The 72,089-nt window shown below is 39.7% G+C and overlaps 3 protein-coding genes across 4 annotated transcripts in view; all 3 read left to right on the top strand.

Annotated features, from left to right (window-relative positions):
- The window catches only part of rnf150a (ring finger protein 150a), a 109,344-nt gene extending 85,529 nt beyond the window's left edge, over positions 1–23,815 (top strand). The window contains exons 4-9 of one of the 2 annotated variants that reach the window (XM_061881069.1): positions 378–628; positions 10,478–10,549; positions 10,670–10,752; positions 11,536–11,632; positions 15,400–15,624; positions 23,649–23,815. In XM_061881069.1, coding sequence (XP_061737053.1) covers positions 378–628; positions 10,478–10,549; positions 10,670–10,752; positions 11,536–11,632; positions 15,400–15,624; positions 23,649–23,747 — 827 coding nt within the window. In that variant the 3' untranslated portion in view covers positions 23,748–23,815. The remainder of the gene's footprint in view (positions 1–377; positions 629–10,477; positions 10,550–10,669; positions 10,753–11,535; positions 11,633–15,399; positions 15,625–23,648) is intronic. The other variant, XM_061881070.1, reaches the window with a different exon arrangement.
- Positions 23,816–29,166: 5,351 nt separating this feature from the next.
- On the top strand, positions 29,167–56,413 carry LOC133539044 (aminoacyl tRNA synthase complex-interacting multifunctional protein 1-like). Its single transcript, XM_061881067.1, has 4 exons — positions 29,167–29,684; positions 44,440–44,654; positions 44,722–44,890; positions 48,396–56,413. Exons 1-4 carry the CDS (start codon positions 29,312–29,314, stop codon positions 48,578–48,580), a joined length of 942 nt encoding a protein of 313 aa, XP_061737051.1. The 5' UTR covers positions 29,167–29,311; the 3' UTR covers positions 48,581–56,413.
- Positions 56,414–63,417: 7,004 nt separating this feature from the next.
- The window catches only part of tbc1d9 (TBC1 domain family, member 9 (with GRAM domain)), a 104,945-nt gene continuing 96,273 nt past the window's right edge, over positions 63,418–72,089 (top strand). Inside the window, exon 1 of the mRNA XM_061881065.1 lies at positions 63,418–64,006. Coding sequence (XP_061737049.1) covers positions 63,886–64,006 — 121 coding nt within the window. The 5' untranslated portion in view covers positions 63,418–63,885. The remainder of the gene's footprint in view (positions 64,007–72,089) is intronic.

Genomic DNA, 72,089 nt, shown 5'->3' with positions numbered 1-72,089 from the left:
AAGTATATGGAATACATATATTGTATTGGTTTTTAAAATAAACGGCCCCCGCTTGCTTTGATTATTCAGTGTGCGGCCCTCAGTGGAAAAAGTTTGGACACCCCTGATCTATATTGATATATATTGTGTTTTCTATATTGATTTTTTTTTTTTTCTTTCCTTGTGCTGCCCGGTACCAATCGGTGGTTGGGGACCACTGCCTTATACAACAGGAGCACTTTACTCTTTTTCAGGAATTCCCTGCAAAAATGTCTCCCTAGTTTTGACCCCTAACCCGGCGGATTTGGTCCCCCAATCGACAGTTTAACAGCACTGTTGTGTTCTGAATGGAAACACTCCACAGCTGGAACCGCGTTGTCCTGTGTGTTTGTGTGCAGGCACAGGCGAGGTGGTGGCCATCATGATCCCGGAGCACAAAGGTCGGGAGATTGTGGCCCTGCTGGTGCAGCACGTCGCCGTCACCTTGCACATCACTGTAGGAACGCGCAACCTGCAGAAGTATGTGAGCAGAACCTCGGTAGTCTTTGTCTCCATCTCCTTCATCATTCTCATGATAATCTCCCTCGCCTGGCTTGTCTTCTACTATATCCAGAGATTCCGATATGTTAATGCCCGAGACCGCAACCAGGTACGACTCCGCTCTTTACGCAACTCTTGATCTTGTCTGAGTGGATGGTGCTGTGCTGTAGATTTGCCATGTCGGCCGGCGCCATCTTTACACATGGCGTCGGCAAGGAGAGGCGGGAATTGTTAGTCTGGCAGAGGCGGCGCGAAGCAGCGGACCGTCAAACCTCGGCCGTCAGAGTCAACACAGGCTTGTGGTTACATCATCACGTCTGTTAATGGAACAGTTGGCGGGGAGGCGACCGTTGTTAGTTTTTTCAAAATGTATAATCAAGTGATGATCGTCTCCCGTCACCACCAATATGCAACCTCCCACACTTGTTATTAATATATATATTTTTTATTCTTTCATGTTTTTACTGAACACTTCCCATGTAGAACCGTGCATTCGGTATGATATATTCACAAACCCCCTTTCCATATGACTTGGTAAATTGTGTTAGATGTAAATATAAACGGAATAGAATGATTTGCAAATCCTTTTCAAGCCATATAGATAGATAGATAGATAGATAGATAGTACTTTATTGATTCCTTCAGGAGAGTTCCTTCAGGAAAATTAAAATTCCAGCAGCAGTGTACAGAGTTGAGATCAATTTAAAGTAAAAAGTAAATAATGGGGGTTTAAAATGAAACAAAATAGAGAAATATTACAAAAAGAATAAAAACAATGGGAATAACAATATAACAGTAAAATAAGAATATAACAAGACAAAGTAGGCAGTAGTGACCATGTTATGAAAACGTATTGCACTGTTAATGTTTTGCATCCCCTGTCATCCTAATACCCCCCCGTCCCCCGTCCCAGAGAGGAGTTGTACAGTCTAATGGCGTGTGGGACAAAGGAGTTCTTGAGTCTATTAGTCCTGCACTTGGGATGAAGCAGTCTAGCACTGAACAGGCTTTTCTGGCTACTGATAACGCTATGCAGAGGGTGACTGGCATCATCCAGGATGCTCACTAGTTTGTCAACAGTCCTCTTCTCTGCCACCGTCACCAGTGAGTCCAGTTTCATTCCGATTGTAGAACCGGCCCGCCTGATCAGTTTCTCAAGTCTGGAGCTTTCCTTCTTAGATGTACTGCCCCCCCAGCACACTACCATGTAGAATACAACACTGGCAACCACAGACTGGTAGTACATCCACAGGAGTTTTCTACAAATGTTGAAGGAGTGCAGTCTCCTGAGGAAGTACAGCCTGCTCTGTCCTTTCTTGTACTGGTGGTCCATGTTAACAGTCCAGTCCAGCTTATTGTCCACCCAAACCCCGAGGTACTTGAATGAGTCCACAGTCTGTACCTCAACTCCCTCGATCACAATAGGTTGTGACCGTGGACTCGGCCTCCCAAAGTCAATGACCAGCTCCTTGGTCTTTGACGGATTGAGCTGCAAGAGGTTCGTGTGGCACCAGACAACAAAGTCCCTCACCAGGTTCCGAAACTCCTCCTCTCTGCCGTCCCTGATGCACCCGACGATGGCTGTGTCATCCGCGTACCTCTGTATGTGACACAGCTCTGAGTTGTAGCAGAAGTCAGCGGTGTACAGGGTGAAGAGAAGAGGGGCCAGCACCGTTCCCTGCGGTGCTCCGGTGCCGCTGATCACAGTGTCAGACGTCATGTCCTTCAGTCTGACGTACTGTGGCCTGTCGGTGAGGTAGTTCGAAATCCAGGCAACCAGGCAGGGGTCCACTTGCATTTTGTAGAGCTTGTCCTGAAGGAGGCGGGGCTGGATGGTATTAAAGGCACTCGAGAAGTCCAGGAACAGGATCCTCACAGTGCCATTTCCCTTATCCAGGTGTGAGTGGGCTCGATGCAGCAGGTAAAGGATAGCATCCTCCACACCAACGCCTTCCTGGTACGCAAACTGCAGGCTGTCCTGGGCATGTTGCACCTGTGGTCTGAGGAGGCTGAGAAATAGCCGCTCCAATGTCTTCATTAGATGAGAGGTGAGCGCCACTGGTCTGTAGTCGTTCAGCTCACTGGGGCAGCTCTTTTTGGGAACTGGAATGATGCATGACGTCTTCCAGAGGGTGGGCACTCTTCCCAGCTGCAGGCTGAGGTTGAAGATCCTTTGAAGTGGTTCACCCAGTTCTGCAGCACAGGTCTTCAGGAGTCGGGGGCACAGCTTGTCTGGGCCTGCTGCTTTCCTTGGCTGTAGCTTCCTCAGTTGACCTCTGACCTGGTCCGCAGAGATGACTAATGTCTGCGTAGAGGTGGTGGAGGAGGGTGCTGCCATGGCTGGGGGGGAGGTCCGTTGAGGGTAGCAGAAGAGGGGTTGGCTGTGATGGGAAGTGGGGGACGGAGAGGACACGGGCTGGTTAAACCGGTTAAAGAAGTTATTCATCTCATTGGCCCTCTCTATTGTCCCCACAACAGCTCTGGTCTTTGTCTTGTGGCCTGTGATGGTTTTTACACCTTCCCAGACCTCCCTCATGTTGTTCTGCTGCAGCTTCTGCTACAGCTTCTTCCTGTAGCTGTCCTTAGCCTCCCTCACGCGTCGTTTCACCTCCCGCTGTGCTGCTCTCATTGCCTCCCTGTCTCCACTCCTGAAGGCAGCTTTCTTCTTGTTGAGGACAGCTTTAACTTCTTGTTTTACCCAGGGTTTGTTATTAGGGTAGCACCGAACAGTCTTAGCAGGGCAGATCACGTCCACGCAGAAGTTGAGGTAATCTGTGAGACAGTGAGTCAGCCCATCAATGTCCTCACCCTGTGGAAGCAGCACGTCCCAGTCTGTGGTGTTGTAGCAGTCTCTGAGGGCATCTTCCAATTCAGGGGACCACTTCCTCACATAGCAAGTGTTAACAGGCTGTCTTTGGACCATGGGGGTGTATTTTGGCCGCAAATGAACAAGAGTGTGGTCAGACTTCCCTAGTGGGGGTAGGGGTGTGACCTTGTATGCATCCCTGACATTAGAATACAGTAGGTCAATTGTCCTGTTGTTTCTCGTGGGACAATCCACAGCCTGGTAAAAAGCAGCTAATGTTGAGTCCAAAGTAGCATGATTGAAGTCCCCAGAAATGATGAAAAAAGCCTCAGGATGTTTTGTCTGTAGCCTTGATGTGATGGCGTGGATCATCTCACATGCATTGGCAGCATCTGCCCTCGGGGGAATGTAAACACAGAGGGAGATCACGTGACTGAACTCCCTCGGCAGATAGTATGGCCGAAGGCTAACAGCTAGTAGCTCCAGGTCCGGGCAATATTCAGTTGAATATGCTACAATATGCTACAAAGACAACATATTTGATGTTCAAACTCAAACATTTTTTTTTTTTTGCAAATAATCATTAACTTTAGAATTTGATGCCAGCAACACGTGACAAAGAAGTTGGAAAAGGTGGCAATAGATACTGATAAAGTTGAGGAATGCCCATCCAACACTTATTTGGAACATCCCACAGGTGTGCAGGCTAATTGGGAACAGGTGGGTGCCATGATTGGCTATAAAAACAGCTTCCCAAAAGATGCTCAGTCTTTCACAAGAAAGGATGGGGCGAGGTACACCCCTTTGTCCACAACTGCGTGAGCAAATAGTCAAACAGTTTAAGAACAACGTTTCTCAAAGTGTAATTTTAAGAAATTTAGGGATTTCATCATCTTTGGTCCATAATATCATCAAAAGGTTCAAAGATTCTGGAGAAATCACTCCACGTAAGCGGCATGGCCGGAAACCAACATTGAATGACCGTGACCTTCGATCCCTCAGACGGCACTGTATCAAAAACTGACATCAATCTCTAAATCACCACATGGGCTCAGGAACACTTCGGAAAACCGCTGTCACTAAATACAGGTGGTCACTACATCTGTAAGTGCAAGTTAAAGCTCTACTATGCAAAGCGAAAACCATTTATCAACAACATCCAGAAACGCCGCCGGTTTCTCTGGACCCGAGATCATCTAAGATGGACTGATGCAAAGTGGAAAAGTGTTCTTTGGTCTGACGAGTCTACATTTCAAATTGTATTTGGTATTATTCGACATGGTGTCATCCGGACCAAAGGGGAACCGAACCATCCAGACTGTTATCGACGCAAAGTTCAAAAGCCAGCATGTGTGATGGTATGGGGGTGCATTAGTGCCCAAGGCATGGGTAACTTACACATCTGTGAAGGCACCATTAATGCTGAAAGGTACATACAGGTTTTGGAACACATATGCTGCCTTCTAAGCGACATCGTTTTCATGGACGCCCCTGCTTATTTCAGCAAGACAATGCCAAGCCACATTCAGCACGTGTTACAACAGCATGGCTTCGTAAAAAAAGAGTGCGGGTACTTTCCTGGTCCGCCTCCAGTTCAGACCTGTCTCCCATGGAAAAAGTGTGGCGCATTATGAAGCGTAAAATAGGACAGCGGAGACCCCGGACTGTTGAACGACTGAAGCTCTACATAAAACAAGAATGGGCAAGAATTCCACTTTCAAAGCTTCAACAATTAGTTTCCTCAGTTCCCAAACGTTTATTGAGTGTTTTTGAAAGAAAAGGTGATGTAACACGGTGGTGAACATGCCCTTTCCCAACTACTTTGGCACATGTTGCAGCCATGAAATTCTAAGTTGTTTATTATTTGCAAAAAAAAAAAAAAGTTTATGAGTTTGATCGTCAAATATCTTGTCTTTGTAGTGCATTCAACTAAATATGGGTGGAAAATTATTTGCAAATCATTGTATTCTGTTTATATTTACATCTAACACAATTTCCCAACTCATATGGAAACAGGGTTTGTACAATGTGATCCAATACAGACGTGCATACAGTACAGGGCAAAAGTTTGGACACACCTACTCATTCGATGCATTTTTTCTTTATTTTCATGACTATTTACCTTTACATTTTTTATTCTATTTTCTTCATAATAGCCACCCTTGCTCTGATTACTTTTTCGCACACTCTTGGCATTGTCTTGATGGTCAATCAATCCAATCAATCAATCAACCAACCAACCAATCAATCAAAGTTTATGTATATAGCCCTAAAGCACAAGCGTTTCAAAGGGCTGCACAAGCCACAACGACATCCTCTGCTCAGATCCCACATCAGGGCAAGGAAAAACTCAACCCAATGGGATGACAATGAGAATACCAAGTAGTTTATAAAGTATGTCAGATCCTGATCTGATCCTGTTACAGGATCATACATAGGTCATATTCAGAGTCCTCATGCGTCCAGGGACGTATTTCCTGAATTTGTAAACATAATAAAAAAAAAAGTTTAACTAAAGAAGATGTGATGGCAAAAAATAATGATGTTATCATAGTAGATACTTGCCTGTACTTGATATCATTACAGTGGATATGAGGTGTAGATTCACCCATGGCGTTTGTTTACATTTTGATGTCTGTGAGCTACGGTGTGTAGTGAAGCATGTTTAGATATTCCTCATCCTTGTAAGAAACATGCTTTATTTGTCGCCATGGAGACCAGGATTATTGATTTAGAATTAGCTAAAACATTGCCGACGGCGGATGGACCTTAGCCGCTAACTAGCCAGCCATGTCTTAAAGCACCTCTTCCTGAGGGCGTTTCAGTGTTATAAATTCACCTTTTTCGTCAGTTTTTAAGCCAAAATGCGTCCGTTCTCGCTTTTCTGTCTACACACTGTGTCTGCTTGTAAGTACTCCGTGATTGGGCGCTGCCGAACATGCTCGTAAAACCAGCAATGTGACGACGTGACAGAGACGGTATCGTACCAAAAATGATTTATGAAGTGAATTATATTTATATAGTGCTTTTTCTCTAGTGACTCAAAGCGCTTTACATAGTGAGACCCAATATCTAATTTTTACATTTAAACCAGTGTGGGTGGAAGCGGGGATCGTACCTGCAACCCTCAAGTTGCTGACACGGTCGCTCTACCAACCGAGCTATACCGCCCCATTTATTAGTATCGCGGTAGTATACTAATACCGGTATACTATAGCAGTGGTTCTCAAATGGGGGTACACGTACCCCTGGGGGTACTTGAAGGTATGCCAAGGGGTACGTGAGATTTTTTTAAAATATTGTAAAAATAACAACAATTCAAAAATCCTTTATAAATAAATTTATTGAATAATACTTCAACAAAATATGAATGTAAGTTCATAAACTGCAATATTCAGTGTTGACAGCTAAAAAAATGTTGTGGACATGTTCCATAAATATTGATGTTAAAGATTTATTTTTTTGTGGAGAAATGTTTAGAATGAAGTTCAAGAATCCAGATGGATCTCTATGACAATCCCCAAAGAGGGCACTTTAAATTTAAATTGATGATTACGTCTATGTGTAGAAATCTTTATTTATAATTGAATCACTTACTTATTTTTCAACAAGTTTTTTGTTTTACAGTGGTTCTCAACCTTTTTTTTAGTGATGCACCCCCTGTGAACATTTCTTTAATTCAAGTACCTCCTAATCAGAGCAAAGCATTTTTGGTTGAAAAAAAGAGGTAAAGAAGTAAAATACAGCACTATGTCATCAGTTTGTGATTTATTATTTGTATAACAGTGCAAAATATTGCTCATTTGTAGTGGTCTTTGTTGAACTATTTGGAAGAAAAGATATAAAAAAAAAAAGATTCAAGATTTTTTATTGTCATATACACAGTTAAACAGACAGTTTGCCGTACAATGAAAATCTTACTTTGCTAGTCCATCCTTCAACAAGTAGCACGGTACTTAGCTGAAAAATAAAAATAAAAAGTATATTTTTACTTAGCTAAAAATAAAAAGTATATTTTTATTTTTAGCTAAGTACCGTGCGACTTGTTGAAGGGTGGACTAGCAAAGTAAGATTTTCATTGTACGGCAAACTGTCTAACTGTGTATATGACAATAAAAAATCTTGAATCTTTTTTTTTTTATATCTTTTTTTCCAAATAGTTCAAGAAAGACCACTTCAAATGAGCAATATTTTGCACTGTTATACAAGTTGATAAATCAGAAACTGATGACATAGTGCTGTATTTGACTTCTTTATCTCTTTTTTTCAACCAAAAATGCTTTGCTCTGATTAGGAGGTACTTGAATTAAAAAAATGTTCACAGGGGGTACATCACTAAAAAAAGGTTGAGAACCACTGTACTATACAACCCTCGTGTGTAGTATCTCATGCAATGTGCAGGCGTACCTAATAAAGTGACCAGTGAGGCTCCTTCTGCATACACACATCTACTTCCCTGCATTGTTTGTATTTATTTATAATTGATGAGGAGTTTTATAGTGTAATTAGTTGCGTCTGCATTGCATTTATGTCTGTAGGAAAGCTGAGCCTCTCCGAGCACAAACCATGAAGCCGACAATCTCCTGTCTTGGCAGCATTTCACTTTTGGGATATTTTAGATCAAGGTGAGGCTGGGCTGCAAGAAAAAAATGTTGCATACTCCTCAGCATGTCTATTTGTACAATGACGTTTCAAATTGTATCCCTTAATAAGATACGTCGGGGTGCCCCTGTGCTCAACAAAGAAATATTACATCTCCCACTTTTCCTGGAATTTTCTCTGCTCATCACTAACCCTTCTCTTCACTGCAGGCTTTGAAAAAGACATGTTTGGGGTTGTGGAATATATTTGTATTTAGCCCACGCACGGAGAATAATGTTATTTCCACAATGTGTGTCATCCCGCTTTTCCTCCCTACAGCAACACGGCGGTCGGCGGATAATAGCCGGGAAAGTACCGGGGTAGCGAGCACAAAAAAAGGGACGGCTCTCGGAGTGTTATCCGGCGTCATATAGCAACATATGTAGTGTTCATCGTGTGAGGCAATGCAAATTAAACAATAAATTAAAGCTGCAGGCAGCGATGGACAGGACCGACTTTTGCTGGTGTTTCCTGCCTTTACCCATTCAACATATCTTTACCTGCACTTTACCTACCTTCCCTGCATCCTGGGGTCACACTGGTGCTTCTTTCTTTCACCCATACATGCTGGTGCTTCCTGCCATCACCCAGACAACATATCTTTACCTGCACTTTACCTACCTTCTCTGTATCCTGCAGTCAAACAGGTGCCTCCTTCTTTCACCCAGTAAACATATCTTTACCCGCACAGTACCTACCTTCTCTGCACTGTGTGGTCACGCTGGTGCTTTTAAGCGGCCATCTTTAGACCGCAGCAGCATCAGCGCAGCGGATCTTTGAAAGCTCGTAAAATCAAAACCGGAGTAGTTAGAAAAACTCTTTGCGCAACTTTTAATCAGAAGGGTTCAATCTCTTTCCTGTGCGAGTTTGAAGCCGACACAAGAAATGCGCTCAGAGGAGATAATGTTTGAAAAAAGGTGACAGGTTTTTACAAAACTTTTGTTTTGAAGGGGTAATTGCCAACTTTCTGTTGATTTTTGCTGAAGGATGTCAATGAATGAAATGTAGGTCTAAGTGAGACCTACATAGAGGTTTTTGTTTCATGTCTCTACGACATTCCTACCGGAAGTTACAAGCAGTTTTGTCAGTGTTTTTTTCTTAGGAGCAGTTTTATCTGTGTTTTATTCCTAGGAGGCGCTAGAGCGCAATTTCAAGTTTTGTGGTTTGATTTTTTTATTAGATCGCAATTTTCGCCAGTCCTAATGTGTGTGTCCAGTTTGGTGAGCTTTGAAGCTTTTAAAGGGTCAAATTACAGCTCAAAGAAGACAAAAATGACATTTTTTAGGAAACTTTTGTTTTGAAGGGGTGTTTGCCAACTTCCTGTTGATTTTTGCTGAAGGATGTTATTTTATGAAATGTAGGTCTAAGTCAGACCTACATAGAGGTTTTTGTTTCATGTCTCTTCACTGCTTCATCCCAAGTGCAGGACTAATAGACTCAAGAACTCCTTTGTCCCACACGCCATTAGACTGTACAACTCCTCTCTGGGACGGGGGACGGGGGGTATTAGGATGACAGGGGATGCAAAACATTAACAGAGCGATACGTTTTCATAACATGGTCACTACTGCCTACTTTGTCTTGTTATATTCTTATTTTACTGTTATATTGTTATTCCCATTGTTTTTATTCTTTTTGTAATATTTCTGTATTTTGTTTCCTTTTAAACCCCCATTATTTACTTTTTACTTTTTATTTTCTTTTTTTCTTTTTTAATTGATCTCAACTCTGTACACTGCTGCTGGAATTTTAATTTTCCTGAAGGAACTCTCCTGAAGGATTCAATAAAGTACTATCCATCTATCTATCTATCTATCTATCTACGACATTCCTAACGGAAGTCACAAGCAGTTTTGTCTGTGTTTTTTCCTAGGGGGTGCTAGAGCGCAATTTTGAGTTTTTTTTTTTTTTTTTTTTTTATTAGATGGCAATTTTCGCCAGTCCTGATGTGTGTGTGAATTTTTGTGAGTTTTGAAGCATGTTAAGGAGGTCAAATTACAGCTCAAAGAGGCGGCGGTATAATAATAATAAAACCTTAGAAATACAATAGACATTTGGTCCCTAAAAAAACACAACGGTTTAAATTGGCTAAGGTTATCGGGGACTGTTATTACTGACGGACAGGTGTCGCGGTGTGACTGCAGCCAGCCACGTAAGAAAACCCTCGTCTCCATGGCGACGTTTCTGTCGCTTTTAACTCATTTGCCGCTTTTCCACCAGTGCAGGGGTAGGCAACCCAGAACGTTGAAAGAGCCATTTTGGACCCAAATAACACAACGCTGTCAAGCACCATTTATATAAAACTTACAGGCCGCACTAACATTAAACTTTCATATTAAGGTGGGGGCCACAAAATAACGTCTCTCGGGCCTCAATTGTCTGAGATCCCTGTTTTAGATAAATTATGTTTTATTTTCACAGCTCGCAATCTGCCGAGTTGTCGAAATCCTGCACATTTGTACGCCTAACCGTGTCACATGTAAGCGTCCTGCGTCTTGTTACGCTCCACAGAGACGCCTGGGAGACGCTGCCAAAAAAGCCATCAGCAAGCTCCAAGTCCGCACCATCAAGAAAGGAGACAAGGTGTGTGTGTGTGTGTGTGTGTGTGTGTATGTGTATGTGTGTGTGTGTGTGTGTGTGTGTGTGTGTGTGCGTCGGTCCGTTTCGTTGAGACGTGACGGCGCGTCTTCCGTGTATTCACAGGAGACCGACCGCGACTTTGACAGCTGCGCCGTGTGCATCGAGGCCTATAAGCCTAGCGACGTCATCAGGGTGTTGCCATGCAGGTGAGGTCAAGTCAAGTCAAGTCAGCTTTTTTTGTCAATTTCTTTACATGTAAGACATACAAAGGAATCGAAATTATGTTTCTCACTCTCCCATGCGGAGACAAAATAAAAAGAAAACACAACAGTAAAGTGCAAGGTGAATATGTCTACCTACTAAAGTGACAATATATATGTTTCCTGTTGTTTTTAAATAGGATATGGCTGTAAACAATGAGTTTTTCATCAGTAGTGCAAATACTTGTGATATACTTAGCAGCAGATGTGTGCAATTTTGCATAGTCATTTTTTTTGTGGGTCATGGGGTTTAGAGTTTAGGTTATTCCTGGGAGGGGGATTTCAAAGTCCTGCCCGCCTGTTGGATCTGGCTGAGGATTGAGGGGGTGGCGCGGGGGGGGTTTCAGCCGCCTGACAGCCTCGTGGTAAAAGCTGTTGGTGAGTCTGGTGGTGCGGAGGCTCTTGTATCTTCTTCCAGAGGGAAGGAGGCTGAACAGGTTGTGTACAGGGTGGCTTGCGTCGCTCACAATTGTGAGTGCTTTGCGGGTAAGGCGGGTGGTGTATAAGTCCTGGAGAGATGGGAGTGGTGCACCAATGATTTTCCCAGCTGTTTTCACGATGCGCTGCAGGTCTCTCCTGTTGTGTTGAGTGTAGCTCCCGCCTCACACAGTGATGCAGCTAGAAAGGATGCTTTCAATGGTGCCTCTGTAAAAAGTGGTCAGGATGGGTATGCTTATAGTTGCGTTAAAAAGGGGAAATAAGTGAGTGTTTTTTTTTTTTTTTTTGCAGGCACGTGTTCCATAAGCACTGCGTGGACCCCTGGCTGCATGACCAGCAGACTTGTCCCATGTGTAAAATGAACATCCTCAAAGCTTTGGGAATCTCTGTGAGTTAACAATCTCTTTCTCCATTCATGTTTAAAAAGGTCCTATCCCTTATTTTCAACTTTTCAGACATATAGCAATATTTTGGTACTGGTACACCATACTTGCCAACCTTGAGACCTCCAAATTCTGGAGATTGGGGGGTGGTTTGAGGTGGGCGGTGCGGACTGGGGGGGACGAGTACCGTATTTTTCGGTCTATAAGTCGCAGTTTTTTTCATAGTTTGGCCGGGGGTGCGACTTATACTCAGGAGCGACTTATGTGTGAAATTATTAACACATTACCATAAAATATCAAATAATATTATTTAGCTCATTCACGTAAAAGACTAAACGTATAAGATTTCATGGGATTTAGCAATTAGGAGTGACAGATTGTTTAGTAAAGGTATAGCATGTTCTATATGTTATAGTTATTTGAGTGACTCTTACCATAATATGTTAGGTTAACAAAGCAGTTGGTTATTCATGCCTCATATAACCTACACTTATTCAGCCTGTTGTTCACTATTCTTTATTTATTTTAAATTGCCTTTCAAATGTCTATTCTTGGTGTTGGGTTTTATCAAATAAATTTGAGTTTATACCAAAATGGATACATGGATGATACAGCAGAGGATTGGGAGAATGTCATGTGGTCAGATGAAACCAAAATAGAACTTTTTGGTATAAACTCAACTCGTCGTGTTTGGAGGAAGAATACTGAGTTGCATCCCAAGAACACCACACCTACTGTGAAGCATGGGGGTGGGAACATCATGCTTTGGGGCTGTTTTTCTGCTAAGGGGACAGGACGATTGATCCGTGTTAAGGAAAGAATGAATGGGGCCATGTATCGTGAGATTTTGAGCCAAAACCTCCTTCCATCAGTGAGAGCTTTGAATGGTTGACCAAATACTTATTTTCGACCATAATTTACCAACAAATTCTTTAAAATTCCTACAATTCCTGGATTTTTTTTTTCACATTCTGTCTCTCCCAGTTGAAGTGTACCTATGATGAAAATTACAGACCTCTGTCATCATTTTAAGTGGGAGAACTTGCACAATCGCTGGCTGACTAAATACTTTTTTGCCCCACTGTATATTGAGTAAAACATGCTTGAAATTAGAATATTAACTGATGCAAAGCTGTGTCATTAACACAAGTATAAAACTGTTTTTTAATGTAATAATGTCTTACTTCAAGCATGATGCAGAGCACATATCATTATGTCAAGATAATGGCACTAGCATTTACTTATTTAAGAATATTTTTCAACATATTGAGCAAAAAGGTCTCATTTGTTTTTCTACCAAGAAAAGTGCACTTGTTATTAGTGAGAATATACTTATTTTAAGGTATTTTCGGGTTCATTGAGGTTAGCTAATTTTTCTTGTTTTGGAAAGACTTGACAAGCCAAATTTTCTTGTTCTATTGCCAGATAATTTTGCTTAGTTCAAATAAAATACCCCTATTTATTTTTATTTTTTTTATTGTTTTTGAACACATACTTTTTGCAGTGTACTAAAATTATTTCGATACTTTTCGGTACTTTTTTAAAATAAAAGGAACCACAAAAAACTGCATTATTGGCTTTATTTTAACAAAAAAAACTTAAGAGTTCATTAAACGTATGTTTATTATTGCAGATAAGCCCTTAAATAAAATATTGAACATGCTAAACAACTTGTCTTTTAGTAGTAAGTAAACAAACAAACTCCTAATTAGTCTGCTGATGTATGCAGTAACATATTGTGTCATTTATACACCTATTATGTTGTCTACATTATTAAGGACAAGTGGTAGAAAATGAATTATTAATCTACTTCTTCATTTACTGTTTATATCTGCTTACTTTCTGTTTCAACATGTTCTCCCTACACTTTTGTTAAAATGTGATAATCACTTATTTTTCTGTCGTTTGATACTTTACATTAGCTTTGGATGATACCACAAATTTGGGTATCAATCTGATACCAAGTAGTTACAGGATCATACATTGCTCATATTCAAAGTCCTCATGTGTCCACGGATGTATGTCCTGAGGTTATAAACATAATATATATTTAAAAAAAACGAAAGAAGATGTTGTGATGACAAAAAATATTGACGTAATCATAGTAGTATCGCAAAGATACGTGCCTGTACTCGATATCATTACAGTAGATATTAGGCGTAGATCGGCATTTGTTTACATTTTGACGTGTGCAGTGGAGCATCTTTAGCTATTCCTCGTCCTGCAGGGATGATACTTGTAAGAAACTTGCTTTATTTGTCGCCATGGAGACCAGGATTAGTGATTTAGAAGTCGCTAGAACACTGCCAACGGCGGATGGACGTTAGCCGCTAGCTAGCTAGCCAGCCATGTCTTAAAGCACCTCTTCCTAAGGGCGTTTCGTTCTTATAACGTCAGTTTTTAAGCCAAAATGCGTCCATTTATGTCAATGAATATTTACAACATTTTTGTATCTGTATACCTCTGTCAGGTTCAAACACTGATGACATCTATTTAACAGACAAAGAAGCAAGGAATTAAACGCGTAGACCTGTACCCTTGTACAGTGTCCCACCACGCTCTGACGAAAGATTGTACGCCTCCTCTTTTATTTGAACTTTTCCCTGATTACATGGCAACAGCTGTTTCTAAAGGAAGGGGGTCATAAACAGCCGCTGCCTTTGGTTACAAAACAGTTCAAAGAAAAGGTGCCTGGAGGGGGGTCAGGGCCTGCTACCTCTCCGCTTTGTAGATCTCGGGCCAAGACAAAATCTTCCTGTGGATTACAATACATCAAAGAAACCCACACCTTCACGTCGTTTCCCATCCTACGCAGTGGAGTTTTACAAGCCTTTTGATTGGTAAGATCAAAGACAGCTTTTGTCTGCTCGCCGGGAACTCATGGCAGCACAAATGTTTTGTGATAACTTAGATACAATTAATCTGACAGTCTATATCTGTGGCCTATAGTCCGGTGAAGCTAATACATGTAAACAATATTTGTTTCTTCTAAAATTTGGTGTGTGCGGCTTGAATACCGATGCGCTTTATTGTTGGGAAATTCGGTACATTCATTCTTTTGGCTTCGGTTCTCTTATGATTCTGTCTTCTTCAGAACATTTCATGAGATAATGCAACAAAATGTTGTTCTTATCTGTGAAGTGAAGTGAATTTTTCTCAAGTGACTCAAAGCGCTTTACATAGTGAAACCCAATATCTAAGTTACATTTAAACCAGTGTGGGTGGCACTGGGAGCAGGTGGGTAAAGTGTCTTGTCCAAGGACACGACGGCAGTGACTAGGATGGCGGAAGCGGGAATGGAACCTGGAACCCTCAAATTGCTGGCATGGCCGCTCTACCAACCGAGCTATGCCGCAAAGTTCAAATTTGAATGACAATGTACTCCGCCTTCCGCCCGAATCCAGCTGAGATAGGCTCCAGCACCCCCCGCAACCCTGAACAGGACAAGCTGTAGAAAATGGATGGATGGATGAATAAAAAGGATGTGTATGTCTCTGTGGAGGTGGGGCCGTTGCCAGGGGTGTGGTATTGGTGGTATCAATGTGACATCATCGAATAATTGCCATAATTGGCTACGGCGCATGTATTTTGTTTAAAATAGCTAAAAATGATATGTATATATTTAAAAAATTATCTGTGCTGTGAAAAATTTGTGTCAACATATATTTTTATTTTTACAATATATGTTTTTTCTCTATTCCAAGTCATGGTATGGCGTTCAGTGTCTTTATGTATTTATTGAAGTTATTGTATGAAATCTGACATTAAAAAGGATGGTGTGCCCAGCTCCATACAGACGGCTCCAATGAGATGCCCGCAGACTACGAAATGTCCCTCGGGGGTCCATCCGCCGACCTCGTCAGCGGGGCGAGCGAAGTCACCGTCAACGAGAGCTCCGTGGTGCTGGATGTGGTTGAGAGGGAGACGGTGCCGCGTCAACATGGTCCACATGTGGAGATCGCGCCACGGGCGGAGGAAAACTACGTCATTTCGAACAGTGAGTATAATACAATATTAGGGCTGGGCAACGATTAAAAATTTCAATCAAAGTTAATCGCACTATTTCTCCGATTAATTGCGATTAACTGCATTATATACGCAAAGCCCAATAATGAATTCAAAAGTAGTGTGTAGTGCACCTTTATTGGAATATTCTCCCACATGAACAAAAGCGCCAAAACATTTGTTGTGCAAACACAATTTAAATCAGTCCTTGTTAAACAGTAGCAGTTAAATAGCATATTTTATGAAAATCAACTCAAAAAATATAAATACAAACATTTAAGCTTATTGCCACTCCCAGGGTATTTAGGTTATCCTGTTTGTTATGGAAAATAAATATAATCTACATACAAATCTCTGAGCCACAATCATAACATCTGAACAGGCAATTTCTGAGGTAACAGCAGAAACATTTTTTTTATCAGGGATCTTATGTTTAAAAAACTTATATTATAGGTAGTGGGCTGTTTGAGGGAATTTTTGATCAAATTATCCGTAGTAGCAATTTTAATAATGTTGTGTTTATTCTGCGTAGTGCACTTAAAATAATTATGACCATATCTAGGAATTGATATCATGGGGATTTTCCGATTGTTTACTTGGTGCTCTGATAAACTGAACGCATATACATGGTACTATATTGTGATGTTATGAGCCAGGGAATAAAATAACTACCCTACCCAGCATGCAACAGGAGTGACGAGCATGACGGCATCTTGTATGTTGTGATATGCACGCTCTGAAAGCAAACGTTAAGAACTCAGCCAACACTCGTCGTCTGCATTATTCATAAATAGACAGACAACACAAATACTCCGCTGCTTCACAGGCCGCTGGATGTAGCCGGCAAAGTATTCCCATGCTAGCTAGCCGGTCTAGCAAGCACGCGTCATTCAGTCCAAAACGGCCCGATCTATCCACATCCAGAATTGTCTGGCGGTCGTAAGTGACCCCGGAGTGACCACGCTGTAAGCCAGCCATGAAATTTGCAGAATTGTCTGGTATTTTTGCCAAATGTTCCATCTTTACCAAGAGCCCCCCGACGCCGAAGTACATCCGGGAGATGCCATCTTGTTAAGAAAAGGCGTTAACAAAATAAAAGCATGTAAACAACATACGCAAATGTGCGATAAAGTAATTGTCGGCGTTAATAGATTGATGAGTTAACGCGTAATTAACGCATTAATTTGCCCACCCCTAATATATATACAGCAGACCTGGGCAAATTAAGGCCCGGGGGCCACATGCGGCCTGTTGAGCTTTTCAATCTGGCCCGCCCGACATTTGTAAATCATTTTTTTGGATCTTTAAGATGGAAAGTGTAGCTGCCATTATGATGTGCAGTCATGTTTTCTAATGACTATAAGTATAAAACTATTCAAAGTATTTCAATGGTAGGAATCTACTCTTACGGATGATATAATTAGTTACTATGGTAATATAATTAGTTACTATGGTCATCTAATTAGTTACTATGGTAATATAATTAGTTACTATGGTCATTTACATCACAGCAGCTCAGACGAGGCACCAAGCAGTGTGGGCGGGAAGCGTTTCCACAGACGCGGAAGGAGATTTTCACAAAAAGTTCTAAAGCAGGGGTAGGGAACCTCTAGTTCTAGAGCCAGATGTGGTTCTTTTGATGACTGCATCTGGCTCTCAGATACATCTTACTTAACACGATAAGTAATGAATAATTCCGCTGGTAATCACAGTGTTAGAAATAACGTTCAAAATGTAAAACATTCTCATGCATTTTAATCCATCCATCCGTTTTCTACCGCACCTGTTCGACAAGTATTTTATTTATTTTTGGTTCTGCTTCAATCCAATCCAATCCACTTTATTTATATAGCACATTTAAACCACAACATGTTTCCAAAGTGTTGCACAACAATATTACAAACAACATTCAAAACTATCCTGAGCTCCACCAATGAAGTGAAGTGAAGTGAATTATATTTATATAGTGCTTTTCTCTAGTGACTCAAAGCGCTTTACATAGTGAAACCCAATATCTAAGTTACATTTAAAGCAGTGTGGGTGGCACTGGGAGCAGGTGGGTAAAGTGTCTTGCCCAAGGACTAGGATGGCATAAGCAGGAATTGAACCTGCAACCCTCAAGTTGCTGACACGGCCACTCTACCAACCGAGCTATACCGCCCCACAATGACTGAATAAAAACAAAAAATAAAAATAAATACATATAAAAACAATATAAAATAAATATGATTAAAAACGATTTTAAGGGTGAAACCAATTATAACATTAAATAGAAATCAATTTTTTTAAATACAGAGGGCAACAGAGGACCACACAACTCACCTAGTGTTAAAAGCCAGAGAATAATAATGGGTCTTAAAACGAGACTTAAAACACTCCACTGTAGGAGCAGTTTGAACATGGAGGGGCAGAGTGTTCCAGAGCTTAGGGCCGACCATAGAGAAGGCCCTGTCTCCCCTGGTCTTAAGTCTGGTCTTGGGCACCATGAGCTGGAACTGGCTCTCGGACCTCAGAGCGCGTGCAGGAATGTAAATTTGGATGAGGTCCGAGATATATTGAGGTGCCAGTCCATGTAAAGATTTAAAAACAAACAGCAATGTTTTAAAATCAATTCTAAAATGAAAAGGGAGCCAGTGCAAACTCTGAAGAATTGGGGTTATAAGCTGGCGTTTCCTGGCCCCTGTTAAAAGTCCTGCTGCCGCGTTCTGGACTAACTGCAACCGGGAGAGAGCTTTTTGGCTACTGCCAGCATAAAGTGCATTGCAGTAGTCCAGGACACTTGAAATAAAAGCATGCACCACTTGTTCAAAAAGGTTAAAAGATCAAATCGGTTTTACCTTTGCTCGAAGACGAAAATGATAAAAACACGATTTTAAAACGCCATTGACAAGTTTAAAAATGGCTGTCTATAGTGACGCCAAGGCTGGTGACCTTGAGACGCACATCATTTTGCAATGGTCCCAAGTCAGTGAGGGCCAGACCAAAAACTAAAAATTCCGTTTTTCCCTCATTCATTATTAAAAAGTTCTGGGCTAACCAAACCTTGACGTCACATAGACAGTTAAGAAGGGGTGTCAGGGGGCCGTGGCCTTTTGAAATTGGCATATAAATTTGGCAGTCATCTGCATAAAAGTGATAAAACACTCCATGCCTCCTAAAAATATCTCCAAGAGGGAGGAGATAAAGAGCGAACAGGATGGGGCCTAGCATAGATCCCTGGGGGACACCACAGTAAAGCGGGGCAGAAGAGGAGAAGGACCTCTCAGACAGGTAGGATCTGAACCACTGTGACGCAGTCCCCCCAATGACCACACAGTCCCTCAGGCGCTCTAGAAGAATTGTGTGGTGGACTGTGTCAAAGGCAGCTGGAAGATCTAAAAGCACTAAAATGGCAGAACTGCCATAATCAGACATCAAAAGCAAGTCATTAAAAACTTTTAAAAGTGCAGATTCAGTCCTGTGCAAAGCTTTGTATCAAGACTGAAATGGATCTAAAGTGCCATTTTCATCTAAAAAAAGGCTACAGTTGTACCAAAACACATTTCTTCAAAATTTTGGACGGAAAAGGTCATTTAGAAATGGGCGGAGGATTTGACAAACTTGTGGGATCAAGACCTGTTTTTTGGATCAAAGGCAGCAGCCTAAGCAGGGAAGCCCAGACTTCACTTAATAATAAATATATAATGATAAAAGTAATAAAACTTGTCAGGTACATAACTTTACCTTACTAGCCTATATAAATCAACCATTTATATAAAAGTATGTTTGTTTTGTGCTGATATTGTATCAGGTCAATGCCGGCCAATATTCAAGGATTCAATATCTGTATGGTATCGAAAGTAAATAAGGTGTATCGCAGGGCTGTCAAACTCATTTTAAATGGGGGGCCACATGGAGGAAAAATCTACTCCCAGGTGGGCCGGACTGGTAAAATCACGGCACGATAACTTAAAAATAAGACAGCTTCAGGTTGTTTTCTTTGTTTAAAAATACAACAAGCACATTCTGAAAATGTACAAATCATAATGTTATTTTTTTACTTTTACATGTTGCAGTTAATAAGTATTCTATAAAAAAAAATATATACATATCCAAATCAAATTACAGGATGTTATTTACATAGTTTGATCATTTTCCTCGACTGATGCACTAACGTGTTTTTTTTTTTGTTTTTTTTTTACATATGTAAAATCATCCCTGATATCGGTAGGTTGTGAGTTCAAACCCCGGCCGAGTCATACCAAAGTCTATAAAAATGGGAGCCATTACATCCCCTGCTTGGCACTCAGCATCAAGGGTTGGAATTGGGGGTTAAATCACCAAAAATGATTCCCGGGCGTGGCCACTGCTGCTGCTCACTGCTCCCCTCACCTCCCAGGGGGTGATCAAGGGTGATTGGTCAAATGCAGGGAATAATTTCGCCACACTTAGTGTGCGTGACAATCATTGGTACTGTAACATAACTTAACTTAATCATCTACAACAGGGGTGTCCAAACTTTTTCCACTGAAAAATCAATGCAAGCGGGGGCCATTTTGATATTTGTTATGTTAAAAACCAATACAATATATGTACAAAAAAATATACATTTGGGCCTCCAATCAGGCTTCATCCCGGGGACCCCAAAGGGTTTTGGTCAAAAAATATATAAAAAATGTGTCATTATTCAGTATTATTATTTTTATTATTATTCAAGGTTTAAATCTCTTGATCAACATTAGGTCTATCTGTCAATATAACGTTATTAAAGATTTAAGTTGTATGCTGTTTTTGTCCAAGAAACCCCATTTTTGTATGGAAAAAACACAAATTATGCAATATTTTCACCCAATAAAATTTTTAAGTGGAATATTTGAGATTATATAATAATTGGAGCCTTATAAAGGTCAATAACTCATAACAACATTGATTTTAATTCATTATTTTTTATTTTTTTATTTTTAGCAATGACACTTAAAAACAAATTACACAACAATTATTGGGGATCCAAAAGGGTCCTACTCATTAAAGTGTTAAAAAAAAAAATTATAAACGCTATTAACTGTTTTCTTTTAACACAATAACCTCCAGATCAACTTCAGATTATAAGTTTTATTGTTGTTTATGTTTTTTGTTTGTTTGTTTTAGGCCCTTTATTTAAAAAAAAAAAAAAACAGCTTACTTTTTTACATAGCAAACACAAAATATGCAACATTTTCCCCCAAAAATATCTCAAAGTGGAATATTTAATGTGACGTTATTGGAGCCTTGAATAGGTCAATAATTCATAATGTCATTTATTTTGATTCATTATTATTTTCTAAAGAAAGAAAGAAACAGCCTGCATGGCAGCTTTGTGTTATTAAGAGTAAACGTTGCAACATTTTGTTGTTACATTTCACCTGTTGGCTCTTTTATAACACTTTTTATGTTTTTTGTGTGTTTTTTTTCCATAGTATTTTTACAATGTGCCGTGGGGCCGTTCAAAAATTACCTGTGGGCCGCAAATGGCCCACTTTGGACTAGGGGTGGGCGATATCGCAAATTTGGGTATCGATACCGATGCGATCCGATACCGGCCAGTATCGCCGATATCGATACCGATGCCGGAAGTGTCGTCATCTGATGGGGTGGGGCTTCGGGGTATCGATACTTTTGAAAAACAAATTTGTACTTTTGCCTTTATTAATTGATTATGATGATAATACAACACAGGACAACGATTTAAGTCAAAAAATAAAATATTTATTACAAAAGTAATATCAATAGCAATAAAGTCATGCAAATAAGGTGCAAACAACTACTGAACCTGGCTTGTGGCCTCAAAACACACAAACACTTAAGGTAAATAACAAAACTCTATTTATTGAACAAAGTTGTAAACATGAACACAAAACAAAAGAACTGAGAAATTCAAATAAAGTAATAATATCAATGACAATAAAGTAGTGCAAATAAGGTGAAAACAAATACTGAACTTTGCTAGTCGCCTCACAACACACAAGAACTTAAGTCAAAAAGAAAACACTAGTTAATAAACAGTTGTAAAAATGAACACAAAACAAAAGAACTGAGAAATTCCTATCGTTATTTTAGTGCAATAAAATACTTTAAAGTTTACAACCAAGACATTAAGTCGCACTGGAAACGCACGTGTGTGTGTGTGTGTGTGTGTGTGTGTGTGTGTCTGTGTGTGTCTGTGTGTGTGTGTGTGTGTGTGTGTGTGTGTGTATGTGTGTGTGTGTGTGCGTGTGCGTGTGCGTGTCCGAGTGAACCTCGCAGCGAATTATACTGATGTGTGTGCGCCAACGCACCAAACGTCATGTTAATTGTATTTATTTGATTTTATTTTGGGTTGAAGATTACTTTTTCAAGTGTTTTTAAATCTCGTTCGCGACCCATCAATAGGGAGGAGGGTGGAGTGGTGAGGAGCGCTCCCATTTTTTTTTAAATCGGAGTGATTCGCTTAATTTGGTGAAGTATCGATACCATCACGCAAGTATCGATACGATACCGATACTTATCGATACTTGGTATCGATACGCCCAGCCCTACTTTGGACACCTCTGATCTACAAAGCTACAAAAAATTGCTATTGCGACATCTAGTGCACACATTTAGAACTGCAGTTTATTTCATTCATAAATGTTCATTTATTTTTATTAGGGGTGGGCAAATTAGTGCGTTAATTATGAGTTAACTCATCAATCTATTATCGCCGACAATTATTTTATCGCACATTTGCATATGTTGTTTACATGCTTTTATTTTGTTAACGCCTTTTCTTAACAAGATGGCGTCGCCCGGCGTCGAGGGGCTCTTGGTAAAGATGGAACATTTGGCAAAAATACCGGACAATTCTGCAAATTTCATGGCTGGCTTACAGCGTGGTCACTCCGGGATCACTTACGACCGCCAGACAATTCTGGATGTAGATAGATCGGGCCGTTTTGGACTGAATGAGGCGTGCTTGCTAGACCGGCTAGCTAGCATGGGAATACTTTGCCGGCTACATCCAGCGGCCTGTGAAGCAGCGGAGTATTTGTGTTGTCTGTCTATTTATGAATAATGCAGACGAGGAGTGTTGGCTGAGTTCTTAACGTTTGCTTTCAGAGCGTGCATATCACAACATACAAGATGCCGTCATGCTCGCCACTCCTGTTGCATGCTGGGTAGGGTAGTTCTTTTATTCCCTGGCTCATAACATCACAATATAGTACCATGTATATTATGCGTTCAGTTTATCAAAGCACCAAGTAAACAATCGGAAAATTCCCATCATATCAATTCCTAGATATGGTCATAATTATTTTAAGTGCACTACGCAGAATAAACACAACATTATTAATATTGCTACTACGGATAATTTGATCAAAAATTCACTAAAACAGCCCACTACCTATAATATAGGTTTTTTAAACATAAGATCCCTGGTAAAAAAAATGTTTCTGCTGTTACCTCAGAAATTGCCTGTTCAGATGTTATGATTGTGGCTCAGAGATTTGTATGTAGATTATATTTATTTTCCATAACAAACAGGATAACTTAAACACCCTGGCAGTGGCAATAAGCTTAAATGTTTGTATTTACATTTTTTGAGTTGATTTTCATAAAATATGCTATTTAACTGCTACTGTTTAACAAGGACTGATTTAAATTGTGTTTGCACAACAAATGTTTTGGCGCTTTTGTTCATGTGGGAGAATATTCCAATAAAGGTGCACTACACACTACTTTTGAATTCATTATTGGGCTTTGTGTATAGAATGCAGTTAATCGCGATTAATCAGAGAAATAGTGCGATTAACTTCGATTAAAATTTTTAATCATTGCCCAGCCCTAATTTTTATACTTGGCAAACTCGTCCCGCCAGCCGTACGTGTGACACTCCTAACAGGCTTCATGATGGCCACAGCTTGACCCCGGAACTGATTAAATTAATTGCAGTAAAATTGTGTTCTAAATCCATCCAAATTTGGACTATTCACACATATTCACAGCGTTGTTTCCTTACTGCTCCTTCCAACATTCTCCTAGGCGAGCAGCAGTTTCCTGTCAGCAGCGACTCGGACTCTTCCATCAGTGCGACCCGACAGAACCAGCGCACGCCAAGGAAGAGCCAGGACGTGTGTGTGATGTAGCATCTGTCAGTGTTAAGTCCGATGCATGTTGGAATAAATTTCTGCTTGTTTTTTGTTTTTTAACCTATTGGACAAGTGTGTTTTGTTTCCAGGCAGCACAGTGGAAGAGAAGAGGGGTTAGTGCGTCTGGATCATGGGTGTTAAACTCTGGCCCGCGGGCCAAATTTGGCCCGCCATGTAATTTCATTTGGCCCTTGAGGCAATATCAAATAAACATTAGAGCTGGCCCGCCGGTGTTATACAGCATCGGTGCCGCTGTAACACCGCATTCACCGCTAATATTCATACTTGCCAACCCTCCCGATTTTCCCGGGAGACTTCCGAAGTTCAGTGCCCCTCCCGAAAATCTCCCTGGGCAACCATTCTCCCGAATATCTCGCGATTTCCACCCGGACAACAATATTGGGGGCCGTGCCTTAAAGGCACTGCCTTTAACGTTCTCTAAAACCTGTCGTCACGTCCGCTTATCCTCCATACAAACAGCTTCATAATGTCAGAGGCTCATAAGTGAATGCAAGGCATACTTGGTCAACGGCCATACAGGCGACACTTGAGGGTGGCCGTATAAACAACTTTAACACGGTTACAAATATGTGCCACACTGTGAACCCACACCAAACAAGAATGACAAACACATTTCGGGAGAGCATCCGCACCGTAACACAACAGAACAAATACCCAGAACCCCTTGCAGCACTAACTGTTCCGGGACACTACAATACACGCTACCACCTAAAAGGTTCATGTGTTCAACCTTGGCCCGCGGCTTTGTTCAGTTGTAAATTTTGGCCCACACTGTATTTGAGTTTGACACCCCTCGTCTGGATGGATGGATTTTTTTTATTTTTATTTTATTTTATTTTATTATTATTATTTTTTATCTCCCGTTTTGTTATCTTGGGTTTTGCGTAAAATACCAGTGGTAGTGGTGTGCCGTCAGGGCCAGCAAGGCCTTCTCTGCTTGGCTAACGTAAGCAAAAATCATGATCATAATTAAAGATAAAACATTTTTGAATTTACATCCATCCATTTTCTACCGCTTGTCCCGTTTACTTTCCCTAAATATCTAAAATTATTCATATTCTCTTCATGTCATATTATGCTCTTTCCAGTGCTGTTTTTAGTTATATTTTATATCCAATCAGAATTCAGCTACCTTATGTTACCATGCTGTACCAAATCTGCTACAGCCTTCAGAATTAACAATGCTGGCATCGGTGCACTGTAAGTGAATGGGGACATACAGTTGATAGACCAATGGGAAACACCAAAAAAGTCCAAATAAGTCAGGGCGTGATGTGACAGGTGGTGACAGTACACTTACTTTGAGACAAGAACTATGTTGATGCATGCTTGGTTATGTTTACTTTTATTTAAGATTTATTTAGGATTTTCAATTTTTACAACACATCCAGCAGTATACATTGAGATATTGGCAAGGCAAATGTCCACAAAACACCACAAACAACAGGGGGACGGAGACAACAAGAGGACACAATTCAATAAGACTAAACTTAACAGCCAGTGAAGAGAGAGAAAAAAATGAAAATAATAATAAAAAAAAGGTATATAAATGCATAATTACATACTAGTGTGTGAGTGTGAATGTTGTCTGTCTATCTGTGTTGGCCCTGTGAGGAGGTGGCGACTTGTCCAGGATTTACAAAAATAAAAATTGAATAACTAAATGGGTACGGCGTGGCAGCAACCTGAGGGTTCCTGGTTCAATCCCCACCTTCTTCTAACCTTGTCCATTAGGCCTTGACCAAGACACTTCACCCTTGCTCCTGATGTTGGTTAGGGCCATGCATGGCAGCTCCCACCATCAGTGTGTGTGTGTGATTGATTGATTGAGACCTTTTTTAGTAGATTGCACAGTACAGTACAAATTCCGTACAATTGACCACTAAATGGTAACACCCCAATAAGTTTTTCAACTAGTTCAAGTCGGGGTCCACGTTAATCAATTTATGGTATACACACACACACACACTTAAATACAGTAAAGTGCTAAGAAAACATAAAACCAAGGATATGCGTATATGTATATAACCATACACGCACACATACATGACTTCCCCTCCCCAAATAAATAAATGGGGACGGCGTGGCACGGTTGCGAGAGTGGTCTTGCCAGCAACCTGAGGATTCCTGGTTCAAGCCCCACCTTCTACCAACCTTGACCAAGACACTTCACCCATGCTCCTGATGTTGGTTAGGGCCTTGCATGGCAGCTCCCGCCATCAGTGTGTGTGTGTGTGATTGATTGATTGATACTTTTATTAGTAGATTGCACAGTACAGTACATATTCCGTACAATTGACCACTAAATGGTAAGACCCCAATACGTTTTTCAACTTGTTTAAGTCGGGGTCTACGTTAATCAATTCATGGTGAATGTTGAAATAGTGTCAAAGCTCCTTGAGTACCTTGAAGGTAGAAAAGCGCTATACAAGTATAACCTATTTACCATTTTTAAAATTTTTTTTTTAAATCAATTAAGAAAACCCCTACCAAGGTAATAATACAATGACTTGGTTTGTATTATTGTAAATACTAGGTCAGGGGTCACCAACGCGGTGCTCGCGGGCACCAGGTAGCCCATTAGGACCAGATGAGTCGCCCACTGGCCTGTTCTAAAAATAGCTCAAATAGCAGCACTTACCAGTGAGCTGCTTCTATTTTTATTTTTATTGTATTTATTTACTAGCAAGCTGGTCTCGCTTTGCTCGACATTTTTAATTCTAAGAGAGACAAAACTCAAATAGAATTTGAAAATCCAACAAAATATTTTAAAGACTTGGTCTTCACTTGTTTAAACAAATTCATTTATTTTTTTTACTTTGCTTCTTATAACTTTCAGAAAGACAATTTTAGAGAAATAATGCAACCTTATAAATGATTTTAGTATTTTTAAACACATATACCTTTTTACCTTTTTAAATTCCTTCCTTTTCTTTCCTGACAATTTAAATCAATGTTCAGGTACATTTATTTTTTTATTGTAAAGAATAATAAATACATTTTAGTTTAATTCTTCATTTTAGCTTCTTTCTTTTTTTAACGAAGAATATTTGTGAAATATTTCTTCAAACTTATTATGATTAAAATTCCCAAAAAATATTCTGGCAATTCTAGAAAATCTGTAGAATCAAATTTAAATCTTATTTAAAAAATCTTTTGAATTTCTTTTAAAATTGTTGTTCTGGAAAATCTAGAAGAAATAATGATTTGTCTTTGTTAGAAATATAGCTTGTTCCAATTTGTTATATATTCTAACAAAGTGCAGATTGGATTTTAACCTATTTAAAACATGTCATAAAAATTCTAAAATGAATCTTAATCAGGAAAAATTACTAATGATGTTCCATAAATTATTTTTTTAATTTTTTCAAAAAGATTCGAATTTACTAGTTTTTATCTTCATTTTTACGGTCGAGTTTGGAATTTTAAAGAGTCGAAATTGAAGATAAACTATGCTTCAAAATTTAATTTTAATTTTTTGGGTGTTTTCTCCTCTTTTAAATCGTGTTTTTTTCTTCATTTATTCTCTACAAAAAAACTTCCGTAAAAGGAAAAAAAATGTACGACGGAATGACAGACAGAAATACCCTTTTTTTTATACATACATATTTATTTATTAAAGGTAAATTGAGAAAATTGGCTATTTCTGGCAATTTATTTAAGTGTGTATCAAACTGGTAGCCCTCCGCATTAATCAGTACCCAAGAAGTAGCTCTTGGTTTCAAAAAAGTTGGTGACCCCCGGTTTAAAGTCATATCCAACAATTGCGACAACTACTTTTTACTGTTACAATTGGTTGCTGGGTTAAATTATTTTAATGTTTTCTGCTGGTTGTGTGCCTCCGAATTTTTTCGATGAAAAAAAAGGTGTCTTGGCCCAAAAAAGGTTGAAAAACACTGACCTAAAGGCGTACCGAAATGAGATTTTCTTATTTAAACGGGGATAGCAGGTCCATTCTATGTGTCATACTTGATCATTTTGCGATATTGCCATATTTTTGCTGAAAGGATTTAGTAGAGAACATCCACGATAAAGTTTGCAACTTTTGGTCGCTAATAACAAAGCCTTGCCTGTACCGAAAGTAGCAGACAATGTGTGCGTGACGTCACAGGTTGTGGAGCTCCTCACATCTGAACATTGTTTACAATCATGGCCACCAGCAGCTAGAGTGATTCTGACTGAAAAAGTGACGATTTCCCCATTAATTTGAGCGAGGATGAAAGATTTGTGGATGAGGAAAGTGAGAGTGAAGGACTAGAAAAAAAAAAGGCGAGGGCAGTGGGAGCGATTCAGATGTTATTAGACACATTTACTAGGATAATTCTGGAAAATCCCTTAGCTGCTTATTGTGTTACTAGTGTTTTAGTGAGATTATATGGTACCTGAAAGTCGGAGGGGTGTGGCCACGGGTGTGGTGACTGCCAGTGGGAGGAGGTAATAGTCCACAGCTGCAGGAGGACGCAAGCTCCGCTCGTGTCTACGGTAAGAGCCGACTTATTAGCACAATTTTCTCACCGAAACCTGCCGGTTGACATGTGGTTGGGAACCATAATAATAATAATAATAATGGATTAGATTTGTATCGCGCTTTTCTATTGTTATATACTCAAAGCGCTCACAGAGAAGTGAGAACCCATCATTCATTCACACCTGATGGTGGTAAGCTACATCTGTAGCCACAGCTGCCCTGGGGTAGACTGACGGAAGCATGGCTGCCAGTTTGCGCCTACGGCCCCTCCGACCACCACCAATCATTCATTCACCAGTGTGAGCAGCACCGGGGGCAAAGGGTGAAGTGTCCTGCCCAAGGACACAACGGCAGCGACTTTGATGTCAATAGGTGGGAAGCGAACCTGCAACCCTCAGGTTTCTGGCACGGCCGCTCTACCCACTACGCCATGCCGCCCCAATTCATGTTCGCTTGACCTCTCTGTTCCATAGTAAAGCTTCACCTTCGGGAATTTTAAACAAGGAAACAACGGCTGTGTTTGTGTGGCTAAAGGCATCCGCAATACACCGCTTCCCACCTACATCTTTCTTCTTTGACGTCTCCATTATTAATTGAACAAATTGCGAAAGATTCAGCAACACGGATGTCCAGAGTACTGTGGAATTATGCGACTAAAGCAGACAACTTATAGCTTGGATCGGGCTGGAAAATAATGTCCGCTACAACCCGAGACGTCATGCGCACGCGTCATCATTCTGCGACGTTTTCAACCGGATACTTTGCGGGAAATTTTAAATTACAATTTAGTAAACTAAAGCGGCCGTATTGGCATGTGTTGCAATGTTAATATTTCATCATTGATATATAAACTATCAGACTGCGTGGTCGCTAGTAGTGGCTTTCAGTAAGCCTTTAAGTAGTAAGTAGTCATCCTGAGGATACACCCTCCAGTACAGTAGGTGGCGCTCTGCACCTGTAACGTTGGTTGCCACCCGCCACAAAGAAAAAAAGGAGGAAGAAGAAAGCGTTAGTGTTTTGTCGGCCCATTTTTCTGTCCGGTAGTCGACGTCCACCGCCGGGCCGCCATGGGTCGCAGCCGGGAGCTGAGCGACTTACAGCGGGGCATCGTGGTCGGCTGCCACATGTGTAAGAAGTCCCTGCGGGAGATAGCGAACCTCTTAAACCTGCCGCGCTCCACCGTCAGCAACGTGGTCCTACAATGGAAGCGAGAGGGCAGGACGTGCCCGCTGCCCCGCTGCGGCCGCCCGCACAAACTTAAGGAGGAGCACCGGCAGGTCCTGGAGAGCCTGGCGCAGGAGCAGACCTTCCCTTCCCTGCAGGCTCTCACCTCCGAGTTCCAGCGAGCGTCGGGGGCCAAAGTCAGCTCGGCCACGGTGAGCAGGGAGCTGCGAGAGATGGGACTCCGCCGGCGGGGGTCCACCGACGGCAAGGCCAGAGGTGGGTTCGGGGCCTAGCGTCCCACATCTCAAAAGTCTCTTTAAAAGAAGAATAATCAGGCTTTGTCTCATTTAGGAGCTTTAATCACCATAAACAGGCGACGCCGTGTTGTTTCAGGCTTAAAAACCTTGAAAATGCTTGGATTTTAATGTGTTTTCAAGGTTTGAAAAATACTTGAATTTTGGGTGAAATGTTTGGAAATGTTCATCATATTTCTCGGCAGTCTGACTCAATAGGCTAATTATTTAATGGAAAACAATAAAAATAAATACAATTCCTTAAAACCTCTAAAGGCTTTGCTCTTATTTCCAAAATTGTGTGCGCTACTGAATTGGGGTCTTATGGCCACATATATGGACATTTATACTGCTATCTGGTGGTGTCAGAAGAGTATAACATACAATGGATTTTGGAAAAAAGAAATGTGTAAATATAGGAATTAAAAACCTCGAAAATGATTGTATTTTAAGGTGTTTTCAAGTTTTAAAAAAATACTTGAATTTTGTGTGAAGTGCTTGTAATTGCTTGGAAAATTTCATCATAATTATAAAATGAAAAAAAAATGAAAATAAGTTTCCTTAAAACCTCTAAAGTCTTAGTGGCCACTTGCGTGGACAGCACCTTTTACCTCTTATTTCCAAAATTGTGGACACTACTGAATTGGGATCTTATGGCCACTTATGTGGACACTAATACTGCCATCTGGTGGTGTCAGAAGAGTACAACATACAATAGAATTTGGAAAAAGAAAAGTGGAAAAATAGGAATTAGCATTTCAATAAACATGAAGTACATGTTTGTTTACTTATGGACTAAGTACATCATATCAAAAGCTGATTCTTAGTTTTTATTCTAATTTGGGTCCAATACGCCCAAATAGCAAAGAGGGGGGAAAAAAGCATGTAAAAAAACAGCTTGGGCCTTAAAGATCAATAATCAGGTTTTGTCTCATTCAGGAACTTTAGTTACCATAAACAGGCGACGCCATTTTTCAGTGTTCGTACAGGCGCTTAAAAACCTTGAAAATGCTTGTATTTGAATGTGTTTTAAAGCTTTCGAAAATACTTGAATTTTGGGTGAAATGCTTGGAAATGTTCATCATATTTCTCGGCAGTCTGACTCAATAGGCTATTTAATGGAAAACAATACATTTAAATAGAATTCCTTAAACCCTCTAAAGGCTTTGCTCTTATTTCCAAAATTGTGTACACTACTGAATTGGGGTCTTATGGCCACATATGTGGACATTTATACTGCCATCTGGTGGTGTCAGAAGAGTATAACATACAATGGAATTTGGAAAAAGAAAAGTGTAAATATAGGAATTAAAAACCTCCAAAATGCTTGTATTCCAAGTTTTTTTTAAATACTTGAATTTTGTGTGAAGTGCTTGTAATTGTTTGGAAAATTTCATCATAATTATAACATGGAAAAAAAGAAAGAAATTAAGTTTCCTTAAAACCTCTTTAAAGGCCTAGTGGCCACATGTATGGACAGCCCCTTTTAGCTCTTATTTACAAAATTGTGTACACTACTGACTTGTGGTCTTATGGCCACTTATGTGGACACTTATACGGCCATCTGGTGGTGTCAGAAGAGTATAACATACAATAGAATTTGGAAAAAGAAAAGTGTAGAAATAGGAATTAGCATGTCAATAAACATGAAGTACATGTTCGTGTACTTATGGACTAAGTACATCATATCAAAAGATGATTCTTAGTTTTTATTCTAATTAGGGTGCAATAAGCCCAAATAACAAAGAGGGGGAAAAAAACATGTAAACAAACAGCTTGGGCCTTAAAGACCAATAATCAGGCTTTGTATCATTTAAGAACTTTAGTTACCATAAACAGACGACGCCATTTTTCAGTGTTCGTACAGGCGCTTAAAAACCTTGAAAATGCTTGTATTTGAATGTGTTTTAAAGGTTTCGAAAATACTTGAATTTTGGGTGAAATGCTCGGAAATGTTCATCATATTTCTCGGCAGTCTGACTCAATAAGCTAATTATTTAATGGAACACAATAAATTAAATACAATTCCTTAAAACCTCTAAAGGCTTTGCTCTTCTTTCCAAAATTGTGTACACTACTGAATTGGCGTCTTATGGCCACTTATGTGGACACGTATACTGCCTTCTGGTGGTGTCAGAAGAGGTATGACTTACAATGGAATTTGGAAAAAGAAAAGTGTAAATATAGGAATTAAAAACCTCGAAAATGCTTGTATTTCAATGTGTTTTCAAGTTTTAAAATAATACTTGAATTTTGTGTGAAGTGCTTGTAATTGCTTGGAAAATTTCATCATAATTATAACATAAAAGAAAATAAGTTTCCTTAAAACCTCTAAAGTCTTAGTGGCCACTTGCGTGGACAGCACCTTTTAGCTCTTATTTCCAAAATTGTGTACACTACTGAATTGGGGTCTTATGGCCGCTTATGTGGACACTTATACTGCCATCTGGTGGTGTCAGAAGAGTATAACATACAATAGAATTTGGAAAAAGAAAAGTGTAAAAATAGGAATTAGCATATCAATAAACATGAAGTACACGTTTGTGTACTTATGGACTAAGTACATCATATCAAAAGATGATTTTTTGTTTTTATTCTAATTAGGGTGCAATAAGCCCAAATAGCAGAGAGAGAGAAAAAAAAAAGCATGTAAACAGCTTGGGTCTTAAAGAAGATGTATTAAAGACCAATAATCAGGCTTTGTCTCATTTAGGAGCTTTAGTTAACATAACCCGGCGACGCCATGTTGTTTCAGGCTTAAAACCCTTGAAAATGCTTGGATTTCAATGTGTTTTCAAGGTTTAAAAAAATACTTGAATTTTGGGTAAAGTGCTTGTAAATGCTTGGAATTGTTCTTCATATTTGTCGGCAGTCTGACTCAATAGGATAATTATAAAATAGAAAAATAAATTTCATTAAAACCTCTAAAGGCTTAGCTCTTATTTCCAAAATTGTGTACACTACTGAATTGGGGTCTTATGACCACTTATGTGGACACTTATACTGCCATCTGGTGGTGTCAAAAGAGAATAACATACAATGGAATTTGGAAAAAGAAAAGTGTAAAAATAAGAATTAGCATGTCAATAAACATGAAGTACACATTTGTGTACTCATGGACTAAGTACATCATATCAAAACATGATTCTTAGTTTCTATTCTAATTTAGGGTCCAATGAGCCCAAATAGAAAAGAGAAATGAAGAAAGCATGTAAACAAACAGCTTGGGCCTTAAAGACCAATAATCAGGTTTTGTCTCATTTAGGAGCTTTAGTTACCATAAACAGGCAACGCCATTTTTCAGTGTTCGTCCAGGTGCTTAAAAACATTGATAATGCTTTTCAAGGTTTGGGTGAAATGCTTGGAAATGTTCTTCATATTTCTCGACAGTCTGACTCAATAGGCTAATTATAAAATGGGGAAAAGAAAAAGAAAATAAGTTTCCTTAAAACCTCTGTAAACGCCCCTTTTAGCTCTTATTTACAAAATTGTGTACACTACTGAATTGGGGTCTAATGGCCACTTATGTGGACACTTATACTGCCATCTGGTGGTGTCAGAAGAGTATAACATACAATGGAATTTGGAAAAAGAAAAGTGTAAAAATAGGAATTAGCATTTCAATAAACATGAAGTACAGGTTTGTGTACTTATGGACTAAGTACATCATATCAAATGATGATTCTTAGTTTTTATTCTGATTAGGGTGCAATAAGCCCAAATAGCAAAAAAGGGGGGGGGAGCATGTACACAAACAGCTTGGGCCTTAAAGACCAATAATCAGGCTTTCTCTCATTTAGGAACTTTAGTTATCATAAACAGGCGACGCGATTTTTCAGTGTTCATACAGGCGCTTAAAAACCTTGAAAATGCTTGTATTTTAGTGTGTTTTCAAGGTTAAAAAAATGCTTGAATTTTGGGTGGTGCTTGTAAATGCTTGGAAATTTTCATCATAATTCTCGACAGTCTGACTCAATAGGCTAATTATAAAATGGAAAATAAAAAGAAAATAAGTTTCCTTAAAACATCTACCGGCCTAGTGGCCACATGCGTGGACAGCACCTTTTAGCTCTTATTTCCAAAATTGTGTATACTACTGAATTGGGTTCTTATGGCCACTTATGTGGACACTTATACTGCCATCTGGTGGTGTCAGAAGAGTATAACATTCAATGGAATTTGGAAAAAGAAAAGTGTAAACATAGGAATTAGCGTGTCAATAAACATTAATTACACATTTGTGTACTTATAGACTAAGTACATCATATCAAAAGATGATTCTTAGTTTTTATTCTAATTAGGGTGCAATATCAATCAATCAATCAATCAATCAATGTTTACTTATATAGCCCTAAATCACTAGTGTCTCAAAGGGCTGCACAAACCACTACGACATCCTCGGTAGGCCCACATAAGGGCAAGGAAAACTCACACCCAGTGGGACATCGGTGACAATAATGACTATGAGAACCTTGGAGAGGAGGAAAGCAATGGATGTCGAGCGGGTCTAACATGATACTGTGAAAGTTCAACATGATACTGTGAAAGTTCAATCAATAATGGATCCAACATAGTCGCGATAATAATAATAAGCCCAAATAGCAGAGAGAAATAAAAAAAAAACATGTAAACAAACAGCTTGGGCCTTAAAGACAAATAATAAGTCTTTGTCTCGTTTAGGAACTTAAGTTACAATAAAAAGGCGAGGCCATGTTTCAGGGTTCGTACAGGTGCTTAAAAACCTTGAAAATTCTTGTATTGAGTTTTCAAGGTTAAAACATCCTTGAATTTTGTGTGAAGTGCTTGTAATTGCTTGGAAAATGTCATCATAATTCTCGGCAGTCTGATTAAATAGGCTAATTATAAAATGGAAAAAAAAGAAAATAGGTTTCCTTAAACCTCTAAAACAGGGGTGCCCACACTTTTTCTGCAGGCGAGCTACTTTTCAATTGACCAACTCGAGGGGATCTACCTCATTTATATATATCATTTATATGTATTTATTTATTTATGAAAGAGACATTTTTGTAAACAAGTTAAATGTGTTTAATGATAATACAAGCATGTGTAACACATATAGATGTCTTTCTTTCACGAAGACAAGAATATAAGGTGGTGTATTACCTGATTTTGATGACTTGCATTGATTGGAATCAGACAGTAATGATGATAACGCCCACATTTTCAAATGGAGGAGAAAAAAGTTGTCCTTTCTGTACAATACCACATGAAAGTGGTTGGTTTTTGGCATCTAATTCATCCAGCTTCCATACACTTTACAAGAAAAACATTGGCGGCAAATTCCGTTGCTTGCTTGATTGACATTCACGGCACCCGAGGGTCTTGTGAGATGACGCTGGCTGCTGCAAGATCATTATTATGAAAAAATGACAGAGAGGAAGGCGAGAAACACTTTTTATTTCAACAGACTTTCGCGCCGTCCCTTCCGTCAAAACTCTAAAGGCCGACTGCACATTTCCTATCTTCACAATAAAAGCCCTGCTTCATGCTGCCTGCGCTAACAAAATAAGAGTCTCGGAAAGCTGGCGTGCACAAGTGATGTGCACGCCAGCTTTCTGAGGGATCGCTTGTGCACGCCAGTTTTCCGAGACTCTGTATTTAGTTAGCGCAGGCAGCATGAAGCAGGGCTTTTATTGTGAAGATAGGAAATGTGCAGTCCTTTAGAGTTTTGACGGAAGGTACGGCGCGAGAGTCTGTTGAAATAAAAAGTGTTTCTCGCCTTCCTCTCGGTCATATTTTAAGAATAATGATCTTGCGGCAGCCAGCGTCATCTCACAAGACCCTCCGGTACCGTGAATGTCATTTAAGTGACGTCTTGGTGAAGATTGATGATCACTAATTTTTAGGTCTATTTTTTTTAAAAGCCTGGCTCGAGATCGACTGACACACCCCCCGCGGTCGACTGGTAGCTCGCGATCGACGTAATGGGCACCCCTGCTCTAAAGTCTTAGTGGCCACATGCGTGGACAGCACCTTTTAGCTCTTATTTCCAAAATTGTGTACATTACTGAATTGGGGTCTTATGGCCACTTATGTGGACACTTATACTGCCATCTGGTGGTGTCAGAAGAGTATAACATACAATGGAATTTGGAAAAGAAAAGTGTAAAAATAGGAATTGGCATGTCAATAAACATGAAGTACACGTTTGTGTATTTATGGACTAGGTACATCATATCGAAAGATGATTCTTAGTTTTTATTCTAATTAGGATCCAATAAGCCCAAATAGCAAAGAGAAATGAAAAAAGCATATAAACAAACACCTTGGGCCTTAAAAGAGATTTAGTTAAGACGGATAATCAGGCTTTGTCTCCTTTAGGAACTTTAGTTATAATAAACAGGCAACGCCATGTTGTTTCAGGGTTCGTACGGGTGCTTAAAAACCTTGATAATGCTTGGATTTTAATGTTTTGTTTTCAAGATTGAAAAAATACTTGAATTTTGGGTGAAGTGCTTACAAATGCTTGGAATAGTTCATATTTCTCGGCAGTCTGACTCAATAGGCTAATTATAAAATGGAATAAAAAAGAAAATAAGTTTCCTTAAAAATAATAATACATTTTATTTGGTAGAGCGCTTTTCAGAGTGCTGTAAGACGCTTTACAGGTTAAAGAAAATTAAAATATAAAATAGTTCAAAGTGTGTGTGTATATATATATATATATATATATATACACACACACACAATATACTATAAAATGTAGGAAATATATATATATAATATAAAATACAAGAAATATAAAAAGCAGTACATTGTAAAATATGTAACTGGACATTTACAAGATGAGACATTACAAGACACAGAACACTAATCACAGGTTAAAAGCAGATCTGAATAGGTGTGTTTTGAGAAGGCTTTTGAAGGTAGGAAGGTCTGAGCTGTCACGGATGGGTTTGGGAAGAGAGTTCCAGACCACGCCAGGTCTGGAGCGAGGTTCTGAGTGGTGGGGAGAGGAGGTTGGCATCAGATGAGCGGAGGCTGTGTGAAGGGGTATTGTGGTGAAGCAGGTTGGTGAGGTAGCAGGGGGCCTGGTTGAGGAGGAGGATTATACAGTGGATCCGGTGAAAAACGGGAAGCCAGTTGTGTTTCTGAGGAACTGGGGTGAAGTGCTCGCGTGAAAATATAGCCACACGCTTGATCTGTTGGCTTTGCACGATGTTTACCATATCCTAATAAACATCTGTTGTTTAGCTTATCCCAATAAACATCTGTTCAGTATTTTAACATAAAAGTGTTTGATTGTGAGGCATCAGAAGCCACATAACGCAACGGGTCCATCAGACCCACAAACGCTGGCTGAGTAACAACAATATGAACATTACACAAGAGTTAAAAGACTGTTCATAATGGGGACACAATTTTGTTGTAACGTTCATGTGCAACAGACACCTTTGCACTCTCTGATGTCGTCGAAGGAGGTGACTGTTCAGAACTCTGTTTTTCTTAATTTTTTTGACCATCTTTTAAAAGTGGACAGAGTGTCTTCAAGTTTCCCTATCAAGCGAAAGCACCGTAAGCATAATCGACACGGTCTCTCCCTAACGTTCAACAATTTCAGACCAAGTTCTGTTAGACCAGTAGTTCTCAAATGGGGGTACGCGTACCCCTGGGGGTACTTGAAGGTATGCCAAGGGGTACGTGATATTTTAAAAAAAAATTCTAAAAATAGCAACAATTCAAAAATCCTTTTATAAATATATTTATTGAATAATACTTCAACAAAGTATGAATGTAAGTTCATAAATTGTGAAAAATAAATGCAACAATGCAATATTCAGTGTTGACAGCTAGATTTTTTTGTGGACATGTTCCATAAATATTGATGTTAAAAATTTCTTTTTTTGGGAAGAAATTTTTAGAATGAAGTTGATGAATCCAGATGGATCTTTATTACAATCCCCAAAGAGGGCACTTTAAGTTGATGATTAATTCTATGTGGAGAAATATTTATTTATAATTGAATCACTTGTTTATTTTTCAACAAGTTTTTAGTTATTTGCATACCTTTTTTTCCAAATAGTTCAAGAAAGACCACTACAAATGAGCAATATTTTGCACTGTTATACAATTTAATAAATCAGAAACTGATGACATAGTGCTGTATTTGACTTCTTTACCTCTTTTTTTCAACCAAAAATGCTTTGCTGTGATTAGGGGGTACTTGAATTAAAAAAAAATGTTCACAGGGGGTACATCACTGAAAAAAGGTTGAGAACCACTGTGTTAGACGTTCGTCTGTGCTTTTTTTTTGGACACACCTTCTCATTTCAATGCGTTTTCTTTACTTTCCTGACTATTTACATTGTAGATTGCCTTCGGTGACAATCTACGATGTAAATAGTGTCAAAACTGCACTCCTGTGAAGTAAAAAACCGTATCAGGTGACCAACTCTTGAAGCTCATCGAGAGAATGCCGAGCCCAATTGGTTATTGTCCGCCCTGAGATCAGTAGGTTGTGAGTTCAAACACCTGCCAAAGCATACCAAAGACTCTAAAAATTATACCCATTACCTCCCTGCTTGCCATTCTGCATCAAGGGTTGGTATTGGGGGTTAAATCACCAACAATGATTCCCGGGCGCGGCCACCGCTACTGCTCACTGCTCCCCTCCCCTCCTAGTGGGTGAAAAAGGGTGATGGGTCAATTGCAGAGGACAAATTTTATCAAACCTAGTGTGTGTGACTATCAGTGGTACTTTAACTTTTTAAAACAGTAATCAGTGCAAAGGGTGGCTATTTTGAAGAAACTAGAATATAAAACATGTTTTTAGTTATTTCACCTTTTTTTTTTTAAGTACTCCATATGTGTTCATTCATAGTTCAGTGACAATCTACAATGTAAAGAAAATGTCGTGAAAATAAAGAAAACACATTGAATGAGAAGGTGTGTCCAAACCTTTGGCCTGTGCTGCATATTTGCCTCTAAACCTTTCAAAATATGCACTGAGGTAAATACACTCGATCATTGCCTGAAACCTGGGAGCGCGTCTCGGTCACGTGATTGCAACATGTAGTGAAAAGTGGTTTACTGTGTACCTAATGCAGTGTCCTGATGTGATTAACATATGTTGCATGTAGGGCTGCAACTAACGATTAATTTGATAATCGATTAATCTGTCGATTATTACTTCGATTAATAATCGGATAAAAGAGAAAAACTACATTTCTGTCATTCCCAATACTTGTTTAAAAAAAACAACATACTACAAAAACAACAGCATAATACATCATTTCGACTTGCCAAGTAAAACAAGGCAAGTGTTACAAAAATGTAAAAAAAATTTATAAAGTGCACCATTATCATGCACAATAGCAATTATTTTGCATAGGGGAATTTCCAACCTGGCTATTACCTATTCCAACCATCCTGCAATGTTGGATGCTGAATGTCTTTCCTCTAGTGCAGGGGTAGGGAACCTGTGGCTCTTTTGATGACTGCATATGGCTCTCAGATAAATCTTAGCTGACATTGCTTAACACAATAAGTAAAGAATAATTCCGCTGGTAATCACAATGTCAAAAATAACGTTCAAAATATAAAACATCCTCATGCATTTTAATCCATCCATCCGGTTCCTACCGCACCTGTTCAAGAAGTCGCATTAAAGGTAAGAATAATTGTATTTATTGTTGGTTAGCTTTAGAATAACAATGCTATTAAAAATTATAAGAGACTTATTGTACTCTAAATGTTGGTCTTACTTAAAAATGCATGCATTTAGTTGTATTCAGTGTTAAAAAAAATATATTATATGGCTCTCACGGAAATACTTTTTAAAATATTTGGCTTGTATGGCTCTCTCAGCCAAAAAGGTTCCCGACCCCTGCTCTAGTGGCATGGTCGTAAGGCAGATTGACTCCTCTCCAATCTAGTGGCATGTATTGCCGAGGTAGGCTCTGGTTTGCTTTTAGCATGGAATGTCCGCTCGTACTTCCTCTCCATCAGTTTGGTAAAATGGTTCCTCGAGGGAAGAGTGTAACCAGGGTTGAGGAAGTGAATCATTTGTCTAAAACAGGGGTCACCAACCTTTTTGAAAGCAAGAGCTACTTCTTGGGTACTGATTAATGCGAAGGGCTACCAGTTTGATACACACTTAAAGAAATTGCCAGAAATAGCTAATTTGCTCAGTTTACCTTTAATAAATAAATCTAAATATATATAAAAAAATGGGTATTTCTGTCTGTCATTCTGTCGTACATTTTTTTTCCTTTTACGGAAGGTTTTTTGTAGAGAATACATGATGGAAAAAAACACTAAATTGAACGGTTTAAAAAGAGGAGAAACACAAAAAAAAATGAACATAAAATTTTGAAACATAGTTTATCTTCAATTTCGACTCTTTAAAATTCAAAATTCAGCCGAAAAAAATTAATTGAAAAACTAGCTAATTGAATCTTTTTGAAAAAATTAAAAAAATAATTTATCGAACATCATTTGTAAGTTTTCCTGATTAAGATTAATTTTAGAATTTTGATGACATGTTTTAAATACTAGGTTAAAATCCAATCTGCACTTTGTTATAATATATAACAAATTGGACCAAGCTATATTTCTAACAAAGACAAATCATTATTTCTTCTAGATTTCCCAGAACAAAAATTTTAAAAGAAATTCAAAAGACTTTGAAATAAGATTTAAATTTGATTGTACGGATTTTCTAGATTTGCCAGAATAATTTTTTTCAATTTTAATCATAATAAGTTTGAAGAAATACTTCACAAATATTCTTCGTCGAAAAAACAGAAGCTAAAATGAAGAATTAAATGAAAATGTATTTATTATTTTTTACAATAATAAAAAAATAATAATACTTGAACATTGATTTGAATTGTCAGGAAAAAAGAGGAAGGAATTTAAAAGTTCAAAAGGTATATGTGTTTAAAAATTCTTAAATCATTTATAAGGTTGTATTTTTTCTCCTAAAATTGTCTTTCTGAAAGTTATAAGAAGCAAAGTAAAAAAATAAATGAATTTATTTAAACAAGTGAAGACCAAGTCTTTAAAATATTTTCTTGGATTTTCAAATTATTGGGCCCGCCTACATTGATCCATCATGAAACCAACCTGAGATGTTTCTGTCCGTTACGTTTATTTGTGCGTTTTCTCCCTCAAAAACAAAGTCAAATGTTCCGGAAACACATTATCAGCCCCGCGTTGCAACAAAGACAAAACGTTAACGTTACTCACAAAAAAGCTGAACTTATGAATGCCTGTTGCGACACAAAACGACACAGAAAATGAAGACGTGACACTCTCAAAAAAGTTCCTGACACTGAAAGTTAATACACAACAGTTGCTGCTGCGCTTCCTTAAAAAAAATCTCCTGTTTAACAAAATATTAAAAACATTCAAAGTCGGACACAACGGATCAATATACTCGGACTATGGACTTAAAGGGGAACATTATCAGCAGACCTATGTAAGCGTCAATATATACCTCTTATGGTGCAGAAAAAAGACCATATATTTTTTTAACCGATTTCCGAACTCTAAATGGGTGAATTTCGGCGATTTAAACGCCTTTCTGTTTATCGGTCTGGCGGCGCTGACGTCAGAACGTGACGTCGCCGAGGTAATACAGCTGCCATTTTCGTTTGCAAACACCGGGTCTCAGCTCTGTTATTTTCCGTTTTTTCGATTATTTTTTGGAACCTTGGAGACATCATGCCTCATCGGTGTGTTGTCGGAGGGTGTAACAACACTAACAGGGAGGGATTCAAGTTGCACCACTGGCCCGAAGATGCCAAAGTGTCTGCCGCCAGACCCCCATTGAATGTGCGGGAGTGTCTCCACATTTGACCGGCGATGACAGACATGGCACAGAGATGTATGGATAACCTGCCGATGTATGTGCAACGATAAAGTCAACATAATCACAAAGGTGAGTTTTGTTGATGTTGTTGACGTATGTGCTAATCAGACATATTTGGTCGCGGCGTGACTGCCAGCTAATCGATGCTAACATGCTACACTAATCGAAGCTAACATGCTATTTACCGGCGGTGCTAAAGGAGACAAGGCACAGAAATGTATGGATAACCTGCAGATGCATTTGCAACTATATTACGTTTCCTTCCACCCACATTTAATGCGAAAAAAACACTTACCAATCGACGGATTTAAGTTGCTCCAGTGTCACAAGATGCGAAAGTCCTGATCGTTTGGTCCGCACATTTTACCGGCGATGCTAACGCAGCTATTCGGCCATGCTATGGCTATGACTAGCGTCAATAGCTATTCGCTCAATAGCTTCAGTTTTTTCATACTTTCATATTCCAACCATCTGTTTCAATACATGCGTAATCTGTTGAATCGCTTAAACCGCTGAAATCCGAGTCTGAATCCGCGCTAATGTCGCTATATCTTGCTGTGGTATCTGCCATTGTTTGTTTACATTGGCAGCACTGTATGATGTCACAGGGAAATGGTAAATAGCGAAAATCAAACACTTTAAAGCTTTTTTTAGGGATATTCCGGGACCGGTAAAATTTAAAATAAAATATAAAATATTCAAAAAATACAACAAGCCGCTGGGAACTGATTTTTATTGTTTTTAACCCTTTTGAAATTGTGATAATGTTCCCCTTTAAAAAAGTTACGTACCGTGAGTTCTTCCCTTCATCCATGGCTCCTCTTCAGGTGCTCCCAAAGCAATGTAGTACTTCCGTGCCACGTTTTGCAGGAAATGTCTTCTTTGAAGTCTTTAAAGTAAAGTGTTCCGACACTTTTGACAAATTAGGTCATACACTTTTCTCCATTGAAGCAATAACCTCGATGTTTCTCCGCTGAACTATCTGTGCTGTTTCCCTCCGCCATTTTTCGAACGTTTCCACAAAGGAGACGGCGTGGTCACGTGATCTGCACATGACACATCATTGGCTGGCTTACTGCCGTCTCATGAGATGTAGCCTCGGCGCCGCCCTGGCGCTGTTTTTGTACTTATTTTGATTATTGTTTTACAGCTGTTTGTAAATGTTGCAGTTTATAAATAAAGGTTTGGGGAGGGAAAAAAAGAGCCTCAGCGCATGTGCATGGCATACATCCAAACGAATAGATGACTAAATTAATCGCCAACTATTTTTATAATCGATTTGAATCAATTTAATATATTAGCTGCTTGGCACTCAGCATCAAGGGTTGGAATTGGGGGTTAAATCACCAAAAATTATTCCCGGGCGAGGCACCTCTGCTGCCCACTGCTCTCCCGTCCAAAGGCAAAACCTAGTAACTCACTTCTAGCCGATTTTGAGAAAGCAAAGGAAAAGCAATCTATCTTGATGCTGTCTTACAAAGATCTACAAAGTCATCAAACGTATAGATGTTTTCTTGAGCTTTCATTTTCTTGCCGATCGAGCCATGGATTGAATCTGCTATCATGAACGTGTGCCCTTTCTCCAGATATTTGATCACAATCTCGGGTGGGCCCCATTCTGCGTTTGCACATTGGGCAAGAGCCGTGTACAGCGTCCAGTTTTTATTTTGACCTCCACAGTTATCTGCCCAAAAGAGTATGCAAGGGGAAGAAACAAGAAGAATACATTTAATGAAGGTGCTTGCAACGTCCAGGGCCAATCTTCCAAATATCCCCTCCTGCCATAATATCACATCATCAGCTTGACCGTCGGCCCTCATTCGTGCAAATGTCTCATTAAAGACAATAAGGCGACGGACAAAGAAGCTCCGATTGGTCCCTTGAGATACTAGGTTTTTCTGTTGTATCCACGCGGTTATGTGGTAGTTGCTAGGTCCTGCCATGCGCGTAACAGCTTACTTACGGAACAAATTACAATATTGCATACACTAGTGTAAAGCATATCACCTAGGACAGGGGTAGGAAACCTATGGGGCTCTAGAGCCAGATGTGGCTCTTCTGATGACTTCATCTGGCTCTCTGATAAATCTGAACTGACGTTGCTTAACACGATAAGTAATGAATAATTCCACTCGTAATCACAGTGTTAAAAATAATGTTCAAAATATAAAACATTCTCATGCATTTTTAATCCATCCATCCGTTTTATTATTTGTTAGTGTGGGGTTTGCCCTCCTGGGGGTTTGTCAGACCACCAAAGACCAACATGAGAGCCTGTTTCAGGGTTACAATATTGTTTTATTTTTCAATAAGTCTCTCAGTTGTTTTCCAGCAATTGTATTTCCAACCCCAACCCCATCTTTCCTCCTGGCTGCTGCTTATAACAGAGCGACAGGTGATTAGATAACAAGGCCCAGGCGGGCCTTGTACGCACCTGTCGCTGCAGGCCCGCAGGCGACGCCCCCTCCACAGTTAGCTTCAGAATAACAATGTTATTACAAAGAATAAGAGACTTATTATACTCTAGAAATGTTGGTCTTACTTAAAAATGTACGCGTTTAGTTGTGTTCAGTGTTAAAAAAAATATTATATGGCTCTTACGGAAATATATTTTAAAATATTTGGCTTTTTGGCTCTCTCAGCCAAAAAGGTTCCCGACCCCTGACCTAGGAACTCCAAAATTATCAGCTCAGTTTTGACCAAAACTGAGTTACTTGGTTTCGCCTTTGGACGGGAGAGCTCCCCTCATCTCCCAGGGGGTGATCAAGGGTGATGGGTCAAATGCAGAGAATCATTTCGCCACACCAAGAGTGTGTGTGGCAATCATTGGTACTTTAACTTTAGATTGTTGCAGCCATAGTTGCATGTTTAAATAATAATGTAATCTTCTCTTTGATGCCAGAAAGAAAGAAGGCAAAGAAGGCACAGCTGCCCTCCGGTCCGGACAACGCTGCGGACGGTCCGAACAAAGCGGAGGTCTCCCGCCTGGACCTGAGGGTGGGATGCATAATCCGAACCATGCAGCTTCCCGAAACGGACAATCTGTACTTGCGGCACGTGGACGTGGGAGAGGCCCATCCCAGGACGGTGGTCAGCGAGTGTGTGCCTGTTAACCAGGTGCGGCGTCCTGTCACATGGAAATGAAATGTCGCGTGGACTAACGTCGGCGCACGCCGTGTGTCAGTTGCAGAACGGCATGGCTGTCCTGCTGTGCAACTTGAAGCCGACGCAGGTCCGAGGCGTGGCGTCGCAGGCGGTGGTCATCTGTGTCAGGTCGCCGGACAAGGTGGAGGTTCTCAGCCCTCCCAATGGAGCTTTTCCCGGGGATAGAGTCACCTTCCGGGGCCTTCTAGGTACTGTTCAACTCCCCCATGCAAAACATTAGCTTTGTACATATTTCAAAACAATATTTCTCATAGGAAATATAAATAATCAGTTCCAGGTTCAAACTATGACACCTTCAGTCACTGTAAAGGTCATTTTTTAAAATCACATTTTAACTTTGTTGTCGTGCCTTTGTAAAAGTAAAAATCGTAAATCTATGGTAAAGGGCTCTTAGATAACTTTGGTAAGGGAGACAGTGGACAAAAGTATTGGGACACTATTGCATTGACTGTCCAGGCAACTTGGGGACATCCTTACTCGGGTTGTGAATCTTAAAACACCACACGATTCGATTCAGAATCGATTTTCGATTTAGAACTACTCTTAATGAAATAATACAGTTCTGATCAATTTTTATACTATTCAAAAAAGCTTGTTTGTTTGTTTTGTTTTGTTTTTCAATGCTACCCAAACATTTAATAAAGTCAAATACAAATAAGGCAACTTGAGAAATATCCAACACTTTTCTTTTCTAAAGTAAATCTGTACAGCAGATTTGATTATCTACATCGACAATTTGATTTGCATGAGTGGCTGGATATGATATATTGAACTATATATTTGTGTGTGTGTGTGTATGTGTATATATATATATATATATATATATATGCTTTAGAATGTAATATCGGAAATTATTGTATCGGTTTCCAAATTATCGGCATCGGTTTCAAAAAGTAAAATGTATGACTTTTTAAAACGCTGCTGTGTACACGGACGTAGGGACAAGTACACAATACATAATAATACACAAGTACATAATAATAGATATGGCAGTGCCATGTTGGCATTTTTTTCCATAACTTGAGTTCATTTATTTTAAAAAAACAAACCTTGTTACATCGTTTAATGCATCCAGCGGGGCATCACAACAAAATTAGGCATAATAACGTGTTAATTCCACTACTGTATATATCGGTATCGGTTGATATTGGTATTGGTAATTAAGAGTTGGACAATATCAGATATCGGCAAGAAAGACATTATCGGACATCTCTCTATATACTGTGTGTGTGTATGTGTATATATATATATATATATATATATATATATATATATATATGTATGTATGTATGTATGTATGTATGTATGTATGTATGTATGTATGTATGTATGTATGTATGTATGTATGTATGTATGTATGTATGTATGTATGTATGTATGTGTGTGTGTGTGTGTGTGTGTGTGTACATCTTAATATATCTGAAAATCTTTTATTTTTACACCTTATTTCTTATCTCTTCAAACAAAAAAGTAAAGAAAAACTTCAAAGTGTGGACATTTTAAACAGTGGTATGTTCTCAGGATGTGTCGATTGGTATCAGGACGTGAAAAAGCACGTGATCTTTTAAACATCGATCCCGTCTGTCACTATTTATTTTTAAATTAATCATCATCAGACTATATTCCAAACATGGCCCATAATACACTGAAACGATACAGACATCATTAAAACATAATTATTAATCACAATCCTCTCCATTTCTTTCAAGTACCTTAAGTACCAAGTAGTGTTATCACTGCAGGACGAGGCAAAACATGTTACACATGGAGAGCAGGCCAGGTGCAGGCAAGCTAATAGCTAAGTTAGCTTTAAACATGAGTAGAAATAAGTGCTTAGTTAAGTTTAAGAAGTGTCAATGGAAGTATGTTACAGCAGAAAGTAAACATTATTAACAGGCAGATTAATAAAAGTTAGAGAGAGTAGGGCTGGGCAATATGACTGAAAACCGTATCATGATACAAGATAATGATTGTTATTTTTATGGGACCTATCTTGAATAAGGTTCAGGTAAACAATATATTCATTATGAACATTTCTATTCAAAATGTAACCTGATTATAATCTCCTCAGCGATCAAGGCAGAAAGAAAATAAAATGTCAACACAAGCATGGAACACAAACAATGTCGACAAAATTCTAAATTCACATTGACCACTTAACAATAACCTTAAAATGAAGGTGCAAAATTAAAGAATGTGTAAAGATGTAACACAGTAGTGCAAAGTATGGAAATGTAAACAGAAACCTGAGAATAAATACGTTGTACAGGTTTAGTGGCCGAAATTTACGGCTGTGCTCTGAAGGGTAAGCACGGTGAATGCGGTGTGGTCTTGGTGGGGACCACAATGGTCTGACTAAGGTCCGTTTGAAAAAATCCGCAAAACTGCCATAATTTCGAGGTCTTGCTTGGTTACCAGAGAGCGAGGGCTTTCGTTAATGCAACCAACCTTGCTTTGTAACTTCTGGTTTCTTCCGACGAAGAAAAAAAAACACTTCGATATCGATTACGTGTATATCCTGATATGTATCGATTGATATCGTTTTATCGCCCATCCCTAAGAGATATGATAATATAACGACTGGTGGTGTGTTGGCATTGTCACAGTCACATAAGTTGGTGGTGTCAATACCAGAGGTAGTCAAAGTATATTTAAAGTAATTAGATCAATATTTTTTTTTTTTTTAAATCACCCTTTTTTTTGGTAATGTTTGCAAACCCATCATTCTTCTCCCACTTATCCGAAGTCTGGACACAGGAGAACTTTAGGGGCAAAAACCAAAGGATTCAAAAATAGTGGATAGTAGTTTTTGTTTGGTTATTGTGTACTATTGAGTTTGTTTTGCTCAAACAATTGTCTGTAATAAAAGAGAATAAGGAACTACTTTAAATGTTGTGTTGATATGGTTACACTGTCAATAGCATTTACCATAAATACATGAAAAAGAGAATAAGGAACTACATTAAATATTGTGTTGATATTGTTACAATAGCATTTACCATAAATACATGAAAAAATGTAAAGTTAAAGCATGTGATCTGTATGGTATCAGACAGTCTCACTTATGGATGATTGGTATCAAAATCGTCAGTATGAGACCTGATCGGAACATACCTACTTAAAATGTTAAAATTTCCCTTTTTAATTTTGTTATGAGTATAATTACATTTTATGTAAAATATATTTTTGCTCCTGACATATTTAGATCCGTTTAATAAAAAAAAAGTGCAATAAAAATGGAAGGTATCTCTGTATTTTAATAAAGGATTAGTGGCCACATGCGTGGACAGCACCTTTTAGCTCTTATTTCCAAAATTGTGTACACTACTGAATTGGGGTCTTATGGCCACATATGTGGACATTTATACTGCCATCTGGTGGTGTCAGAAGAGTATATCATACAATGGAATTTGGGGAAAAAAAGTGTAAAAATAAAAATGAGCATGTCACTACACATGAAGTACACAGTTGTGTACTTATGGACTAAGTACATCATATCAAAAGATGATTTTTAGTTTTTATAGATAAGTTGCAAAGAGAAATAAAAAAAACATGTAAACAAACATCTTTTTTTTCCTGAAAAACCCAAAACATATATACACTTCTATTTTTTGTACAGTTTTTTTGTTGTTGCTTTAATTAAATATTTTCTTACGAAGAATTAGCTCATGACAATTGCTTGATGGTCTTCAGGTGAACCGGACAGAGAGCTGGACTCGGCCCAGGTGTGGGATGAGGTTCATGCAGACCTGCGCACGGACAGCCAGTGCGTGGCCACCTACAAGGGGGCGCCCCTGGAGGTGGCCGGTAAAGGTGCGTGTCGAGCCGAAACCCTCAGCGACTGTGAAATCGTCCTAACTCACGGAGGCGCGGCTTGAAGGACTTTTTGTATTTTACGAGGAAAAAAACCAACAACATTCCCAACAGAAGGAGACTGTGGAAAACATGTTTTTTTTACACGGTTTAACGTTGTCACACCAACATGCCAGTAACTCCCATCTTTACCATTGTCAACGTGCCTACACTCAGGTGTGCAGGGGGCCACGCTGTGACGTCATCGCAATCGCCACCAGGATAGACTCCGCTCCATTACTTCCCATAATACCAACAATTTATACACCGTATTTACCGGACTATAGGGCGCACTGCAGATGAAGGGGGATATTCTGGTCTTTTTTCATGCAAACGGCACACCGGATTATAATGCTCATTAAAGGCCTACTGAAATGAGATTTTGTTATTCAAACGGAGATAGCAAGTCCATTCTATGTCATACTTGATCATATTGCCATATTTTTGCTGAAAAGATTGAGTAGAGAACATCCACGATAAAGTTCGCAACTTTTGGTCGCTAATTAAAAAAAAGCCTTGCCTGTACCGGAAGTAGCAGACCATGTTGCGCGTGACGTCACGGGTTGTGGAGCTCCTCACATCTGAACATTGTTTACAATCATGGCCACCAGCAGCGAGAGCGATTCGGACCGAGCAAGCGACTATTTTCCCATTAATTTGAGAGAGGTTGACAGATTCCTGGATGAGGAAATTGAGAGTGAAGGACTAGAAAAAAAAAAACGAGGGCAGTGGGAGCGATTCAGATGTTATTAGACACATTTACTGGGATAATTCTGGAAAATCCCATCCATCCATTTTCTACCGCTTATTCCCTTTCGGGTTCGCGGGGGGCGCTGGCGCCTATCTCAGCTACAATCGGGCGGAAGGCGGGGTACACCCTGGACAAGTCGCCACCTCATCGCAGGGCCAACGCAGATAGACAGACAACATTCACACTCACATTCACACACTAGGGCCAATTTAGTGTTGCCAATCAACCTATCCCCAGGTGCATGTCTTTGGAAGTGGGAGGAAGCCGGAGTACCCGGAGGGAAGCCACGCATTCACGGGGAGAACATGCAAACTCCACACACAAAGATCCCGAGCCTGGATTTGAACCCAGGACTGCAGGACCTTCGTATTGTGAGGCAGACGCACTAACCCCTCTGCCACCGTGAAGCCCTCTGGAAAATCTCTTATCTGCTTATTGTGTTACTAGTGTTTTAGTGAGATTATATGTTCGTACCTGAAAGTCGAAGGGGTGTGGTGACCGCCAGTGTCTCTGGGGAAGCCACATTTCTCGACGAGGCGAAGCGAAGGGAGCTGTTGGGGCTGGGCTAAGATCCCCCCCACTTCCTCTTACTCGTCGTCGTCATGTCTCTTCTTCGTTCTTCTGCTTCGCTTTGGTTATGTTTTTGGACATTACTACTTGCCGTAGTTTTGAAGCAATGCATGATGGGAATCCGGATGTTGTGTGCTAGTGTATTAACGTGCTGGCTGGAGTAAACACACGCTGAGAAATAGCTCCGTGCCTGCCTACTTTATGGGTTATAGCTAAACCTATGGATAACAGAGACATAAATAATAGTCTCCTTTTCAGGTGAGAGAGGACGCTAAAGGCAGTGCCTTTAAGGCACGCCCCCAAAATCGGGAGAAATTTGGGAGAATGGTTATCCCGGGAGATTTTCGGGAGGGGCACTGAAATTAGGTAGTCTCCCTGGAAAATCGGGAGGGTTGGCAAGTATGGTCATATTGCAGTCTACATGTATCTCTTATGTGTGACTGCCATCTACTGGTCACATTTATTACACCATCTACCAAATAAAATTGTTTCGAGGTCGGTAAGCACAACCAGAATTATTCCGTACATTAGGTGCACTGTGAGAAAATGAAATAATTTTAATTGCGCCCTATAGTCTGAAAAATACTACACCTTTTGTTTTGCATTAGGAATGAGACAATCCCAAAATGCATGGGTTGAATAGAAAATATATGTATTTTAGTGCATATGCTCAAAGGTTATAAGGTAATAAACAAATGTGTGTCTCCTGCAAAATAGGCCACAAATACGGAAGCATTGTGCAGTCAAACAGGAATTTGAAAAATGACTGTCGGATCCATCTAAAGAGATACCACAAACCTCGCATTTTTGTTGGTTTTGAGCGGCGACGCATTCAATGCAGGCCCGAGCCCTGATAATCAATCTGACACAGGTGTGCTCGCTGCACAAGAGACACCAGCCGAAATGGTCTTCAACCGCTCAGTACCCCTAAGTATCCAACCTTAGTTTTGAAAATGAAGAATAACAAAACGTTCAAGTGAAGCTGTTTTGTTTTTGTTTTATCGATTTGGGTTTGAGCGAACGGTTTGATGCACACATCGGCTTTGGGGTTTGTTGGTTTACCTTGACACAGCATACACTCGCCCACTACAACCTGGCCATCTTCAAGCAAAACAACAAGTACTGTATTTCCTTGAATTGCCGCAGGGCATATAGTATGTGCCTGCCTTGAATTACTGCCGGGTCAAACTCGCTTCCCAATATAATTAGCACATGCTTAGTATTACCGCCGGGTCAAACTTGTGACGTCACAAGTGAGACTTCCCCTGTCATCCAGCCATCCATCCATCTTCTTCCGCTTATCCGAGGTCGGATCGCGGGGGCAACCGCCTAAGCAGGGAAACCCAGACTTCCCTCTCCCCAGCCACGTCGTCTAGCTCTTCCCGGGGGATCCCGAGGCGTTCCAAGGCCAGCCGGGAGACATAGTCTTCCCAACGTGTCCTGGGTATTCCCCGTGGCCTCCTACCAGTTGGACGTGCCCTAAACACCTCCCTAGGTAGGCGTTCTGGTGGCATCCTGACCAGATGCCCGAACCACCTCATCTGGCTCCTCTCGATGTGAAGGAGCAGCGGCTTTACTTTGATTTCCTCCCGGATGGCAGAGCTTCTCACCCTATCTCTAAGGGAGAGCCCCGCCACACGGCGGAGGAAACTAATTTCGGCCGCTTGTACCCGTGATCTTATCCTTTCGGTCATGACCCAAAGCTCATGACCATAGGTGAGGATAGGAACGTAGATCGACCGGTAAATTGAGAGCTTTGCCTTCCGGCTCAGCTCCTTCTTCACCACAACGGATCGGTACAACGTCCGCATTACTGAAGACGCCGCACCGATCCGCCTGTCGATCTCACCATCCACTCTTCCCTCACTCGTGAACAAGACTCCTAGGTACTTGATCTCCTCCACTTGGGGCAGGGTCTCCTCCCCAACCCGGAGATGGCATTCCACCCTTTTCCGGGCGAGAACCATGGACTCGGACTTGGAGGTGCTGATTCTCATTCCGGTCGCTTCACACTCTGCTGCGAACCGATCCAGTGAGAGCTTAAGATCCCGGTCAGATGAAGCCATCAGGACCACATCATCTGCAAAAAGCAGAGACCTAATCCTGCGGTCACCAAACCGGAACCCCTCAACGCCTTGACTGCGCCTAGAAATTCTGTCCATAAAAGTTATGAACAGAATCGGTGACAAAGGACAGCCTTGGCGGAGTCCAACCCTCACTGGAAATGTGTTCGACTTACTGCCGGCAATGCGGACCAAGCTCTGGCACTGATCGTACAGGGAACGGACCGCCACAATAAGACAGTCCGATACCCCATACTCTCTGAGCACTCCCCACAGGACTTCCCGAGGGACACGGTCGAATGCCTTCTCCAAGTCCACGAAGCGCATGTAGACTGGTTGGGCAAACTCCCATGCACCCTCAAGAACCCTGCGGAGAGTATAGAGCTGGTCCACAGTTCCACGACCAGGACGAAAACCACACTGTTCCTCCTGAATCCGAGGTTCGACTATCCGGCGTAGCCTCCTCTCCAGTACACCTGAATAAACCTTACCGGGAAGGCTGAGGAGTGTGATCCCACGATAGTTGGAACACACCCTCCGGTCCCCCTTCTTAAAGAGAGGAACCACCACCCCGGTCTGCCAATCCAGAGGTACCGCCCCCGATGTCCACGCGATGCTGCAGAGTCTTGTCAACCAAGACAGCCCCACAGCATCCAAAGCCTTAAGGAACTCCGGGCGGACCTCATCCACCCCTGGGGCCTTGCCACCGAGGAGCTTTTTAACTACCTCAGCGACCTCAGCCCCAGAAATAGGAGAGTCCACCACAGATTCCCCAGGCACTGCTTCCTCATAGGAAGACGTGTTGGTGGGATTGAGGAGGTCTTCAAAGTATTCCTTCCACCTATCCACAACATCTGCAGTCGAGGTCAGCAGAACACCATCCGCACCATACACGGTGTTGACAGTGCACTGCTTCCCCTTCCTGAGGCGGCGGACGGTGGTCCAGAATCGCTTCGAAGCCGTCCGGAAGTCGTTTTCCATGGCTTCCCCGAACTCCTCCCATGTCCGAGTTTTTGCCTCAGCGACCGCTGAAGCTGCACACCGCTTGGCCTGTCGGTACCCGTCCACTGCCTCCGGAGTCCTATGAGCCAAAAGGACCCGATAGGACTCCTCCTTCAGCTTGACTGCATCCCTCACCGCTGGTGTCCACCAAGGGGTTTTAGGATTGCCGCCCCGACAAGCACCAACTACCTTGCGGCCACAGCTCCGATCAGCCGCCTCGACAATAGAGGTGCGGAACATGGTCCACTCGGACTCAATGTCCAGCACCTCCCTCGTGACATGTTAAAAGTTCTTCCGGAGGTGGGAATTGAAACTTTCTCTGACAGGAGACTCTGCCAGACGTTCCCAGCAGACCCTCACAATGCGTTTGGGCCTCCCAGGTCTGTCCGGCACCCTCCCCCACCATCGCAGCCAACTCACCACCATGTGGTGATCGGTAGAAAGCTCCGCCCCTCTCTTCACCCGAGTGTCCAAAACATGAGGCCGCAAATCCGATGACACAACTACAAAGTCGATCATGGAACTGCGGCCTAGGGTGTCCTGGTGCCAAGTGCACATATGGACACCCTTATGTTTGAACATGGTGTTTGTTATGGACAAACTGTGACGAGCACAAAAGTCCAATAACAAAACACCACTCGGGTTCAGATCCGGGCGGCCATTCTTCCCAATCACGCCTCTCCAGGTTTCACTGTCGTTGCCAACGTGAGCGTTGAAGTCCCCCAGTAGGACAAGGGAATCACCCGGGGGAGCACTTTCCAGTACTCCCTCGAGTGCTCCCAAAAAGGGTGGGTACTCTGAACTGCTGTTTGGTGCATAAGCACAAACAACAGTCAGGACCCGTCCCCCCACCCGAAGGCGGAGGGAGGCTACCCTTTCGTCCACCGGGTTAAACTCCAACGTGAAGGCTTTGAGCCGGGGGGCAACAAGAATTGCCAGCCCAGCCCGTCGCCTCTCACTGCCGGCAACGCCAGAGTGGAAGAGGGTCCAGTCCCTCTCGAGAGAAGTGGTTACAGAGCCCTTGCTGTGCGTCGAAGTGAGTCCGACTATATCCAGCTGGAACTTCTCAACTTCGCGCACTAGCTCAGGCTCTTTCCCCCCCCAGTGAGGTGACGTTCCACGTCCCAAGAGCTAGCTTCTGTAGCCGAGGATCGGACCACCAAGTGCCCTGCCTTCGGCTTCCGCCCAGCTCACATTGCACCCGACCTCTATGGCCCCTGCTATGGGTGGTGAGCCCATTGGAGGGGTGACCCACGTTGCCTCTTCAAGCTGTGCCCGGCCGGGCCCCATGGGAACAGGCCCGGCCACCAGGCGCTCGCCATCGTGCCCCACCTCCGGGCCTGTCTCCAGAGGGGGGCCCCGGTGACCCGCGTCCGGGCGAGGGAAATCTGGGTCTATGTTTTTTCTTCTTCATAAAGGTCTTCGAACTGCTCTTTGTCTGATCCCTCACCGAGAACCTGTTTGCCTTGGGAGACCCTACCAGGGGGCATAAAGCCCCCGGACAACATAGCTCCTACGATCATTGGGACACGCAAACTCCTCTACCACGATAAGGTGGCAGCTCAGAGAGGAGACTTCCCCTGTCATCATTTTCAAAATGGAGGAGGCTGATTTTAATACCGGTAATTTGAAATCTCATAAAGGGAAGAAGATTAAGAACTATTCAGTAGGATTTAAGTTCCAAGTTTACATCACACTCAAATTTTTACTGCATACCTTTGGTAAGTGCTGGAGTGAGAATAGGTTTTAAAATAATTAGCGCATGCCTTTGGTAAGCGCAGGAATGTGAAGAGGTTTTAAATTAATTAGCGCCCCGGCGGCAATTCAAGGAAATACAATAAGTGATAGCGATGCGCCTTGAGAATTCCTGTCCTTTTTTGGACTTAGATTTGTTTGAAAGCTGAGAAAACAATGACACTCGGTGTAAAAACGCACCAATATTTCACGTTATCAAAATCAGAATAGTTTTCATTGCCCTTGTTTGAGAACGGGTTGACAAACTAGGAATTTTTCTTGGTGCAATCGTGCAACATAAAACATAATCCAGAATAGGGAATAAAAAGAGCTGTAACTGAGCTATCAGATCTTCTTATTGTTCATGTGCCTGATGGCCGAGGGGAAAAAACTTCAGGTGGAGGGAGGTGTGGGTCTGGATGGACCGTAGTCTCCTGCCTTAGGGGAGAGGGGAGAATAGTTTGTGTCCAGGGTGAGAATGGTCAGCTGTGATCCGAGCCACACACCTTCTGGTCCTGGAGGGATGGGAGTTTGCAGCCAATCACCTTCTCAGCAATACCATGCTCTGCAGTCGATGCTTATCCTGGAAATTAAAATACTGTCATCAAAATTGACTGTAAAATTACGACAATTAACTAATGACGATACCCCTTATTTCACCGTGAAATGCGGTAATCATAGTCAATATCACTACAAATGACTGTAGATTCAAAGCCATTTGATCACGTTGCACACTCTTTGTCAGGTTCAAACACTGATGACTATTAAACAAGAAAAAAGGCAAAGAATCAGAGACAGAATTCAATTTGGACTTAGATCTGAGGAGAGACATGGCCACTGTACTCTCTGTACAGTCCTTCACCACGCTCTGCCCAAAGATTGTACTCCTCCTTCCTTCCCACAGCTGCTTCCTGAGGGAAGTGAGTCGTAAACACCGTTGCCTTCGGTTACCGAACAGTTCGAAGAGAGTTCGTCACGTTGTTCAAAGAGAGTCCCGTAAAATAGTTCAAAAAGAGAGTCCCGTAAAATAGTTCAAAAAGAGTTCTTCTGGAAGTTGGGTAGATCCTGCCATCTGTCAGCTTGGAAGTCCCAGTGTCTTCTTGTCAGGAACAAAATGTAATACAAAGTTGTTTTTTTTGATAATCTAGAAACAATTATTCTGACACTCTTGTACACTAAGTGGCGGTATGTTAAACCCGAGAGATTAATGTGACGTTACAGCATATGACTGTCATTTAAGTGTAATCAACTGTGAGGTTGCAGCATTTTGTAGCAACTTTGTTGTAATTAATTGTAAAATTGCAGTAAATATACATTTCATAGTATGTGAAATGTAAATTATTAGCCAGTGATTTGCTGTGAATTTCCAATGAAACTTGGGAGTGGGGAAATCCGGTTCAAACAAATAATTTCCTATTAATGAGGTTTAAACATATTTAATTCATGTCTTATTGCCCCCAGAAGCTTCCCATCCAGGCGTAGTTTCAGGTTATTTGTTGTCATTTGAAAGTGCTGTTGTTGTGTACAGTCTGTATTTATTGATACTGTATGTAGCATCAACTAGGAAGATTTCAAAGATCACAAACACACAGCTTTGTTATTATTATTGCACACCAAATATTGTTAATGTCTGCTTATTTGCTCACTTTTTTATAACATTGCCTCCTATTATATACCCGTATATGTACATTGATGATGTTGCATTGTATATTCCCATTAATTAAAATGGATACAAAGTGCTTGACTGTTCACATGATTACTCTTTTGTACATATATACAATGTGTATTTGTATCTAAATGTAAATAAATTTAACTATGTAAATATATATATATATATATATATATATATAAAGTCCATGTTTTTGGTTTTAGTTATCTTGACCTCATTTTAGAAATTATGTATTTATTCTTATATTGATCTATTAAAAAAAATGTTGCTTTTAATCTAAAGCAGTGAATAGCGAAGACAATATAGCCTTTGGTAGTAAAAACTAAAATGTCTTGCAGCTGCTGGCTTCTCTCATGCATGTCAATACACAGGTGGAAGAAAGCACAGTTAAGTAGGCTATAAAGTACCTGGTCGCCTAGCTATTATGAAAGTATGATAATAGAAAGCTTGATGGCACTATCGGCAGTTGAGGAGTGTGGCAGCTAAGAATCCACAGAGGGCGCTGTCTCGAAAATTCCCTCACTTTCCAACAGGAACATGTTTTAGCGACACACGTTTCCTGGTGTGTAAAAGTACAATTAGGATGTTTTGAATAAGTGAGGCAAACTATTGTTCAGTTGTTTTGCCTTTTTTATTGCACCTTGTATGAATTGCCTTGACAAATTCCATTTGTGCCTTGTCTGAATCATGATATAAACTATAACTACATATGTATGTGTGTATATGTGTGTGTGTGTATATATATATGTATGTATATGTGTATATATATATGTGTATATATATATATGTGTATATATATGTATATATATATATATATGTATATATATGTATGTATGTATATATATATGTGCATATATATGTGCATATATATGTGTATATATATGTGTATGTATATATATATGTATGTATATATATATGTATATATGTGTATGTATATATATATGTATGTATATATATATGTATATATATGTATGTATATATGTATGTATGTGTATATATATGTATGTATATATGTGTATGTATATATGTGTATGTATATATATATGTATATATATATGTGTATGTATATATATATGTGTATGTATATATATATGTATATATATATGTATGTATATATATATATATGTATATATATATGTATATATATATGTATGTATATATGTATATATATGTATGTATATGTATATATATATATTTATATGTGTATATATATGTGTGTATATATATATATGTGTGTGTGTATATATATATATATGTGTATATATATATATGTGTGTGTGTGTATGTATATATATATATATATACATACATACATACATACATGTATGTATATATATATCTGTGTATAGATATATATATGTATGTATCTATCTATATATATATATGTATCTACCTATCTATATATATATATGTATGTATCTCTCTCTCTATATATATATATATATATATATATATATATATATATGTGTGTGTGTGTGTATTTATATATATACAGTATATGTGTATTTATATATATATATGTGTATTTATATATATATGTATATATATATATGTATGTATCTATATAAATATATATGTATATATATATATGTATGTATCTATGTAAATATATATGTATATATATATATATATGTATGTATCTATATATATATATATGTATATGTATATATATATATATATATATACATCGTTTGGGTAGAATTTAACTCTAAAAAGGGTACTTCAACATGTAAACAGTACACTTGATTTTGATTTATGTAATGCACATAAGGGTGTTCTAGTAAAATATGCACAGATATGTGTCAATATCAAAATATTACTTCAAATCAATTTTTTGCAGCAGCAAAAAGGTTTGGGTTGTTTTTAGCTTTGTAAAAGGTATTTCAACAAGTAAACAGTACAGCAGATAGTACGTAATGCTTATAAGAGTATTCTAGTCAAATATGCGTGTGTAAACATCAAAATATTACGTTAAATCACTTTGTCAGGGTAAATTACATTTAATTAACATTTTTTATAAATGAATACGTCCAAACTATTTATGATGTGCAGGATTCAATTTAACAGTTACAATTGTATGTATCTTCCAAACAAAGGTTTAATCACATCAACATAAGACTAACATAAGTCCTTTAAATCTCATTAATACCACGGAAAAGGCAAGCTGTCATTTTCTGGACACGATTAAGACTTAAATAATGTCAAACACTGAGCGTTACAACAAGCAGTGTGGTTGACTATTAGAAAAATGAGTTATAAATATATCACAACTTTCTGACTGTAATTTGTTATAAACTCTAACAATAATTAATGCAGTAAAACCTCAGCAAGTTAACTGTTGATGCAGTCACACAGTTGGCCAGCAGGGGGCGTTACTGCTTTAATGATCCAGTAGTCACACATGTTGACAATTGGCTTATACTAGTTTATTTTAGACAACAAACTCCTGTATTTATCATGTGTGTGACTTGTTATTGCTTTCATTTATCATGTGTTTTACCAAGTGTGTGTCCTGGTAGAGGCCATCGCCGTCACCAGAAATTATTTAAAATATTTTGCGGAACATTTTTCATTAATATTTATCATCTTTTAACATCCCAGGGGTCATTCCCGGTCCCTGAAACTTCTCACATGAGCCGGCTGACTTTCTTCGGTCCAAAATTAAATGTCTAAATTAGCTATGGCATATAAAAAGTGACATTTTTCTTTCTTCAGATGTTGGTTTTTTTTCCATCTTTAATTCATGTGGCGGAGCCCTCGAAGAAAGAAAGGTCAATTAGAGCGTTGTTTCCAACAAATGTCATGATGCTGTCACAAGGGAGGTTAAGGCTGTCAAAGAGAAAATTATTCTTGCTGTTTGATTGAGAACGACATTTTTCATTTTGTGGATGTGACTTCACTGAAAGTGGAAGTGGATCGTCAATGTGAGAAACACTCTTGACAGAATGTCACTTTCATTTTACATTAAAAAAAATACTCTTCTTACTGTGCATTCCGTTAAGATTTTTTTTGCTGCTTTTTTTTTTTTTTTTACTATTTGTTTAGTTTTTTTATGCTATGTCTTAATTTTTTTTAATTGTGTTTTGTTGTATTACTATTATACTATTCTTACATCCCATTAAAAAAAAATTTAACTTTTTAAAAATTGTATTTGTTTAGTTTTTTGTACTATCACATCCTATTTTCCCCAAATTCCAGTTTTTTTCCTCACTCTGTTTTTTTATATAAAATTTGGATTTTTTTTAACATTTTGAAAATTGTATTTGCTTAGTTTTTTGTACTATCGCTTCCCATTATTCTTTCACATTCTAGTTTTGTTCCTCACTCAATTTTCTTTTAATGATATTAGGATTTTTTTAAACTTTTTAGAAATTTTCTTTTTTTGTACTGTCGCGTCACATTTTTCCCCCACACATTCCAGTTTTGTTCTTAACTCTTTTTTATTTTTTTTATTTTTTTTTTATTTTTTACAAAATTAGGTTTTTTTTTAAAACTTAAAAAATATATATATATTTTTTTGTATTATTGTGTCCCTTTTTTATTTTTTCTCAACATTCCACTTTTGTTCCTCATTCTATTTGCTTTTAAAATGTATACTATTCTTGCATCACATTAGGATTTGTTTATACCTATTTTGTTTTAATTTTATTTGTTTTGGTTTTTATACTATTTATTTGTTTTTGGACTATTTTTATTTTCCATTCGGATTTTTTTTTTTTTTTTACTTTATATTCAATTTGTTTTCCTTTTTTTACAATTTATTTTTTTAGAGGATTCTTACACCTCAACAACTTTTGTATCTTTTTTTTTAACTTTAAATTATTTATTTATTTACCTTTTTTATTGTAATTTTTCTCATCCCCTTTTATTATTCATACAAATTACATAAATACAATTTTAAACCTTTTACTCTTTTCGTTACGTTAAAAAAAAACTATTCTTATTTTATTTTTATTCTTACGTCCCAAACTTTTTCACCATTGAATTTCTTTTAAGAACAAGATTTTTTTGGGTCAATTTTTTTTTGTCATTTTCTTAACAGCAATTTCTTTTTACTCCTGTACTTCACTACTTTTAATACTATTCTGTTATCCCATGTTCTACTGTTAGTGTAAACAAATACATTAACAGTAACACTTTAGTATGGGGAACAGATTTATCATTAATAAGTTGCTTATTAAAGTAAGAAAGACTTAATTTAGAGTTATTTGGACACTAGGGGAACATATTCTGGTTAGGGTTACTAATAAGCAATAATTCTGAGGTTATTGAAGGAAGATTTAGTTAATGGCCTACTGGTTGTATAATAAGGCCGTGCAGAATAAGGCATTAATAAGTACTTAATGACTAATTAAAAGCCAATATGTTACTAAATTGCATGTTAATAAGCAACTAATTAATGGTGAACATGTGTTCCCCATGCTAAAGTGTTACCAAATTAACATTTACTTACCAGGGCAATACTGTCACCTAGTGGCAAATTGGAGGTACTTTTGTAACATTCATGTTCTGTCGGTATAATTGGTGCTTTTATATTAGCATCTGCTTAATTCCATTTCCGGTTCTAAGGCTACCATCACATTTTCTCTGACATCACCAAAAAATGTAAAATTCTGTTTAAACTGACATCCCTCACATGATAATTTAAAATGTACTTTTACATTGTGTGCGCGACTTTGGAGGCTCTGATGTTATGTTTGAAAAGTCGCCCACTCACTGTACAAGTGGAGAGGAAAACCACACAACCTTTTTTTTTTTTTTTTCTTCCTGTCTCAACCTTAATAATAAATGATGCGTAGGTGTCGAGTCTCTTTGTGCTTCACGCTTGGAGAAAGTTTATCGGCCTGGAACTGAAACCTCAAATAAACCCCTGCCAAAGTTTACCTTCCATTTCCTGTTTTTAAAGAGCAGTGATGTCATGACTTAGTTCATTATGAATAGTGCAATTATTGTTCTTTTCCACGCTTCCCAGTGTATTTCCTTAAATGTAACAAATGCGGAGTATGGCGTGTGTGTGTATATATATATATATATATATATATATATATATATATACATATACAAACCCCGTTTCCATATGAGTTGGGAAATTGTGTCAGATGTAAATATAAACAGAATACAATGATTTGCAAATCCTTTTCAACCCATATTTAGTTGAATATGCTACAAAGACAAGATATTTGATGTTCAAACTCGTAAACTTTATTTTTTTTTTGCAAATAATCATTAACTTAGAATTTCATGGCTGCAACACATGCCAAAGTAGTTGGGAAAGGGCATGTTCACCACTGTGTTACATCACCTTTTCTTTTAACACTCAATAAACGTTTGGGAACTGAGTAAACAAATTGTTGAAGCTTTGAAAGTGGAATTCTTTCCCATTCTTGTTTTATGTAGAGCTTCAGTCATTCAACAGTCCGGGGTCTCCGCTGTTGTATTTTACGCTTCATAATGCGCCACACATTTTCAATGGGAGACAGGTTTGGACTGCAGGCAGGCCAGGAAAGTACCAGCAGTCTTTTACTACGAAGCCACACTCTTGTAACTTGTGGCTTGGCATTGTCTTGCTGAAATAAGCAGGGGCGTCCATGATAACGTTGCTTGGATGACAACATATGTTGCTCCAAAACCTGTATGGACCTTTCAGCATTAATGGTGCCTTCACAGATGTGTAAGTTACCCATGCCTTGGCCACTAATACACCCCCATACCATCACACATGCTGGCTTTTCAACTTTGCGCCTATTACAATCCGGATGTTTATTTTCCTCTTTGTTCCGGAGGACACCGCATCCACAGTTTCCAAATATAATTTGAAATGTGGACTCGCCAGACCACAGAACACTTTTACACTTTGCATCAGTCCATCTTAGATGATCTCGGGCCCAGCCAAGCCGTCAGCGTTCCTGGGTGTTGTTGATAAATGGCTTTGGCTTTGCATAGTAGAGTGTTAACTTGCACTTACAGATGTAGCGACCAACTGTAGTTACTGACAGTGGTTTTATGAAGTGTTCCTGAGCCCATGTGGTGATATCCTTTACACACTGATGTCGGTTTTTGATGCAGTACCGCCTGAGGATCAAAAGTCCGTAATATCATCGCTTACGTGCAGTGATTTCTCCAGATTCTCTAAACTTTTTGATGATTTTACGGACCGTAGATGGTAAAATCCCTAAATTCCTTGCAATAGGTCGTTGAGAAATGTTGTTCTAAAACTGTTCGACAATTTGCTTACAAATTGGTGACCCTCGCCCCATCCTTGTTTGTGAATTACTTAGCATTTCACGGAAGCTGCTTTTATACCCAATCATGGCACCCACCTGTTCCCAATTAACCTGCACACCTGTGGGATGTTCCAAATAAGTGTTTGATGAGCATTCCTCAACTTTATCAGTATCTATTGCCACCTTTCCCAACTTCTTTGTCACGTGTTGCTGGCATCAAATTCTAAAGTTAATGATTATTTACAAAAAAAAAAGTTTATCAGTTTGAACATCAAATATGTTGTCTTTGTAGCATATTCAACTCAATATGGGTTGAAAAGGATTTGCAAATCATTGTATTCTGTTTATATTTACATCTAACATAATTTCCCAACTCATATGGAAACAGGGTTTGTGTGTGTGTGTGTGTGTGTGTGTGTGTATATATATATATATATATATATATATATATATATATATATAATATTTGCTATGCTGTGATATTTTAGGCGTTCATTCAATTTCCGACCTGCATTTCCTTTTTTTTGTGCCAAAACTGCAATTTTTGCATGACTTCTACTCTGAGACAGGTGACGTCACTACTGTACTTTCAATGATTGAGGAGGTCAGCAGCGGGCGATACTGAACATTTTGTACCGACCTGAAAACCAAGTAATCACAGCTTCAGACCTATTAAAACATACATAACATTTTATATATATATATATAATGCAGAAATGTAACAAGATGAACAACACGGCAACAAAAACACAAAACAACCACCGAGGAGTGAAAATATCGACCTTACCAGGCTTGTATCGACGTTCTGGATGGACCCGCCCATCCACCCCCCTCGGAGGAGAAGAAGGACGGCATCCGGTCGGCGTCAGTATCAGACGTCCGCCAGGAGATCTCACATCTTGACGGGATGACGTCTTGAAAACGTCTCTTTTGTTCATTCAACGGCGCAAAAAAAACTATTTGTTATATTATTAATATTTTTTTATTTTTTTTTGGGAGTAAATCGCGTTTTGTCTTGGCTGTGTGACGTCAGGAGAATTAGACGCACCTGCCACAAACAACACGCCGCTTCGACACCGCAGCTAGCAAGAACAAACAATTGGAGAAAAAAATACATTCTTTTTTTTTTTTTTTTTTAAAAAGGAAGTATTTAATTAATGGTCGCTGTGTTTTTATTCGGACTTCGGCGCGAGCTAAGCCGTGTTCGAGAGAGCTTCTGTTTATGTTCAGCTAGCTAGCTCCTAGAAGCCTCCATAACAATAAGAATAATACTAATAATACAAGAATTGTGCGCCATGTCGCCCTGAACAAGACAGCCATGTGGGTGAGTCCCGAAGAGGTGCTGCTGGCGGGCGCCTTGTGGATGACGGAGAGAGCCAATCCTTACTTCATCCTGCAGAAGAGGAAAGGCCATGGCGGCGCGGGAGGAGGACTGGCGGGTGAGTGTCTCGCACGTCTTTTATTTCAGACATTTTACGACGAAAAACAAAAAAAACAAAAACGAGATATATATTGTTTTGAGGGACCACACTCAAAGGTTGGGTCGCGGGGGCAGCAGCCTAAGCAGGGAAGCCCAGACTTCCCTCTCCCTAGTCACTTCATCTAGCTCAGGGGTCAGCAACCTTTTTGAAAGCAAGAGCTACTTCTTGGGTACTGATTAATGCCAAGGGCTACCAGTTTGATACACACTTAAATAAATCTTTTGGAAAAAATTAAAAAAAGAATTCATGGAACATTTGTATTTTTTCCTGAATAAGATTAATTTTAGAATGTTGATGACATTTTTTATCCATCCATCCATTTTTTCTACCGCTTATTCCCTTTTGGGGTTGCGGGGGGCGCTGGCGCTTATCTCAGCTACAATCGGGCGGAAGGCGGGGTACACCCTGGACAAGTCGCCACCTCATCGCAGGGCCAACACAGATAGACAACATTCACACACTAGGGCCAATTTAGTGTTGCCAATCAACCTATCACCAGGTGCATGTCTTTGGAAGTGGGACTAACCCCTCTCCCACCGGTTAAAATCCACTTTGAAACAAGAGTTGAATTTGATTCTAGAGATTTTCTAGATTTGCCAGAATAATTTTGGGGAATTTTAATCATAAGTTTGAAGAAATATTTCAAAATATTCGATTCAAACCGAGAACGCGACGATTTCCCCATTAATTTGAGCGAGGATGAAATATTTGTGGATGAGGATAGTTAGAGTGAAGGACTAGAAAAAAAAAAAAAAGTGAGGGCAGTGGGAGCGATTCAGATGTAATTAGACACATTTACTAGGATAATTCTGGAAAATCCCTTATCTGCTTATTGTGTTACTAGTGTTTTAGTGAGCTTATATAGCCACTTAAATAAATTGCCAGAATTAGCTAATTTGCTTAATTTACCTTTAAAGGCCTACTGAAACCCACAACTACCGACCACGTAGTCTGACAGATTATTTCAATCAATCAATCAATGTTTACTGATATATAGCCCTAAATCACTAGTGTCTCAAAGGGCTGCACAAACCACTACGACATCCTCGGTAGGCCCACATAAGGGCAAGGAAAACTCACACCCAGTGGGACATCGGTGACAATAATGACTATGAGAACCTTGGAGAGGAGGAAAGCAATGGATGTCGAGCGGGTCTAACATGATACTGTGAAAGTTCAATCCATAATGGATCCAACACAGTCACGAGAGTCCAGTCCAAAGCGGATCCAACACAGCAGCGAGAGTCACGTTCTCAGCGGAGCCAGCAGGAAAAGATCCCAAGCGGAGGCGGATTAGCAGCGCAGAGATGTCCCCAGCCGATACCGGATCGGACCGGACCCCCTCCAGAAGGGAGAGTGGGACATAGGAGAAAAAGAAAAGAAACGGCAGATCAACTGGTCTAAAAAGGGAGTCTATTTAAAGGCTAGAGTATACAAATGAGTTTTAAGGTGAGAATTAAATGCATCAATGATGAAATATTAACTTTGCAACACATGCCAATACGGCCAGTTAAGTTTACTAAATTACAATTTTAAATTTCCCGCGGATTTTCTAGTTGAAAACGTCGCGGAATGATGAGGCGTGTTTGTGACATCTCGGGTTGTAGCGGACATATTAGCCCAGCACCACTTACGGCTAAAAGTCGTATAATTACACAGTAATTTGGACTTTTTTTGCTGAATCTTTTGCAATTTGTTCAATTAATAATGGAGACGTCAAATAAGAATGCTGTTGGTGGAAAGCGGTGGATTGCAGCTGCCTTTAGCACAGAGACACAGCCGGTGTTTCTTTGTTTGTTGTGAAGCTCTAACACAGAGCGGTCAAGCGAACATGTTTCTCTACGTCAACCGGCAAGTTTTTGGATGGCAAAATTGTGATATTAAGTCGGCTCTTACTGGAGACTTTAGTGGATTATGCGTCCTCCTGCAGCTGTCAAAAAGGCAGGTTTGATCTTGGCTCCTCCATTGGCTTCTGTCAGAGACTGGCGTTCACCACAGCCCTCCGACTTTCAGTTATGACTTTATAATCTCACTAAAACACTATTAACACAATAAGCAGATAAAGGATTTTCCAGAATTATCCTAGTGAATGTGTCTAATAACATCTGAATCGCTCACACTGCCGTCGCCTGGACCCGTCGCCTTTTTTTTTTTTTAAGTCCTTCACTCTCACTTTCCTCGTCCACGAATCTTTAATCCTCGCTCAAATTAATGGGGAAATCGTCGCTTTCTCGGCCCGAATCGCTCTGGCTGCTGGTGGCCATGATTGTAAATAATGTTCAGATGTGAGGAGTTCCACAACCCGTGACGTCACGCGCACATCGTCTGCTTCTTCCGGTACAGGCAAGGCTTTTTTATCAGCACCAAAAGTGTCAAACTTTATCATCGATGTTCTCTACTAAATCCTTTCAGCAAAAATATGGCAATATCGCGAAATGATCAAGTATGACACATAGAATGGATCTGCTATCCCCGTTTAAATAAGAAAAAATCTCATTTCAGTAGGCCTTTAATAAATAAATCTATATATATTAAAAAAATGGGTATTTCTGTCCGTCATTCCGTCGTACTTTTTCTTTTCTTTCACGGAATGTTTTTTGTAGGGAATAAATAATTTAGAAAAAACACTTAATTGAATGGTTTAAAAGAGGAGAAAACACGAAAAAAATGAAAATTAAATTTTGAAACATAGTTTAGCTTCAATTTTGACTTTTTAAAATTCAAAATTCAACCGAAAAAATGAAGAGAAAAACTAGCTAATTCGAATCTTTTTGAAAAAATTAAAAAAATAATTTATGGAACATCATTAGTAATTTTTCCTGATAAGGATTAATTTTAAAATTTGGATGACATTTTTTAAATAGGTTAAATTTGATTCTAGAGATTTTCTAGATTTGCCAGAATAATTTTTTTGAATTTTAATCATAAGTTTGAAGAAATATTTCGCAAGAGCGATTCGAACCAAGAAAGCGACGATTTCCCCATTAATTTGAGCGAGGATGAAATATTTGTGGATGAGGATAGTTAGAGTGAAGGACTAGGAAAAAAAAAAAAAAAAAAAGAGAGGGCAGTGGGAGGGATTCAGATGTAATTAGACACATTTACTAGGATAATTCTGGAAAATCCCTGATATGCTTATTGTGTTACTAGTGTTTTAGTGAGATTATATAGTCATACCTGGAAGTCGGAGGGGTGTGGTTACCGCCAGTGCCTCTGAGAAATGGCGCCTCGAACCGTTGAGAACAGCCACTGACGAGACCTCTACGCATATTTACTGAGCCGGACGCGATGTCATCCAACAATATGGGAGATGTTTTCGAGACCCCGAGCAAATAGTGAAATACCATAAATGTTTAATTGTAGATGCAGTGGTACCTCCATTTATGGACTTACCGTATTTCCTTGAATTGCCGCTGGGTACAGTATATAGTATGCGCCTGCCTAGAATTACTGCAGGGTCAAACTCGTTTCTCAAAATAATTTGCGCATGCTTAGCATTATTGCCGGCTCAGGATTAACGCCGGATCTAACTCATTTCGCAAAATATATTATTTTTATTAGCGCATGTCTACAATTTCCGCCGGGTCAAACTCGTTTCGCTAAATAATTAACATATGCCTAGAATTTCCGCCGGGTCAAAATCGTCACGTCACGAGTGACACTTCACCTGTCATCATTTTCAAAATGGGGGAGGCTGATTTCAATCATTTGAAATCTCATAAAGGGAAGAAGATTTAAAGCTATTCAGTAGGATTTAAGGTCCAAGCTATTGAATATGCTAAAAAGAACAGTAAGCAACTATGTTTTATCAATATACCGTAGCTGCGTGTGTCAAATATGAGTCATTAAATGACTCCCGCCTCCTGGTGGTAGAGGGCGCTAGTGATCCTTGCGACTACTCGGCTGCAGAAAAAGTGACAACAAGCAGCAAGAGTGAGCAGCGATCCTTTATTTTTTCTTCTCGCTTGCACTTTCAACATGGAGGATTACATATCTAAAATAAAACTGTTTTTTAAACTGGACTTTCAATGGAAGCAGGAGGTAATAAAGGAAGATCTCCATCAAGAGAGAAAGACTTTTAAAACTGAAGAAAGATAAGGAAGACTTCTATAAACAAGATATCGATGCTTTTGATCAGAAGGAGCTGCGTATGGACTTCATTTATAAGTAAAGGTAAGACCATAATAACGTTTTTTTTTAATTAAATGTGCTTTTCATGATGGTATCCTTACATCACACTCAAATTTATAAGCGCAGGCTTAAATTTACCGCATGCCTTTGGTAAGCGCCGGAGTGAGAAGAGGTTTAAAATTAATTAGAGCCCCGGCAGCAATTCAAGGAAATACGGTAATTGACCCCCGGGCTCTGAGATTGACACCTCTCTCAAAGTATCGCTGTTTGACTGAACAGGAATGTGGGAGTAAATAACTACACGCATAAGTGCCATGTTTTATTTAGTTTGTCTGTTTTTTTAATGTGATATAATCATTTTGACTGCGTACAATTGTGTAAATATGCAATTCACCACTGCTGTTGACTGCAAAAAGAGCGTAAAATAAGCATCATTATGTTTGTAAAGGCCCTAATCAGATGTCATGTATTTATTTATTTACAGACGGAGATCAGTTTGTATTACATTATTGTCATCACACTGTGTAGGCGGATGTAATATGTATTTGTGTGCAATCGAGGCGGGTGTCATGCCAGGTGGGATCACATGACCTGGGATCAGGTGGAGCAGGTTGCAACCTCAAAAACTACTTTTCTCTAGCGCTTGTGCGGAAGATTGTAGAAAGAAAGCAAAAAGCCTGGCAGCTGGAAGAGCAGGCGTGTTGAATCAGTGTTTGTTTGTATAGCGCTAAATCACAAGTGTCTCAAAGGGTTGCACAAGCCACAATGACACCCTCGGTTCAGATCCCACATAAGGGCAAGGAAAAACTCACAACCCAGTGGGATGTCAATGTGAATGGCGATGAGAAACCTTGGAGAGGACTGCAGATGTGGGTGACCCCCCTTTCCCCTCCAGAGGAGACCGGATGCAATGGGCGTCGAGTGGGTCTAGCATAATTTTTTGAAAGTCCAGTTCATAGTGGATCTAACATAATAGTGAGAGTCCAGTCCATAGTGGATCTAACATAGTAGTGTGAGAGTCCAGTCCATAGTGGATCTAACATAATAGTGTGAGAGTCCAGTCCATAGTGGATCTAGCATAATAGTGTGAGAGTCCAGTCCATAGTGGATCTAACATAGTAGTGGTATAGCTCGGTTGGTAGAGCGGCCGTGTCAGCAATTTGAGGGTTGCAGGTTCGATTCCATCCTAGTCAATGCCGTTGTGTCCTTGGGCAAGACACTTTACCCACCTGCTCCCAGTGCCACCCACACTGCTTTAAATGTAACTTAGATATTGGGTTTCACTATGTAAAGCGCTTTGAGTCACTAGAGAAAAGCGCTATATAAATATAATTCACTTCACTTCAATAATGAGAGTCCAGTCCATAGTGGATCTAACATAATAGAGCCCAGTCCATAGTGGATCTAACATAATAGTGAGAGTCCAGTCCATAGTGGATCTAACATAATAGTGAGTCCAGTCCATAGGGGATCTAACATAATAGTGAGTCCAGTCCATAGGGGATCTAACATAATAGCGAGAGTCCAGTCCAAAGTGGATCTAACATAATAGTGAGAGTCCAGTCCATAGTGGATCTAACATAATAGTGAGAGTCATAATAGTGGGAGTCCAGTCCATAGTGGATCTAACATAATAGTGAGAGTCCAGTCCATAGTGGATCTAACATAATAGTGAGAGTCCAGTCCATAGTGGATCTAACATAATAGTGAGAGTCATAATAGTGAGAGTCCAGTCCATAGTGGATCTAACATAATATTGAGAGTCCAGTCCATAGTGGATCTAACATAATAGTGAGAGTCCAGTCCATAGGGGATCTAGCATAATAGTGTGAGAGTCCAGTCCGTAGTGGATCTAACATAATAGTGAGAGTCCAGTCCATAGTGGATCTAACATAATAGTGTGAGAGTCCAGTCCATAGTGGATCCAACATAATAGTGAGAGTCCAGTCCATAGTGAATTCAACGTAATAGTGAGAGTCCAGTCCATAGTGGATCTAGCATAATATTGAGAGTCCAGTCCATAGTGGATCTAACATAATATTGAGAGTCCAGTCCATAGTGGATCTAACATAATAGTGAGAGTCCAGTCCATAGTGGATCTAACATAATATCAATCAATCAATCAATCAATCAATGTTTACTTATATAGCCCTAAATCACTAGTGTCTCAAAGGGCTGCACAAACCACCACGACATCCTCGGTAGGCCCACATAAGGGCAAGGAAAACTCACACCCAGTGGGACATTGGTGACAATGATGACTATGAGAACCTTAGAGAGGAGGAAAGCAATGGATGTCGAGCGGATCTAACATGATACTGTGAAAGTTCAATCCACAATGGATACAACACAGTCGCGAGAGTCCAGTCCAAAGCGGATCCAACACAGCAGCGAGAGTCCCGTTCACAGCGGAGCCAGCAGGAAACCATCCCAAGCGTAGGCGGACCAGCAGCGCAGAGATGTCCCCAGCCGATACACAGGCGAGCAGTACATGGCCACCGGATCGGACCGGACCCCCTCCACACGGGAGAGTGGGACATAGAAGAAAAAGAAAAGAAACGGCAGATCAACTGGTCTAAAAAGGGAGTCTATTTAAAGGCTAGAGTATACAAATGAGTTTTAAGGTGAGACTTAAATGCTTCTACTGAGGTGGCATCGCGAACTGTTACCGGGAGGGTATTCCAGAGTACTGGAGCCCGAACGGAAAATGCTCTATAGCCCGCAGACTTTTTTTGGGCTTTGGGAATCACTAATAAGCCGGAGTCCTTTGAACGCAGATTTCTTGCCGGGACATATGGTACAATACAATCGGCAAGATAAGATGGAGCTAGACCGTGTAGTATTTTATACGTAAGTAGTAAAACCTTAAAGTCACATCTTAAGTGCACAGGAAGCCAGTGCAGGTGAGCCAGTACAGGCGTAATGTGATCAAACTTTCTTGTTCTTGTCAAAAGTCTAGCAGCCGCATTTTGTACCAACTGTAATCTTTTAATGCTAGACATGGGGAGACCCGAAAATAATACGTTACAGTAGTCGAGGCGAGACGTAACAAACGCATGGATAATGATCTCAGCGTCTTTAGTGGACAGAATGGAGCGAATTTTAGCGATATTACGGAGATGAAAGAAGGCCGTTTTAGTAACGCTTTTAATGTGTGCCTCAAAGGAGAGAGTTGGGTCGAAGATAATACCCAGATTCTTTACCGTGTCGCCTTGTTTAATTGTTTGGTTGTCAAATGTTAGAGTTGTATTATTAAATAGAGTTCGGTGTCTAGCAGGACCGATAATCAGCATTTCCGTTTTTTTGGCGTTGAGTTGCAAAAAGTTAGCGGACATCCATTGTTTAATTTCATTAAGACACGCCTCCAGCTGACTACAATCCGGCGTGTTGGTCAGCTTTAGGGGCATGTAGAGTTGGGTGTCATCAGCATAACAGTGAAAGCTAATACCGTATTTGCGTATGATGTCACCTAGCGGCAGCATGTAGATGCTGAAGAGTGCAGGGCCAAGGACCGAACCCTGGGGAACTCCACACGTTACCTTAACGTAGTCCGAGGTCACATTGTTATGGGAGACACACTGCATCCTATCAGTAAGATAAGAGTTAAACCAAGACAGGGCTAAGTCTGACATACCAATTCATGTTTTGATACGTTCTAATAAAATATTATGATCGACGGTATCGAAAGCAGCGCTAAGATCGAGGAGCAGCAACATAGATGACGCATCAGAATCCATCGTTAGCAATAGATCATTAGTCATTTTTGCGAGGGCTGTCTCCGTGGAGTGATTTGCCCTGAAACCGGATTGAAAGGTTTCACATAGATTGTTAGACGCTAAGTGTTCATTTAACTGCTCCGCAACAATTTTTTCAAGGATTTTTGAAATAAAGGGAAGGTGAGACACCGGTC

Source organism: Nerophis ophidion, linkage group LG20 (assembly GCF_033978795.1).
Source record: "Nerophis ophidion isolate RoL-2023_Sa linkage group LG20, RoL_Noph_v1.0, whole genome shotgun sequence".
NCBI classification, from domain to species: Eukaryota; Metazoa; Chordata; class Actinopteri; order Syngnathiformes; family Syngnathidae; genus Nerophis; species Nerophis ophidion.
Note: the sequence above shows the minus strand (reverse complement) of the source record. Positions and strands in the feature narration are given on the sequence as shown.

Bases quoted from the DNA above. Each gene is read 5' to 3' on its own strand.
- LOC133539044 (XM_061881067.1), top strand. From the start codon at position 29,312: ATGGGTCGCAGCCGGGAGCTGAGCGACTTACAGCGGGGCATCGTGGTC. The intron at 29,685-44,439 runs GTGGGTTCGGGG...CTTTGATGCCAG, and splicing joins CACCGACGGCAAGGCCAGAG to AAAGAAAGAAGGCAAAGAAG. The intron at 44,655-44,721 runs GTGCGGCGTCCT...GCCGTGTGTCAG, and splicing joins AGTGTGTGCCTGTTAACCAG to TTGCAGAACGGCATGGCTGT.